Source organism: Macaca mulatta, chromosome 19, assembly GCF_049350105.2.
Source record: "Macaca mulatta isolate MMU2019108-1 chromosome 19, T2T-MMU8v2.0, whole genome shotgun sequence".
In the NCBI taxonomy this organism is placed as follows: domain Eukaryota; kingdom Metazoa; phylum Chordata; class Mammalia; order Primates; family Cercopithecidae; genus Macaca; species Macaca mulatta.
This window is the reverse complement of record NC_133424.1, coordinates 10276686-10347195: the sequence shown is the minus strand read 5'-3', so window position 1 is coordinate 10347195 and position 70510 is coordinate 10276686. Positions and strand designations below refer to the sequence as shown.

At 44.8% G+C, this 70510-nt stretch overlaps 2 protein-coding genes and 1 long non-coding RNA gene across 23 annotated transcripts; 2 read left to right on the top strand and 1 right to left on the bottom strand.

Annotated features, from left to right (window-relative positions):
* Positions 1–19668: 19668 nt before the first annotated feature.
* ZNF121 (zinc finger protein 121) lies at positions 19669–44515 on the top strand. 17 transcript variants are annotated; one of them, XR_013408851.1, is made up of 7 exons: positions 19669–19741; positions 20046–20130; positions 35570–35650; positions 36484–36562; positions 37543–39091; positions 41844–41954; positions 43239–44515. XR_013408851.1 is itself a non-coding variant. In XM_077977240.1 (7 exons), exons 5-7 carry the CDS (start codon positions 36560–36562, stop codon positions 42443–42445), a joined length of 1131 nt encoding a protein of 376 aa, XP_077833366.1. In that variant the 5' UTR covers positions 19669–19741; positions 20046–20130; positions 32690–32776; positions 35570–35650; positions 36484–36559; the 3' UTR covers positions 42446–44515. The 17 variants fall into 17 exon arrangements, 11 of the variants coding, with proteins under 11 accessions (XP_077833366.1, XP_077833360.1, XP_028694606.1 ...); XR_013408852.1 differs by having other exon boundaries at positions 37543–39102; positions 41861–41954; XM_077977240.1 differs by lacking the exon at positions 41844–41954 and adding an exon at positions 32690–32776 and having other exon boundaries at positions 37543–38563; positions 42339–44515.
* A 12304-nt stretch (positions 44516–56819) lies between these two features.
* Positions 56820–69658, top strand: ZNF426 (zinc finger protein 426). Of its 5 annotated transcripts, none has more exons than XM_077977192.1 (8): positions 56820–56884; positions 57112–57198; positions 59420–59568; positions 60496–60587; positions 62032–62158; positions 63371–63451; positions 65188–65270; positions 66949–69658. In XM_077977192.1, the coding sequence occupies exons 3-8, from the start codon at positions 59544–59546 to the stop codon at positions 68194–68196; spliced, it is 1656 nt and encodes a 551-aa protein (XP_077833318.1). In that variant the 5' UTR covers positions 56820–56884; positions 57112–57198; positions 59420–59543; the 3' UTR covers positions 68197–69658. The 5 variants fall into 5 exon arrangements, with proteins under 5 accessions (XP_077833318.1, XP_014978279.2, XP_077833320.1 ...); XM_015122793.3 differs by having other exon boundaries at positions 62012–62158; XM_077977194.1 differs by adding an exon at positions 64898–64975 and having other exon boundaries at positions 56820–57198.
* On the bottom strand, positions 59348–64007 carry LOC144336646 (uncharacterized). Its single transcript, XR_013408866.1, has 3 exons — positions 63108–64007; positions 61331–61474; positions 59348–60653 (listed from the first exon to the last, which is right to left on the bottom strand). It is a non-coding gene; the product is annotated as an uncharacterized LOC144336646 (long non-coding RNA).
* Positions 69659–70510: the final 852 nt, after the last annotated feature.

Genomic DNA, 70510 nt, shown 5'->3' with positions numbered 1-70510 from the left:
ACACCGGGTAATTTTTGGTACTTTTTGTAGAGGCAGAGTTTCAGCCTGTTGCCTAAGCATCATAGCAAGACCCTGTCCCCACTAAAAATTTTTAAAACCTGTCCAGACATGGTGGTGCGCACCTGTAGTCCCAGCTACTTGAGATGCTGAGGCAGAAGGATTGCTTGAGCCCAGGAGTTCAAGTCTACAACGAGCTATGATTGAATCACTGACGCCAGGCTGGGCAACAGAGCAAGACCCTGCCTCAAAAAAAAAAAAAAAAGGTGTTACATGTCAATTTTATGTGCTTTTTATCACAGTAAAAGGAAATAATAAAACAGAAGTTACTGGCCGGGCACAGTGGCTCATGCCTGTAATCCGAGCACTTTGGGAGGCCTAGATGGGTGGATCACTTGAGGCCAGGAATTCGAGATCAGCCTGGCCAATATGGCGAAAACCTTGTCACTACTAAAAATACAAAAGTTAGCTGGGGCTGGTGGCATGCACCTATAATCTCAGCTACTCGGCCGACTGAGGCATGAGAATTACTTGAACCCGGGAGGTGGAGGCTTCGGTGAGCAGAGATTGTGCCACTGCACTCCAGCCTGGCCAATAGAGCAAAACTCTGTCTCAAAACAAAACAACAACAAAAAAAGCCCAGAAGTTACTTGGGTCAGTTCTTGTTTGTTTTTTCCTTTCCATTGTGATCTGTCTTGAGCCCCTACCTATATTAAGGATCCAGTAGCAGAGTGACTAGCAATGCTGCCCTAACAAGAAATGAAGGGGAGCCAGATGTGGGTGTTTACAGGGAGCCTTTCTTTCAAGTGATACATTTTGTTTTATTTGTTTGTTTATTTTTATTTTTATTTATTTATTTATTTATTTGAGATGGAGTCTTGCTCTGTCGCCCAGATCGGAGTGCGGTGGCACGATCTCGGCTCACTGCAACCTCCTTCTCCCGGGTTCAAGCGATTCTCCTGCCTCAGCCTTCCGAGCCACTGGGATTATAAGCACGTGCCAATGCCCAGCTCATTTTTGTATATTTAGTAGAGACAAAGTTTCACCATGTTGATCAGGCTGCTCTCGATCTCCTGACCTCGTGATCCGCCTGCCTCAGCTTCCCAAAGTGCTGGGATTACAGGCATGAGTCACCGCGCCCGGCCTTCTATTTATTTTATTTTATTTTATTTTGGAGACAGAGTCTCGCTCTGTTGCCCAGGTTGGAGTGCAGTGGCGCAATATCGGCTCACTGCAACCTCCGCCTCCAGGGTTTAAACAATTCTCCTGCCTCAGCCTCCCAAGTAGCTGGGATTACAGGCACACCCACTACACCTGGCTAATTTTTTTTTTTTTTTTTTTGTATTTTAGTAGAGACAGGGTTTTACCGTATTGCCCAGGCTGGTCTTGAACTTCTGAGCTCAGGCAGTCCGCCTGCCTTGGCCTCCCAAAGTGCTAGGATTACAGGCCTAAGCCACTGCACTCGGCATTATTTCTATTCTATTCTATTCTATTTTTGAGATGGGAGTCTGGCTCTGTCACCCTGGCTGGAGTGTAATGGCTCGATCTCGGCTGACTGCAACCTCCACCTCCTGGGTTCAAGTGATTCTCCTGCCTCAGCCTCCCGAGTAGCTGGGACCTCAGGCATGCACCACCACACTCGGCTAATTTTGTATTTTTAGTAGAGACAGGGTTTCGTCATGTTGGTCAGGCTGGTCTCAAACTCCTGACCTCAGGTGATCTGCCTGCCTCAGCCTCCCAAAGTGCTGGGATTTCAGGTGTGAGTTACCACCCCTGGCCTAAGGGATACATTTTTTTAAGTTAATTAAGTTATTTATTGATGAATGACAGAGTCTCCCTCTGTCATCCAGGCTGGAGTGCAGTGGCATGATCTCAGCTCACTGCAACCTGCAACTCCAGAGCTCAAGCGATTCTCCTGCCTTAGCCTCTCAAGTAGCTTGGATTACATGCATCCGCTACCATGCTGGGCTAATTTTTGTATTTTTAGTAGAGATGGGGTGTTGCCGTGTTGGCCAGGCTGGTCTGGAACTCCTTAGCTCAAGTGATCTGCCTGCTTTGGCCTCCCAAAGTGCTGGGATTACAGGTGTGAGCTGTTGCGCCCGGTCAGGGATACATTTTAAAACCCTGGTTGACAGCCTAAACCTGGGCTATTCTATAACCAGGAGGTCCTTCACCTGGGAAACTTGTTTATACTGATAGATGACCTAGGCTGCCCCCCCCTTTTTTTTTTTTTTTTAAGATGGAATCTCCCTGTGTCACCCAGGCTGGAGTGCAGTGGTGCAATCTTGGCTTACTGCAACCTCCACCTCCTGGGTTCAAGCAATTCTCCTGCCTCAGCCTCCCCGAATAGCTGGGATTACAGGCACATGCCACCAAGCCCAGCTAATATTTTTGGCATTTTTAGTAGAGACAAGGTTTTACTATGTTGGCCAGGCTGGTCTCGAACTCTTGACCTCAGGTGATCCGCTCACCTCGGCCTCCCAAAATGCTGGGATTCCAGGAGTGAGTCACTGTGCCCAGCAACATAACTGCTCTTGTCTGACCTGTGTTCAGTTTATGCCTGCCTGATCATCACTCTGACACTGGAAACCTGACCTTGTGTTCCCACCAGCTCCCTGGGGAAATCTCAACCAGGGGCAGCCCCTGGTTCTTCAGATGTTAGGTGCAAATTCAAAACACCACTACAATAGGACATAATTTCAAAGATTTATTGCTTACACGTCTTGGGAAGGGAGGGCAAAATGAGTTGGGAGGACAGTCCTCCATCCATGGGTCACACTAGGCAGGGATGAGAGGCAGAAAAGGAGGGAGGGTGTGGCAGCTAGCTGTATACATAAAGGAATAGTGTGTAGGTCACTTTAAATTTAGGAGCAAATCCCTGGATAGTCAGTTTAAAGGAAGCAGGAGGAAAACAGTCTCCTGGGCAGGAAAGATGTTTCTAGATTCTTTCTAGATTCTTATCTCTAGCCACAGGCTTGAGCTGATTGGGTGTGGTGTTCTATTTCTTTTTGAGATGGAGTCTCCCTCAGTCACCCAGTCTGGAGTGCGGTGGCACGATCTTGTATCACCGCAACCTCTGCCTCTTGGGTTTGAGCGATTCTCCCGTCTCAGCCTCCTGAGTAGCTGGGAATAGAGGCACTCACCACCATACCCAGCTCATTTTTGTTTTTTAGTAGAGATGGGGTTTCACCATATTGGCTAGGCTGGTGTCGAACTCCTGACCTCGTGATCCACCCGCCTCAGCCTCCCAAAGTGCTGGGATTTAAAGGCCCGAGCCACCTTGCCCGGCCTTTTTGTTGATTTATAAAAATATTGAATATGTAAAGAAATAAAGGGCCAAGCACACTGGCTCATGCCTGTAATCCCAACAATGTAGGAGGCCGAGGCTGGGCGCTGTGGCTCATGTCTATAATCTGAGCACTTTGGGAGACCTCAGCAGGTGGATCGCAAGGTCAGGAGATCAAGAGCATTCTGGCCAACATGGTGAAACCCCGTCTCTACTGAAAATACAAAAATTCACTGGGTGTGGTGGCTGGCACCTGTAGTCCCAGCTACTCGGGCGGCTGAGGCATGAGAATCACTTGAAGCCAGGAGGCGGAGGTTGCAGTGAGCCAAGATCGATCCACTGCACTCCAGCCTGGCAACGGAGGGAGACTCCGTCTCAAAAAAAAAAAAAAAAAAAAAAACAAAAACAAAAAACCTGAGAGGCCAACGACGGAGAATTGCTTTAGAGTTGTTGAATATGAATTCGAAATTTCTCTTCAAAGAGTCACTATGTCAGTATGCTCAATTCTTTGCCTTCTACTTTTAAACTTATCTTCCTCGCAAAGCAACCTTTTCCACCCTGACTCATTCTCCACCTTGAGTCATTACCTACTCCACCCTGACTCATTCTACTCATTCAGATTACCTACTCCACCCTGACTTGTTCATTCTTATTCATTTCATAACCATTTTTTTCCCGCCAAACCACTCACCCCATCAATCTCTTTAAATTAGTCAATCGGAATTAGTTTAGCCTGTGCGGTCTAACCCTAGCCAATAGGGGAACGACACAGCAGTAGGGAACACTTGCATCAGGAATAAGAACCTCTTTCCTTCCCTTGTGCAGGGGTGCACCCACCATTGTTCCATCTGTGAGAGCACACCCTTCTATAGAAGTACCTTACCTTGCTGAGAATTAAAAAGAAAATTTTATATTCGAGTGCTATTTCTTTTGCAGCACCGAAACTTTATATGTAACAATTTGGGGGCTTGTCTGGGATTACATTCCCCTCTGGGGGTGGTCTCTGTTTCTCTCTCGTGAGGAAGCGCGCACCCCGCCCTTTGTGGCGGCCTCAAGTGGGAAAAATCAGAACCCACCCAGTGCGAGGAATAACTCGAGCTCTCAGCAACGCAGAAAAAAAAACACAAAAAAACTGGCCAGCAACCTAGCTTAAAGGATCCTCACATACTGTGGCAATGACTCTGTGCACAGACCAAGGAAGGAAAAGCCGCAGGAGCCGGTAAAGTATTTCCTTGGTGGTCCGGACCAAGGTAAGAAAGCCGCAGGGGCCGGGGTGGGGTGGGGGCGGTGAAGTACTTCTTGGTTGGGGTGACTAAGAGGTTAAAAAGAGGCAAGATGGCCGGGCGCGGTGGCTCAAGCCTGTAATCCCAGCACTTTGGGAGGCCGAGATGGGCGGATCACGAGGTCAGGAGATCGAGACCATCCTGGCTAACACGGTGAAACCCTGTCTCTACTAAAAAATACAAAAAAATTAGCCAGGGGAGAGGTGGCGGGCGCCTGTAGTCCCAGCTACTCGGGAGGCTGAGGCAGGAGAATGGCATAAACCCGGGAGGCGGAGCTTGCAGTGGGCTGAGAGTCAGCCACTGCACTCCAGCCTGGGCGACAGAGCGAGACTCCGTCTCAAAAAAAAAAAAAAAAAAAAGAGGCGAGACATCCCCATTGGTGGGGGGATTGAAGCTCACACAAACCTCCAGTAGTAGAAAAGGTGAGAAATTTCCAGAGGGGAAATTGAACCTCACCCCAAAAGGCAAGAAATTTCCAGTGAAAATTGAGCCTCACCCCAAAAGGTGAGAAATTTCCAGTAAGGGAAATTGAACCTTGAACCTTACCCCAAAACCATCAAGATGGGAAATACCCCAAGCAAGACAGGGAACAAGGGGGATAAAGATGGTAACAAAGATATTCCCCCGATAGCACCCTAGGTCTTATGCTGAAACACTGGAAGGATAATGAAAGGACTAAACATAGGAAAAAGCAACACATGATAAAATATTGCTGTTGTGTTTGGATTCAGGGACCCATCCTCAATCCCTCAATCTTCTGGCCACAGTTTGAATCGAATGAGGATGTAATGTGTCAGCTTCTAATCCGATATGTTAATAATAAAAGTCCAGTGTCTCAAGAAGAATTCGGCTATGCCCTTTGTTGGAGGCAAGGACCTGCCCTCCTTTTTCCCTTAAATAGGGAAGAACCCAATCTGGCACTTCAAAATGACAAGTCAGAGGAGCCAGCTCTCATGCCTAAAGACTCCAGCACATGGGATCCCCTAGACTATCTTCCCCCATTCAGTGTCCCCAATCTTTCCCCTTAGACAGCCACTGTCACCTCAGACCCCGTTCCAGATTCCCTCTCTGCTCACGTTATTCCTCCTCCTTATAACCCTGACTCGGGAATTACCATCCCATCAGCCTGTTCCCCACCCCAACCTAAATACCCCTCTCTAAAAGGACTCCAGCATGAGGTAGAACAATGTAAAAAAGATATTCAGAATTTCCCACTTCCTTCCATACCTAAGAGGTCAGCCCCGACCCTCTTCCCTTTGAAAGAGATACCACAAGGAGTGGGGGCCGTTGGCTTTGTAAATGCTCCCGTAACCAGTTGAGAAGTCCAGAATTTTAAAAAGGAGCTTAAACCGCTACTAGATAAACCGCTACTAGATGACCCTTTGGTGGCAGACCAAATTGACCAATTCTTAGGAACTCAACTGAGTTGAGTTAATGTCCATCTTGGGCATCCTCTTTTGAGTTGAGTTAACTCAATACACTTGGGTTGAGTTAATGTCCATCTTGGGCATCCTCTTTTCAGGGGAAGAAAGGAGTATGATTTGTAGGGCTGCTATGGTAGTTAGGGAACGTGAGCACCCTCCCGGTAAAAATGTTCCTACTGTGGAGCAGAAATTCCTCACCCGAGACCCCCGGTGGGACAATAACAACGCAGATCACCGGGAAAATATGCAGGACCTAAGGGAGATGATAATAAAAGGAATGCAGGAATCAACACCCCAAACCCGAAATCTTTCTAAAGCTCTTGATACACAACAGGAAAAGGATGAAGGGCCTATGAGATTCCTAGACAGACTGAGGGAGCAAATGAGGCAATATGCAGGCCTCAATTTGGATGATCCCCTTGGGCAAAGAATGTTGAAACTCCAATTTGTCACTACAAGTTGGCCAGACAACTTTTCAAAAAAGTTACAAAAAGAGACAATTAGGAAGACTGTCCTCTAAGTGAGCTTCTTAGGGAAGCTCAGAAAGTATACGTGAAACGGGACGAAGGAAAACAGAAACAAAAGACAAAACTCATGTTTTCCACCTTCCAACAGATGGCTCCAAACCCAGGTACTTCTAGACAGAGTTTCCAGGGAGACAGAAAGTATAAAAGGTCTGAACCCTCGTTTAAAGGACCCCAGCCTCCATCTAGAGAGGACCAAGGTCCTCATCTACCAGGCCCCCTAATGAGTATGGGGGAGGAGGGTTAAAGAATCCCAGAACTAAGAGGGAAGAAGGACAAGATAGGTGCTATAGATGTGGAAGAACAGGCCACTTCAAGAGAGGATGTCCTGAACTAAGAAAGGAGAAAGAAGCCCTTCCACTCATTACTCTCAAGGAAGAATAGGGGGGTCAGGGGCCCTGTCTCTTTTGTCTTGAGTCCCACCAGGAGCCCTTGATACATTTGGAGGTGGGACCTAAACATGAGCTTACCGCCTTTTTAGTCGATTCAAGGGCTGCTCGATCCTCTGTTTCCCCCCGTCTCATGTCGTCTCCTCCTCAGAGGAACTTTTAGTCTCCAGGGTAAAAGGGGAAGGATTTAGAGCAAAAATTTTACAAAGCACAGAAGATACCAGGATCGCTCAGCTTATATTCAGTTCTTGTTAATCCCTGAAGCAGGAACTAATTTACTGGGGAGGGATTTAATGTTCAAGTTGGCCATAGGTCTACAAGTCAGCCGAAGAGGATTCCTCACCTCATTAAATCTACTCACCACTGCAGATGAAAATTATATGAATCCTAATGTCTGGTCCAAAGAAGAAAACTGAGGGAAACTCCAGGTCCTTCCAATCCACATCAAGCTAAAAACCCCAGGAGAAGTAGTAAGAAGGAAGCAATACCCTATTCCCCTAGAAGGTAGGATAAGGTTGAAACCTCTAATCAAAGGCCTTATTAAGGATGGGCTTCTCCAGCCCTGTATTTCCCCTTGTAACACCCCCATACTGCCAGTCAAGAAATCAGATGTCGGCCGGGCGCGGTGGCTCACGCCTGTAATCCCAGCACTTTGGGAGGCTGAGGCGGGTGGATCACGAGGTCAGGAGATCGAGACCATCCTGGCTAACACGGTGAAACCCCATCTCTACCGAAAATACAAAAAATTAGCTGGGCGCGGTGGCAGGCGCCTGTAGTCCCAGGTACTCCGGAGGCTGAGGCAGGAGAATGGCGTGAACCCGGGAGGCGGAGCTTGCAGTGAGCCGAGATCGCACCACTGCACTCCAGCCTGGGCGACAGAGCAAGACTCTGTCTCAAAAAAAAAAAAAAAAAAAAAAAAATCAGATGTCATATCGGCTAGTACAGGACCTTAGAGCTATCAACCAAATAGTCCAGACTACCCAACCCGTTGTCCCCAAACCTTACACCATTCATGATTATATGAAGATTTCATACAATCATCAATTGTTTACTGTAATAGATTTGAAGGATGCTTTTTCGGCGTGTCCCCTGGCTGGAGATAGCTGAGATATGTTTGCTTTTGAATGGGAAGATCCCCACTCAGGGCGGAAACAACAATATCGATGGACAGTCTTGCCCCAAGGGTTCACAGACTCCCCTAATCTTTTTGATCAAATTTTAGAACAAGCATAGAAAAAGTTGTCATCCCAGAACAAATATGCCTTCTTCAGTACATTGACCACATCCTTGTATCTGGTGAAGATATATTGAAGGTAACTGACTTCTCTACACATATTCTTAATCATCTGTAGTTTGAGGGACTACGAGTCTCAAAAAGAAGACTTCAGTGTGCAGAGCCCGAAGTTAAATATTTAGGCCACTTAATAAGTGCAGGCAAGCGAGGAATAGGGCCTGAACGAATTGAGGGAATCATGTGCCTACCCTTGCCTCAAACTAAACAAGGACTCAGGAAATGTTTAGGGTTAGTCGGATACTGCCGCTTATGGATTGACTCGTATGCACTGCACAATAAACTTATATGAGAAACTTGCTCAGGAGAAGCCTAACTGTCTCCTGTGGACATCTGAGGAAGTTGATCAAGTCGAGAAGCTGAAGGAAAGGCTCATAACTGCCCCTGTTTTAGCCTTACCCTCCCTAGAAAAGCCATTCCGCCTTTTTGTTAATGTGGACAGAGGGATAGCTCTAGGAGTGCTGACTCAAGAACATGCAGACCGCCAGCAGCCTGTATGTAGCCTTCCTATCAAAGGTCTCAGACCCAGTCACTTGTGGACGGCCTCGATGCATCCAGTCCATCGTGGCTACAGCAATACTAGTCAAGGAACACAGAAAGTTAACCTTTGGAAGAAAACTGACAGTAAGCACGCCTCACCAAGTTAAAACTATCTTAACCACAGAGCAGGGAGATGGCTTACTGACTCAAGAATCTTAAAGTGGCCGGGCGCGGTGGCTCAAGCCTGTAATCCCAGCACTTTGGGAGGCCGAGATGGGCGGATCACAAGGTCAGGAGATCGAGACCATCCTGGCTAACATGGTGAAACCCCGTCTCTACTAAAAATACAAAAAACTAGCCGGGCGAGGTGGCGGGCGCCTGTAGTCCCAGCTACTCGGGAGGCTGAGGCAGGAGAATGGCGTCAACCCGGGAAGCGGAGCTTGCAGTGAGCTGAGATCCAGCCACTGCACTCCAGCCTGGGCGACAGAGCGAGACTCCGTCTCAAAAAAAAAAAAAAAAAAAAAAAAAAGAATCTTAAAGTATGAGGCCATTCTGTTGGAAAAGGATGATTTATGGTCGGGTGTGGTGGCTCATGCCTGTAATTGCAGCACTTTGGGAGGCCGAGGCGGGTGGATCACAAGGTCAATAGATCGAGACCATCCTGGCCAACATGGTGAAACCCCATCTCTACTAAAAATACAAAAATTAGCTGGGCGTGGTGGCACACACCTATAGTCCCAGGTACTTGGGAGGCTGAAGGAGAAGGATCGCTTGAACCTAGGAGTTGGAGGTTGCAGTGAGACGAGATGGCACCACTGCACTCCAGCCTGGTGACAGAGTGAGACTCCAAAAAAAAAAAAAGGATGATTTAACATTGACCACTGATAATTCACTCAACCCAGCATGTTTCCTAACAGGGAATTGAAATCTAAGGAGGAAACACACAAGTTTAGATTTAATTGATTACCATACAAAGGTTCAACCAGATCTAGGAGAAACCCCCTTCTGGACTGTACAGCACTTATTCATAGGTGGTTCCTCCTGTGTGCTTGAGGGAAAAAGACACAATGGGTATTCAGTGATTGATGGAGAAACTCTCATAGAAATAGAGTCAGAAAAATTGCCCAACAGTTGGTCTGCTCAAACGTGTGAGCTGTTTGCACTCAGCCAAGCCTTAAAGTCCTTACAGGACCAGGAGGGAACCATCTCTACCGATTCTAAGTACACTTTGAAGTGGCTTATACATTTGGAAAAATTTGAACTGAACAAGGTCTCATTAATAGTAAAGGTCAAGACCTTGTTCACAAGGAGTTGATCACCCAAGTATTGAATCATATTAAGTTGCAGGAAGAAATAGCTATTGTCTATGTTCCCGGACACCAGAAAAGCCTCTTTTGAAAGTCGAGGAAATAACCTAGCAGATCAGGTGGCCAAGCAGGCTGCTGTGTCTTCTGAAATGCATTATTTTTCACTTAACTCCCTACCTCCCTCCTCCTACCATAATCCCCATTTTCTCTTCCACCATAAAAGAGAAACTAATAAAAATAGACGCTAAAGAGAATTCAGAAGGAAAGTGGATGCAATTAGACCAGAGAGAAATGTTGTCTAAACCCCTTATGAGGGAAATCTTATCCCAACTACATCAGGGGACCCATTGGGGGCCCCAGGCTACGTGTGATGCAGTTTATGGTTGTATGGGAATTTGTACCCTGGCCAGTTTGCAGATAGTTGCTTAGTATGTAAGAAAACTGATAAACAAACTATAAAAAGATTACCTCTCGGGGGAAGGAGTCCGGGCTTAAGGTCATCCCAAAGTATCCAAGTTGATTACACAGAAATGCCTCCAATAAATAGGTCATCCAAAATATTTACTAGTGATAGTAGACCACCTCACTCACTGGGTCGAAGCTGTCCCCTTTTCAAATGCAACAGCTAGTAATGTAGTTAAGGCCCTAATTGAAAATATAGCACCCAGGTTTGGACTAATAAAAAATATTGACTCAGACAATGGAACTCATTTCACTGCACACATTATTAAAAAGCTATCCCAAATATTAGACATGAAATGGGAACACCATACTCACTGGCACCCACCCTCATCAGGGAGAGTAGAAAGAATGAATCAGACTCTAAAGAACCACTTAACCAAATTAGTCTTAGAGACTCGATTGCCATGGACCAAGTGTCTTCCTATCGCCCTGCTGATAATTCGAAATGCACCACGGAAAGACGTTGGTCTTTCTCCTTATGAGATGCTTTATGGGTTACCTTATTTGCACTCCACTGCTGATTTTCCTACCTTTGAAACAAAAGATCAATTCCTTAAAAATTATATACTTGGTCTATCTTCTATTTTTCTCTTCTCTTAAAACTAAAGTTCTGGCCGGGCGCGGTGGCTCAAGCCTGTAATCCCAGCACTTTGGGAGGCCGAGACGGGCGGATCATGAGGTCAGGAGATCGAGACCATCCTGGCTAACACGGTGAAACCCCGTCTCTACTAAAAATACAAGAAAATTAGCCGGGCGAGGTGGCAGGCGCCTGTAGTCCCAGCTACTCGGGAGGCTGAGGCAGGAGAATGGCGTGAACCCGGGGGAGCGGAGCTTGCAGTGAGCCGAGATCACGCCACTGCACTCCAGCCTGGGGCACAGAGCAAGACTCCGCGTCAAAAAAAAAACAAAAAACAAAAAAACTAAAGTTCTATTAGCACAGGCGCTGCCCTTGGAGTTCCTGGTGCAACATCAGCCTGGGGATCACATCCTCACCAAGAGCTGGAAAGAGGAGAAGCTTGAGCCAGCCTGGGAATGTCGTTATTCGGTGCTCCTCACTACTGGAACCTCAGTCCGGACGGCAGAGAGAGAATGGACTCATCACACTGGAGTCAAGAAAGCGCCGCCGCCTCCAGAGTGGTGGGCCGTAGTCCCAGGGGAAAACCCCACCAAACTAAAGCTAGGAATAATTTAATTCTCCTTCATCTATTCTATTACTCTTTCTTCTTTCCTCGCTCTGCTGCTGACCATCTAGTTATTAACATAACCAAGTCAATTTCACCTCAAACTGTTGCGTTTAATGCTTGCCTTGTTATACCCTGTGGGGATTTGTCAAGTCAAAGACAGCTCTCTAATTCAGAAAAGTACCTCTGTCCATCCTGGCTCTCCTCAGACTGGGCATTAGTGAATTAGGACCATTTAATCCGGGGAGATTTCGATAAACACCCCAGTGGCAACCAGGAGTCTTGCCACCCCACCCCCCTATGTGGAGCTTTTATGCCATAGTTGGTCCAACGTTCTGTGGACCACCAAAGAGCAAGGATGGACTGCCCCAACCAGTTTTTGTAATTTCCTAAAACCGTACATTCATTTTACTAAAGGGACAGTGCCTCACCCCCCCGGCCCCACTGTCAGCTAAACCAGTGCAACCATATACAGGTTATTATTTTGAGCCACCAAAGTTCTCCCCCTTTTCTAAGCCAGTTCCCTTCTCTAAGTTGGTTTTATGGTATAGGGGCTGAAGTTTCAAGGTCAGACCCTATTGGATTCTTTGAAATGCGTTTATTTGATCCCCACCCACCTGCACCCGCCTCTAAGCTGTTTTCCAAAACCTCTCACAATGGAACCATTGTTCCTCCTTCATCTAACAAGGCCAAGATAGTGATGGTAGAAGTTAAAGACTTAAACTTTGGCAATCGAGACAGGATACCAAGATGTAAATGCCTGGTTGGAAGGGATCAAATATTCCATCCGCATGTTAAACAAAAGCAATTGTTATGCTGGTGCGCACGGCAGGCCAGAGGCCCAGACTGTCCCCTTTCCACTAGGGTGGTCCTCCAATAGACCGGGCATGGGCTGCATGGTAGCTCTTTCCAGGATTCTACAGCCTAGGGTAACAAGTCGTGCCAAGCTCTCTCTCTGCTATATCCCGAAGGTCACCACCATGCGGGTCAGCCCCCGAGGGCCATCCAGCTTCCATCTCCCAACGTTAAGTTCACTTCGTGTCTCTTATGACAGGGAGGAAACTTAGTGTTCCTTGGCGACCTGAAGGGGTACAGTGAGCTTAAGAACTTTCAAGAGCTTATCAATCAGTCAGCCCTTGTTCATCCCCGAGTGGATGTGTGGTGGTATTGTGGTGGACCTTTACTGGACAGTCTCCCCAATAACTGGAGTGGCACTTGTGCTTTAGTCCAATTGGTTATCCCTTTCACCCTGGCATTTCATCAACCAGAGGAAGGAAAGATAAGACATCGTAAAGTAAGAGACGCCCCTTATAGGTCTTTGGTCTTTTTTTTTTTTTTTTTTTTTTTTTTTTTGAGACGGAGTCTCGCTCTGTTGCCCAGGCTGGAGTGCAGTGGCGCAATCTCCACTCACTGCAAGCTTCACCTCCCGGGTTTACTGCCATTCTCCTGCCTCAGCCTCCCGAGTAGCTGGGACTACTACAGCCTCCCGAGTAGCTGGTGTCCACCACCACGCCTAGCTAATTTTTTGTATTTTTAGTAGAGACAGGGTTTCAGCATGTTAGCCAGGATGGTCTCGATCTCCTGACCTCATGATCAGCCCACCTTGGCCTCCCAAAGTGCTGGGATTACAGGCCTGAGCCACTGCGCCCGGCCCCTTACAGGTCTTTCGATTCTTGGGGCTATTTAGATGCAACTGGAGTCCCACGGGGAATATCAGATCAATTAAAACCAGAAATCAAATAGCTGCAGGATTTGAGTCAATATTTTGGTAGGTGACAGTTAATAAAAATGTAGATTGGATTAAAAAGAAAATTAGCTGGGCGAGGTGGTGGGCGCCTGTAGTCCCAGCTACTCAGGAGGCTGAGGCAGGAGAAGGGCATGAACCAAGGAGGCAGAGCTTGCAGTGATCCAAGATGGAGCCACTGGACTCCAGCCTGGGTGACAGAGCGAGACTCCGTCTCAAAAAATAAATAAATAAGGCCGGGCGCGATGGCTCAAGCCTGTAATCCCAGCACTTTGGGAGGCTGAGACGGGCAGATCACGAGGTCAAGAGATCGAGACCATCCTGGCTAACACGGTGAAACCCCATCTCTACTAAAAAAATACAAAAAACTAGCCGGGCGAGGTGGCGGGCACCTGTAGTCCCAGCTACTTGGGAGGCTGAGGCAGGAGAATGGCGTAAACCCGGGAGGCAGAGCTTGCAGTGAGCTGAGATCCGGCCACTGCCTTCCAGCCTGGGCGACAGAGCGAGACTTCGTCTCAAAAAAAAATAAAAATAAAAATAAAAATAAAGCAAATAAATAAATAAAAAATAAAAGTGTAGATTGGATAAACTACATCTATTACAACCAACAGTGATTTATTAACTACACTAGAGATGCTGTTAAAGGAATAGCTGAGCAATTGGGGGCTACTAGCCAGATGGTTTGGGAAAATAGGATAGCCTTAGACATGATATTAGCAGAAAGAGGAGGAGTTTGCCTCATGATTAAAACTAAATATTGCGGCCAGGCGCAGTGGCTGAAGCCTATAATTCCAGCACTTTGGGAGGCTGAGGCGGGCAGATCACGAGGTCAGGAGATCAAGACCATCCTGGCTAACACGGTGAAACCCCGTCTCTACTAAAAATACAAATAAAATAAAATAAAATAAAAATTAGCCGGGGGTGGTGGTGGGCGCCTGCAGTCCCAGCTACTCGGGAGGCTGAGGCAGGAGAATGGCGTGAACCGGGAGGCAGAGCTTGCAGTGAGCCGAGATCGCGCCAGTGCACTCCAGCCTGGGCGACAGAGCAAGACTCCGTCTCAAAAACAAACAAACAAACGAAAACTCAAAGTTGCACCTTCATCCCAAACGACACCGCCCCTAATGAAGTATAACAAAGGCATTGCAAGGTCTGACTGCTCTATCCAATGAGTTGGCCAGCATCTCAGGGGTAAATGACCCCTTTACAGAATATGGTTCTGTAAATGGAAAAATGGTTCTGTAAATGGAAAGGAATAATAGCCTAAATTCTTACCTCCCTCATAGCTGTAATGGGGGTACTTATTTTTGTCAAGTGCTGTGTCACACCATGCATCCGTACGTTGGTGCAGAGGTTCATAGAAACAGCACTTACTAAAACTTCCTTTAACTATCCTCCACCTTATCCAGAGAAGCTTCTTCTTTCGGAAAATCAAGCAGAACAACTAAGTCAAGACATGTTAAATAAATTTGAAGAGAAAGTCGTTAAAAAAAAAAAAAAAAAAAGCAAGAGGAGGAAGTTGTTGAATATAAATTCAAAATTTCTCTTCAAAGAATTAATATGTCAGTAAACATCATGAAAATCTCAAGGGGATTCCTTGAGGCTAGGACTTCAAGACCAGCCTGGGCATATGGTGAGATCTGGTCTTTGCAAAAAAAATTTTTTTAATTCAGCCAAGGATGGTGGTGGCATGCACCTGTAATCCCTGCTCCCTGGGAGGCTGAGGTGGGAGGATTACCTGAGCCCAGTAAGTTGAGGGCCGCAGTAAGCCATGATCACATCACTGCATTCCAGCCTAGACAACAGAGTGAGACCCTGTCTCAAAAACAAAAACAAACAAACAAAAACGATTAAACAGAATTACTATGTGATCCAGATATTTCACTTTGGCATATATATCCAAAACTGTTGAGAGTCATTTCAAGTGTGCCTGCTTTGTAGTCTCTGAAATTATGTCCAATATCTGATAGCCATAGATAAGATAATTTCAGGGCTATGAAAACCCCATACCCCTGCTGTCCTTCAGAGCTTTTTTTTTTTTTTTTTTTTTTTTTTGGATACAGGGTCTTGCTCTGTCACCCAGGCTGGAGTGCAGTGACACAATCTCGGCTCACTGCAGCCTCCACCTCCTGGGTTCAAGTGATTCTCCTGCCTCACCCTCCCAAGCAGCTGGGATTATAGGCACCTGCCACCATACCCAAGTAATTTTTGTATTTTTAGTAGAGACGGAGTTTCACCATGTTGGCCAGACTTATCCTTCAGAGCTTTTTAACTGGAAGATATGCTGCCAGTCTGGTGAGTATCGTCATTTAGTCATTATAAGCCCCCTCTTTGATTCCCCTTCTCCTCTGGGAGTCTCTCTTCCTTTCCATCCTTTCTAAGGAGCGACCCACAGGTAGAAGAAGCCTGTGGATACTCTCTTGCTGTTTGCTACCTCCCCCACTGGTAACCTGTCAAAGCACATCCCAAATAAAGCTTGTGTGCTACTGCCGCCTTGTGGTCACATCTTTTTCCTCACTCAGCCAAGAAATCACTTGAACACCCTAAATGCATGTATGGTTTTATTCTTTACATTTAGATCCCTAGTCCATTTGGAGTTTATTCTTGTATATGCTGTGAAGTATGGATTTAATTTCATCTTTTCTCAGATAGCTAAGCAGCTATCTTAGACCTTTCATTACAAATGGCATTTTTTGTCCCATTTATCTGAAATGCCATTTTTTTTTTTTTCAGATGGAATTTCGCTCTTATTGCCCTGGCTGGAGTGCAATGGCACGATCTCCACTCACCGCAGTCTCCGCCTCCTGGGTTCAAGCTATTCTCCTGCCTCAGCCTCCCGAGTACCTGGGATTATAGGCATGTGCCACCATGTCTGGCTAATTTTGTATTTTTAGTAGAGACAGGGCTTCTCCATGTTGGTCAGGCTGGTCTCTAGCTTGTGACCTCAGGTGATCCACCCACCTCTGCCTCCAAAAGTGCTGGAATTACAGGTGTCAGCCAACACACTCGGCCTTTTTTTTTTTTTTTTGAGATGGAGTCTCGCTCTGTTGCCCAGGCTCTAGTGCAATGGCGCAATCTAGGCTCACTGCAACCTCTTCCTCCCAGGTTTGAGCAATTCTCTTGCCTCAGCCTCTGGAGTACCTGGGCTTACAGGCGCCCACCACAATGCTTGGCTAAATTTTTTTTTTTTTTTTTTTGAGATGGATTCTTGCTGTATCGCCAGGCTGGAGTGCAGGGGAGCGATCTCCTGCAACCTCTGCCTCCCGGGTTCAAGCGATTCTCCTACCTCAGCCTCCTGAGTAGCTGGATTACAGGCGCCCGCCACCACACCCCGCTAATTTTTGTATTTTTAGTAGAGACGGGGTTTCACCAAGTTGGCCAGGATGGTCTCGATCTCTTTACCTTGTGATCCGCCTGCCTCGGCCTGGGATTACAGACATGAGCCCCCATGCCCGGCCACGCTTGGCTAAATTTTTTTTGTATTTTAAATAGAGACAGGGTTTCACCATGTTGGGCAGGCTGGGTTTGAACTCCTGACCTCAAGTGATCCTCCTGCCTTGGTCTCCCAAATTGCTAGGTTTACAGGCATGAGCCACTGCACTTGGCAAAATACATTTATGAACCAAATTTCTACGTGTTCTTGGGTCTACTTTTAGATATTAGTTTGTTTCTGCTTCATGTGCTAGTACCACATAGTTTTAATTATAGAGGCTTTATAGTATGTCTTATTTTAATATAATTTAATTATTTGCCTTGTGTGAAAACTGTCAATAGTATGTTTTAACGTCTGCTGCTCATCATTGCTTTTGTTTTTCTTTTCTCGGTTATTATCAGATGTTTGTTCTTCCACATAAACTTTAGTATCAATGTACCTAACTCCAGAAAACTTTTAATGTTTTTATTGGGATTACATTTCTGAATAAACCTGGGGAGAATGTCTGGTGTCAATGCTATTTTATAATGTAGGAAATGTGGTCCTGGCCCATGTGGTAAGGTCAGAAAAATAATAGAAATACTTGTTTTTGGCCAGGCGTGGTGGCTCACACCTGTAATCCCAGCACTTTGGGAGGCCAAGGCAGGCGGATCACTAGGTCAGGAGATCAAGATCATCCTGGCTAACATGGGGAAGCCCCGTCTCTACTAAATATACAAAAAATTAGCTGGGTGTGGTGGTGGGCACCTGTAATCCCAGCTACTCGGGAGACTGAGGCAGAAGAATTGCTTGAACTTGGGAGGCGGAGCTTGCAGTGAGCCCAGGTCGCGCCACTGTACTCCAGCCTGGGTGACAGAGTGAGACTCCATCTCAAATAAATACATAAATAAAGAATGAAGAAATAAAGGCCTATAGAAAGCATGACTGAATAGAAGAGGTAGACTATGCCATGGACTGGCAGGTTTATCAATATGGAAGAATTGTGGAAAGGCTCTAGGAACATGAGGAGATATATACAAAAAAGCTATACACACACACACACACACACACATATTTTTTAATAGAGAATGGTGTAGGGTCCAGTCCCACAGGGTCGGTGGGTTTTTCTCCCCGTGTGCGGAGACTAGAGATTGTAGAAACAAAGACACAAGACAAAGAGATAAAAGAAAAGACAGCTGGGCCCGGGGGACCTCTACCACCAAGAAGCGGAGACCAGTAGTGGCCCCGAATGCCAGGCTGTGCTGATATTTATTGGATACAAGACAAAGGGGCAGGGTAAGGGGTGTGAGCCATCTCCAATGATAGGTAAGGTCACGTGGGTCATATGTCCACTGGACAGGGGGCCTTCCCTGCCTGGCAGCCGAGGCAGAGAGAGAGGGAGTGAGAGAGACAGCTTACACCATTATTTCTGCATATCAGACTTTTAGTACCTTCATCAATTTTGCTACTATTATCTAAAAGGCAGAGCCAGGTGTACAGGATGGAACATGAAAGCGGACTAGGAGAGTGACCACTGAAGCACAGCATCACAGGGAGACAGGCCTCCGGATAACTGTGGGTGGGCCTGACTGATGTTAGACCCTCCACAAGAGGTGGAGGAGTAGAGTCTTCTCTAAATTCCCCAGGGGAAAGGGAGACTTCCTTTCCTGGTCTGCTAAGTAGCGGGTGTTTTCCTTGACACTAACGCTACCGCTAGACCACGGTCTGCTTGGCAACGGGCATCTTCCCAGATGCTGGCGTTACCACTAGACCAAGGAGCCCTCTGGTGGCCCTGCCCGGGCATGACAGAAGGCTCACACTCCTGTCTTTTGGTCACTTCTCACTATGTCCCCTCAGCTCCTATCTCTGTATGGCCTGTTTTTTCCTAGGTTATGATTATAGAGCGAGGATTATAATAATATTGGAATAAAGAGTAATTGCGGCCGGGCGCGGTGGCTCAAGCCTGTAATCCCAGCACTTTGGGAGGCCGAGACGGGCGGATCACGAGGTCAGGAGATCGAGACCATCCTGGCTAACATGGTGAAACCCCGCCTCTACTAAAAAAAATACAAAAAACTAGCCGGGCGCGGTGGCGGGCGCCTGTAGTCCCAGCTACTCGGGAGGCTGAGAAAGGAGAAAGGCGTAAACCCGGGAGGCGGAGCTTGCAGTGAGCTGAGATCCGGCCACTGCACTCCAGCCTGGGCGACAGAGCGAGACTCCGTCTCAAAAAAAAAAAAAAAAAAAAAAAAAAAAAAAAAAAAAAGAGTAATTGCTACAAACTAATGATTAATTATATTCGTATATAATCATATCTATGATCTATATCTAGTATAACTATTCTTATTTTATATATTTTATTATACCGGAACAGCTCATGCCTTGGTCTCTTGCCTTAGCACCTGGGTGGCTTGCCATCCACAGAAAGGATGTTGCTATTTTGCCCACGCTGGTCTTGAACTCTTGGACTCAAGCTATGCACGTGCGTTAGTCTCCCAAAGTGTTGGAATTACAGGTATTAGCCACTGCGGGCAACAGGGAAAAGCTCTGCAGGAGCATCCCCTGGGGTGCGTCCCATCCCCCATCCCCGCCCTTCCAGTGAGTCTGGCCACCTGAACGGATGGCTAGGCCTGGTCCCACCTCTAAATCGCCCCCGAGTATGGGCCCCACCCCTCGCCCACAGTTCCTTCCAGAGGCCCCGTTCTAACCTCACCTTTTGCTCTGGATCTGTTTCTGCATCCCCCTCCCTGAGCCAGCCCCGGGCCTATCCGCACCCACCCGGGAGGAAACTAGAATTTCTATGTTGGGCTGGGTCCTACGTGGCTGAAACTCGAACCCAGGAGCCCCGCCCGGGCCCAGGCTCCGAGCGGAAGTGACGTCAGCGCGCCATCGCCATCTTTTCCGGCGCTGGCTCCGCATGGTCAGTGCCATTTCGCCTTTATCGTGGTGGAGTCCACCGTGGCTGTGGTGAGTTCTGCCTGCTTGGGGATCCCTGAGATAGTAGCGGGGGTGGCAAAGGAACGATTGGGCGCGGTCGCCCAGGAGCCTCTGGAATCCGCCTCGTTTCACTGTCTTCTCCAGGGGCTGTCGGTCCTCCGGGCGCGGCCAGTTGCGAGAGGCCGCAGGCTCAGTCGGTCCGGGTCAGGAGCCAGGTCGGGAAGTGTGTTTGTCCCGCCTCCGCGCGGTGTTTTGTGGAGTGCTTTCAACCGCTGTGCTCCCCTCTTCAAAAGCTTGGAAAGCAACCTTTGTGAATTTTTTTTCTTTCCGAAAGTAAAAGGATTTCTGCGTTCCAGTCAGATTGGCTGCGGCCCCGCATCCCCCCGCCTCAGGAACCTGGCGATTCCGGCGTGTTTCTGGTGAGCACCGGCAGAAAATTGGTTTCAAGAGGGCTCTGACTTCCATTTCTTTGCTAAAAAATGTATCGTCTGAGAATCTGGTATTGTCTTGGTGTCCTTTACTTATTTTTGACTCATTACTTTCGGATGGAAAAAAATATAGTCGTTTAGGGCGTGCCTATTTCTGCATGTAAATATGAACACGTGTAGACTGTAAGCCTTTAGTTTCTTATTTTTATTTTCTTGGACTTAATTTTTTGTTGTTACCAGCTACAATCCTTTCTACAAAAGAAAGGCAGGCCAGGCGTGCTGGTTCACGCCCGTAATCCCAGCACTTTGGGAGGTGGAGGCGGGCAGATCACCTGAGGTCAGGAGTTCGAGACCAGCCTGGCCAACATGATGAAACCCTGTATTTTCAGTAAAAAATACAAAAATTAGCCAGGCGTGGTGGCAGGCCCCTGTAATTCCAGCTCCTCGGGAGGCTGAGGCAGGAGAATTGCTTGAACCTGAGAGGCCGAGGTTGCAGTGAGCCGAGATCTGCCACTGCACTCCAGCCTGGGCGACAAAAGCGAAACTCCATCTCGAAAGAAAGAAAGAAAGGCAGTAATACACAGCTATTTTCTTCATCTGAAGTTCCTAGGCCTGTACTTCTCCCACAGAGCCTTAAAACAGGGCCCACAGGAAGAAAGGATGGAGGCTTTTGTTTTTTCTGAGACGGAGTCTTGCTCTCCCGCCCAGGCTGGAGTGCAGTGGAGCGATCTCAGCTCACTGCAACCTCCACCTCCTGGGTTCAAGCGATTCTGTTGCCTCAGCCTCCCGAGTAGCGGGGACTACCGTGCCCAGCTATTTTTTTTTTTTTTTTTTGTATTTTTAGTAGAGATGGGGTTTCACCATGCTGGCCAGTCTGGTCTCGAACTCCTGACCTTGTGATCCACCCGACAGCCTCCAAAGAGCTGGAATTACAGGAGTGAGCCTCTGCTCCTGGCCACCAGGTTGGAGGCTTTATTATGCTGATACTAGAATTATTTATTAAAATCAGAATATTATTCTAGTATTAGTGTAATAAAGTTTCTAGTATCTATTGAATTTATTAGCATGTTTGGACTAAGTGTAGTTTTTACATGTTTTTTTCTGAAAAATTTGATTCTAAGGAATACTTGAACATCTAACACACCCAGTCTGGATTTTCTTTCTTTTTTTTTTTTTTTTTTTTTTTTTTTTTTTGAGACAGAGCCTCACTCTGCCACTCAGGCTGGAGTGCAGAGGTGCGATCTTAGCTCACTGCAACCTCTGCTTCCGAGGTTCAAGTAATTCTGCCTCCCAAGTGTTAGGCATGTCCATGTGAAGAGACCACCAAACAGGCTTTATGTGAGCAATAAAACTTTTAATCACCTGCGTGCAGGGGCACTGAGTTTGAAAAAGGAGTCAGCAAAGGGAGGTAGGGGTGGGGCGGCCTTTTTTTTTTTTTTTTTTTGAGACGGCTCGCTCTGTCGCCCAGGCTGGAGTGCAGTGGCGCGACACTGAAAGCTCACTGCAAGCTCCACCTCCCGGGTTCACGCCATTCTCCCGCCTCAGCCTCCGAGTAGCTGGGACTACAGGCGCCCGCCACCACGCCCGGCTAGTTTTTTGTATTTTTAGTAGAGATGGGGTTTCACCATGTTAGCCAGGATGGTCTCTATCTCCTGACCTCGTGATCCACCCGCCTGGGCCTCCCAAAGTGCTGGGATTACAGGCTTGAGCCACCTCGCCCGGCCAAGGGTGGGGCAGTCTTATAGGATTTGGGTAGGTAGTGGAAAATTACAGTTAAAGGGGGTTGTTCTCTTTACAGAGATCCCCGCAGGGGCGGGGAATCACAAACTGCTCAGTGGGGAGCTCCTGAGATTCATTCTCCAGGAGAAGAATGTTACAAGATCAATTGATCAGTTAGGGTGGGGCAGGAACAAATCACAATGGCGGAATGTCCTCAGTTAAGGCGGGAACTGGCTGTTTTCGCTTCTTGTGGTTCTTAGTTGCTTCAGGCCATCTGGATGTATACGTGCAGGTCACAGGGGATATGATGGCTTATCTTGGGCTCAGAGGCCTGACACCTAATAGCTGGGACACAGGCACATGCCGCCACACCCAGCTAATTTTTTTTTGTATTTTAGTAGAGACGAGGTTTCACTAAAACCTGGCCAGGCTGGTCTCGAAATCCTGAACCAAGGCAATTCATCTGCCTCGGCCTCCCAAAGTGCTGGGATTGCAGGTGTGAGCCACCGTGCCCAAACACTTTTTTAGCAGTGTGCTTGTTTTCTTTCTCCTCGGTAAATACGTCTTATGGTGAACAATTTGAGTGTAAATTGAGCATAATTGCACACTTGATGCTTGACCTTTAAATACTTGATAAAGCGTCTCCTAAAAAAAAGGCATTGTCATTCTGAAACCACAATACTAGTATTTCACTTAAATAAAAAATGTTATCTAATGTCTACTTTGCTTAATAACTAAAATTCTCTGCATTGATTCAATGTATGCTCTTGAATATTTTTTGGTCTAAGATCCATTCAAAGTGTATCCATTTTTACATTGCAAATTGTTAATGTTTTCAGTGTCTTTTTATCTAAAACAGTTATTGTATATTATATTGACTTTCAGAGAGTCACACTGTGGGGTATGATGAGATTTCTCTTCAAATAATCTCATCAATCTTTTATTCTTTAATTCATAGTACCCCCTACTCTTCTCCTTTTTTCTCTTTTTTGCCTTTGTTAGATGCCCAGGCACACCACAGTACCAAGCGTTATCAGTACCAGCTCACATGCCTTTCCTCATTTGGAAAGAGGACTAACTTCCTAGCTCGTTACAGACATCCCTTCTCCTTCCTCTCCACTTTTCTTTTGCGTGCCCACCCTATCTAAAAAAAAAATCAAATGTTTAGCCAACCGGGATTAGTTTAGATTGTACAACCCAACCCCGGCCAATGGGGAAAGGGTACAGGGGCAGGACTTGCATCTGGAATAAAGGCTGTCGTGCCCCTTTGTTCAGGTGCGCTCTCATGGCGACTGGCCAAGGAGGCACCCCTCTGTGCAGAAGTAAAATTGCTTTGCTAATAATTCTTTGTTCGAGTGTTCAACTTCCTTAGGATTTTGAGTGTTATTCCTAACAACACTCATTCTTTTAGAAAGTCATACAATCAGATATTTCTGATTGGATTCTCATGGTGTGTGTAAATATTCCTTTATTTCATGCGATTTCCTACAAACTTGGAATTGGGTCCAGAGGAGAAGCTGACAACCATTGTTTGATAAGGTCTGACAGTATGTACTTCATGCTTTGGGAACCATAAAGTCTCAAATTACTCAGTTCTGCCTTAGTTACTTCATGTCCCGTGATTAGTTGTTCATTCGTTCATTCTCTATCATGTGCTAATGGCAAACCACAACCTGTTTCTCAAAAGGAAAACAGTTAATCTGCACAAGAGGACATGGATTGACTCTGGAATACCAGAGGGCTGTACTCTACATCTTCTGTTGGTGCATGCCAGAGCATTCCAATAAATAGGATGCTGTTTAACATGTACACTTTGAGTATCATTGGGTCTGCTTAATCAGGCGGACCAAGTGCTTGGGAAGCTTGCACTGCAGCCTGAAATTGCTCTTGTCTACAGTTGGAACTACTAGAATCCTTACAGGCGAGTCTGTGGGGCGTTAAACAAGCATATGCAAATGTATATATTGCCTCCAAAATTCAAGAGGTCTACGGATGATAGTTCTATTGATAGTTCTATTTTTAGTTTTTTGAGAAACCTCCATCCTGAGTTTTTTTGTTTTTTTTTTTGTTTTTGAGACAGAGTCTTGCTGGATCACCCAGGCTGGAGTGCAATGGCATAGTCATGGCTCATTGCTCCTTTTTAGTGGTAGGCGGTATTAGGTGAAATAACCTGGAGTGACATCTTGCAGGGATGTCTTTACATGATCCAGACAAGGGAATATTTTTACCCACAGACATGGGGGCCCCAGAATCTCCAACCTCCTATTTTACAATTGAAAAAAAGTTTTTGATTCATAATAGATGTACATATTTTCTGAGTACATGTGATAATTTGATACATTTATATTATCAAATCAGGGTAAGTAGGATATCTGTCACCTTAAATATTTATCTTTATTGCAGGAACATCAAATTATTCTCTTAACTGTTTTGAAATGTACAGGAGATGATTGTTAAACGTAGTCACCTTACTGATCTATTGAACACCAGGTCTAATTTCTTCTACCTGTGTATTTTACCCATGACTCAACCTCTCTCTCTCTCTCTCTCTCTCTCTTTTTTTTTTTTTTTTTTTTTTGGAGACAGAGTCTCACTGTTGTCCAAGCTGGAATGCAGTGGCATGATCTCAGCTCACTGCAACCTCCGCCTCCTAGGTTTAAGTGATTCTGCTGCCTGGAACTACAGGCGCATGCCACCATGCCCAGCTAATTTTTGTATTTTCAGTAGAGACGGAGTTTCACCATGTTGGCCAGGCTGGTCTCGAACTCCTGACCTCAAGTGATTCACCTGCCTCAGGCTCCTAAAGTGCTGGGATTACAGGCATGATCCACTGTGCCTGACAGGTTTTGTGTGTGCATGTGTGTGCAGACAGGTCTTGCTGTGTTGCCCAGGCTGATCTTGAACTTGTGGGCTCAAGTGATCCTCCCACCGCAGCCTCAAGTTTTGGGATTACAGGCATGAGCCACCACACCTGAATATTGTTCTCTATAGTGGCTGTACTAATTTACATTCCCATCAACTGCATAAAAGGATTATCTTTTCACCACATCCTCATCAGTACTTGTTATTCCCTGTCTTTATAAAAGCCATTCTGTGAGGTGAGATGACTTCTCATTGTGGTTATGTGTGATTTGTATTTCTCTGATGTTTAGCCATGTTGAGCATTTTTTCGTACACTTGTTGGCCATTTGTGTGTCTTTTTTATGAGAAACAACTCTTCTAACCTTTTGCCGATTTTTTGATCGGATTTTTTTTTTTTTTTTTTTTGCTATCAAGTTGAGTTCCTTATATATTTTGATTACTAATCTTTGTCAGGTGAATAGTTTGTGAATATTTTCTCCCATACTGTAGATTGTCTCTTCACTTTGTTGGTTGTTTCTTTTGCTGTGGAGAAGTTTTTAGTTTGATGTAATCTCATATGTTTATTTTTTCTCCTGTTGCTCGTGCTATTGAGGTCTTACCTAAGAAATCTTTACCCAGACCGATGTCCTGGATTGTTTCCCCAGTTTCTTCCTCTAGTAGCATTATGGTTTCAGGTGTTGCATATCTTTAATCTGTTTTGACTTTGTTTATGCTGAGAGATGGCATCTAGTTCATTCTACATATGGTTATTCAGTTTTCCCAGCAGCATTTATTGAAAAGACTGCTATTTTCCCATTGTATGCTTTTGGTGCCTTTGTTGAAAAAGAGCTGTCTATAAATGTGTAGATTTATATTTAGGTTCTCTGTTTTCTTCCATAGATCTTATGTGTTTGTTTGTTTTTGAGACGGAGGAGTGCAGTGGTGAGATCTCGGCTCACCGCAACCTCCGCCTCCCGGGTTCACGCCATTCTCCTGCCTCAGCCTCCCGAGTAGCTGGGATTACAGGCGCCCGCCACCTCGCCTGGCTAATTTTTTTTTTTTTTTTGTATTTTTAGTAGAGACAGGATTTCACTGTGTTAGCTAGGATGGTCTCGATCTCCTGACCTTGTGATCCGCCCATCTCGGCCTCCCAAAGTGCTGGGATTACAGGCTTGAGCCACCGCGCCCGGCCTATGTGTTTGTTTTTATGTCAGTACCATACTGATTGGGTTATGGTAGCTTTGTATTATATTTTGAGGTCAAGCAGTTGGATGCTTCCAACTTTTTTTTTTTCTTCTTTTTTTTTTTTTTGAGACTGAGTCCTCTGTCTCCCAGACTGAAGTGCAGTGGTACGATCTCGGCTCACTGCAACCTCTGCCTCCCAGTTCAAGGAATTCTCCTGTCTCAGCCTACCTAGTAGCTGGAACTACAGGCACGCACCACCACCCTGGCTAATTTTTGTATTTTTAGTAGAGACAGGGTTTCATCATGTTGGCCAGGCTGGTCTTGAACTCCTGACCTCATGATCCACCTGCCTCAGCCTCCCAAAGTGCTGGGATTACAGGCGTGAGCCACCGCACCCGGTCATTCCAGCTTTGTTTTTTTGGTCAGTATTTCTTTGGCTGTTTAAGGTTTTTTGTGATTGCATATAAATTTTAGGATTTTTTTTTTTCTATTTTTGTGATGAATTTCATTGGTATTTTGAGAAGGGTTGCTCTGAATTGTAAATTGGTTTGGGTAGTATTGTCATTTTAACAATATTCTTCTAATCCATGAGCATGGAATATCTTCCAATTTTTTTCTGTGTCCTCTACAGTTTGTTTCATCAGTGTTTAGAGTTTTCCTTGCATAGCTCCTTCACATTTTTGGTTACTTTTATTTCTTTTTCTTTGTTTTTCTTTTTTGAGACGGAGTCTTCTTGCTCTGTCGCTCAGGCTGAAGTACATGACTCTTGGCTCACCACAAGAGTCTTGGCTCACCACAACCTCCGCCTCCCGGGTTCAAGCGATTCTTCTGCCTCAGCTTCCCGAGTAGTGGGGACTACAGGCACACACGCCTCCATGCCCGGATAACTTTTGTATTTTTTTTTTGAAACGGAGTCTCGCTTTGTTGCCCAGGCTGGAGTGCAGTGGTGCAGTCTCTCCTCACTTCAAGCTTCGCCTCCCGGGTTCATGCATTCTCCTGCCTCAGCCTCCTGAGTAGGTGGGACTACAGGCGCCTGCCACCATGCCCGGCTAATTTTTTTGTATTTTTAGTCGAGATGGGGTTTCACCATGTTAGCCAGGATGGTCTTGATCTCCTGACCTCGTGATCTGCCTGCCTTGGCCTCCCAAAGTATTGGGATTACAGGCGTGAGCCACTTGTGTTTTTTTTTTTTTTTTTTTAGTAGAGACGGAGTTTCACCATATTGGCCAAGCTGGTCTCAAACTCCTGAACTGACTTCAGGTAATCCACCCGCCTCAGCCTCCCAAAGTGCTGGAATTACAGGCGTGAGCCACCGCACCCGGCCTAGCCTGTAGTTTTGTTGTTGTGCTTTTGCCTGGTTTTGCTATCAGAATAATGCTCACTTTGTAGACCAAGTTTGGAAATACTCTCTTCTCTTCAATATTTTTTGCCGAGTTTGAGTAGTAGTATTCTTTACGTTTTCGGTAGGATTTAGCAGTGAAGCCATCAGGTCTTGGGCTTTTCTTTCATGGGATTCATTTTGTTATGGCTTCAATCTTGTTATTGGTGTGTTGGGGTTTTCTATTTCTTCATGGTTCGATCTTGGTAGTTGTATGCGCCCAAGAATTTGTCCATTTCAGGCCGGGCGCGGTGGCTCACGCTTGTAATCCCAGCACTTTGGGAGGCCGAGGCAGGTGGATCACCTGAGGTCGGGAGTTCAAGACCAGCCTGACCAACATGGAGAAACCCCGTCTTTACTAAAAATACAAAATTAGCCGGGGTGGTGGCACATGCCTGTAATCCCAGCTACTCGGGAGGCTGAGGCAGGAGAATCACTTGAACCCTGGAGGCAGAGGTTGCGGTGAGCCGAGATCACGCCATTGCACTCCAGCCTGGGCAAAAAGAGTGAAACTCTGTCTCAAAAAAAAAAAAAAAAGAATTTGTCTATTTCTTCCAGGCTTTTCAGTTTGTTGGCATATAGTTTTTCACAATAGTTTCTAATGATTGGTTGTATTTATGTGGTTTCTGTTCTGTTTTCTTTTTCATTTTTTATTTTATTTGGGTCATTTTTTCCCCTCAGTCTAGCCAAAGGTTGGTTGATTTTGTTTATCTTTTCAAGTAATCAACTTTATGTTTTATTGATAGTCTGTATTTTTTTTATTCTCAATTTTGTTTATTTGGCTATGGTCTTTATCCTTTTGATCTAATTGTGAGTCTGGTTTGTTTTTGCTTTTCTAGTATCTTAGGGGGTATCATCCTGTTATTTTAAATCTTTCTACTTTTTGTATGTACGTGTTTATTGCTGTAAAATACTCCCTTAGTACTGTTTTTATCCCATAGATTTTGGTATGTTGTATTTTCACTTTCATTTGTTTTTGGAAATGTTGTAATTTCCAAATTTCTGTGTGCTTTTGTCCCATGGATTTTGATATGTCAACATACCAAAACAATGTTCCGTTGTTTTTTTTTTTTTTTTTGAAGAGGCAGGGTCTCCTTATGTTGCCCAGGCTGGTCTCAGTCCTGGGTGCAAGCAGTCTTCCTGTGTCGGCCTCCCAAAGTGCTGGGATTATAGGCATGAGCCACCATTTTGAGACTGTGAATCAAGGTTCCTCTTGTTAGTGATTTCTAGTTTTATTCCTTTGTGGTCAGAAAAAATGATATGATTTCTACATTTTTGAATTTCTTGAGACTTTTTCTGTGGCCTAAGATATGGTCTATTCTGGAGAATATTCCATATGCTGAGAAAAGGAATAAATCTTCTGTAGCAGTAGGATAAAATGTCCTGTTCTAGTTAGGCCTTTCTGGTTTAGTGTATTGCTTAACTTCTTCTGTGTTTCTTTGTTGATTTTCTAACTGGATGATCTGTCCATCACTGAGAGTGGGGTGTTAAAATCCCCTACTATTACTGTATCGCAGTATCTCCCTTTAGATTTATTAATATTTGCTTTATATACGTGGGTGCTCCAGTGTTGGGTGCATAAATATTGACAGTTTTTATATCCTCTTGCTGAATTGACCCCTTTATCATTATATAGTGACTTTCTTTTTTTTTTTTGTATTTTTGAGACAGAGTCTTGCTCTGTCTCCCAGGCTGGAGTGCAGTGGTGTGATCTCAGCTCACTGCAACCGCCGCCTCCTGAGTTCAAGCGATTCTTCTGCCTCAGCCTCCTGAGTAGCTGGTATTACAGGCATGCGCCACCACGCCCGGCTAATTTTTGTAATTTTAGTAGAGACGGGGTTTCACCATGTTGGCCAGGCTGGTCTTGAACTTCTGACATCGTGATATGCCTACCTCGGTGTCCCCAAAGTGCTGGGATTACAGGCGTGAGCCACAATGACCAGCTACAGTGACCGTCTTTATCTGTTTTTGTTTGTTTGAGATGAAGTCTTGCTCTGTCACCCAGTCTGGAGTGCAGTGGCGCGATATCGGCTCACTGCAACCTCCGCTTCCTGGGTTCAAGCGATTCTCCTGCCTCAGCCTCCTGAGTAGCTGCGACTAAGGCATGTGCCACCATACCAGGCTAATTTTTAAAAAAATTTTTAGTAGAGATGGGGTTTCACCATATTGGCCACACTGGTCTCTAACTTGTGACCTCAGGTGATCCGCCCACCTAGGCCTCCCAAAGTGTTGGGATTTCAGGTGTGAGACAGTACACCAGCCTGAATACTGTATTCTTAGATGTCAATTTTTTTTTTCTTCCAGCACTTTGAAAATTTCATCCCATAGGCAGGCAAGGTGGCCGATGCCTGTAATTCCAGCACTTTGAGGCTGAGGCAGGTGGATTGCTTGAACTCAGGACTTTGAGACCAGCCTGGGCAACTTGGTTGTAGAAAGTAAAGTAGAGGTTTTTCTTTAAAGACTTTTTTTTTTTTTTCCGTCTAATGAGGAATAAATAACTTTTTTTAGAAGCAAAATTTATTCAAAGACCTGTGTTAACATTCTTAAATCTGCTAGCTGTAATAAAGAAATCATGTACTTTATGTTCTTCGCTCCCACAGTTTAGCCTAAATATTTGCCCTGGCATGCTTATACTGGTCCAGGCAAGCATTGGTCATAGCCTGTTCCTCTTCGTTATTCGAAGGGGTTTTTACCCTTCTCAGCATTCCACAAGTTACTTCTTCCTTTGGTCTCCTGTGCCTTTGCCTCTTTTAAAAAGTTCTAAGTTGCTAGCCAGTCAGAACAAATACAAAATGTGAGGTCCCTTTCCAGCCAGTGGAAACTGGACACAGCAGTAGGGTGGATGTGTCAGGTTGTAAATGACCCTGTCTCCTTTGCTCGGTGTACTCTCATGGCAAAACTACTGGGGAGTGTACCCTTTCTGCAGAAAATATAAAAATGGCCTTGCTAAATAAATTAAATTTGTGTTCGCATGCTATTTCTTTCCGCACCGGGAAACAAGCATTTCAAACATGGTGAAACCCCGTCTCTACAAAAAAATAGAAAAATTAGCCAGGCATGGTGGTGCACGTTTGTAGTACCAGTTACTTGGGAGGCTGATGAGTATGGCTTGAGCCTGGGAGATAAAGGCTGCATTGAGCCATGTTTGTGTCATGGTACTCCATTCTGGGCAATGGAGTGAGACCGTCTCACAAAAAAAGAAAGAAAGAAAATGTCATCCTACTCCCTTCTGGCCTGTGTGGTTTCCATTGAGAAATCCTGTTGCCAGACCAATTAGAGTCCTTTATATGTTATTTGCTTCTTTTACTGCTTTTAAGATCCTTTCTTTATCCTTGACCTTCGAGAGGCTGATTATTATATACTTTGTAGTAGTCATATTTGGGTTGAATCTGTTTGGTGTCGTCTTACCTTCCTGTACCTGGATATTTATATTTTTCTCAATTTTTGGAATCTGGTTATTTCTTTAATCAGCTTCCAAAGCTTACCCTTGCACTTGATGCATTCCCTCTTGAACACCAGTGATTCCTAGGTTTGGTCTTTCAAGGTAATATTCTGTATCTTGCAGACAATCTTAGTTCCTTTTCATTCTTCTCCTCTGGCTATATTTTCAAATAGCCTTTCTTCAAGCTCAGTGAATCTTTCCTCTGATCCATTTTGCTGTTGAGAGCCTCTGCTGTGAATTTTTGAGTTGAGTATTTCTCAGTTATAAGATTTCTCTTGTTGTTAATATATTCTAAAGTTTTTTTCTGATACATTTCTGAGTTGCTCTTCTGTGTTATCTTGGAGATCACTGTATTTCCTTAAAAGTGCTATTTTGAATTCTTAGGGAGCTCACGTATTGTCATTTCATTAGGTTCAGTCACTGGTAATTTTTTTGTCCATTTTGGGAGATCATGGTTCCCATTTGCTGTTTCTTGTGGATGTACATCTGTGTCTGCATTGAAGGATTACTTATTACAGTCTTTGTCTGGCTCGTAGTTTTTTATTGGATATGTTTTCTTTACCTGTTTGTTTTTTGTTTGTTTTGTTTTTGTTTTTGCTTTTTGGTTTGTTTTTGTTTTTGGAGACACGGTCTCTGTCACCCAGGCTGGAGTGCAGTGGTGTGATCATGGCTTGCTTACTGCAGCCTCTGCCTCCTAGGCTGAAGCAGTCCTCTCTCGAGTAGGTGAGGTGCACGCCACCACACCTGGCTACTTTTTGTACTTTTTAGTAGAGACGGGTTTTCATCCTGTTGTCCAGGCTGGTCTTGAACTCCTGAGCTTAAGCGATCTGCCTGTCTCAGCCTCCCAAAGTGATTTTCTTTCTTTAAAATTTCCCTAGGTCACTGCCTCCTTTTCAGCACTAGATGGAATCTTAAACCCACGTTTGCCTCTGCTCTAGCAAACTGTCAAGAATACTGGTCCATCCAGAATGAGGGAGTCCTAAAGGGCATATTCCAGCACTGTGGGCAGGCTGGCTGTGTGTTAATGCCCAGGTGACCTGTGTAGCATACCCCTACAGTATGGTGCTCCTGAACAGCCACTCTGATTTGACTTTCTCCTTTGGCCGAGATATAAAACAGAGTTTCCAGGGCTGGGGATGGTAGTCTTGCCTCCCCTCTTTGTCCCTGGATGTCCTCAGGGATGTTTCTCCCTTCAGACACTTGTGTGATGCTTCCTGTGGGTTGAGACAGGGAGGGACTGATCTTTTACCAGGGAACCCGGGATGGTGGAGAAGGCGGTTGTCCACCTTGATCTCATTTTTTTTCCAGTGTAGAAACTGAATTGGTAGAAATTTTCCACATTCTTGGAAATTTGATTCTCTTAACGTCTCCTTGGAGTTTTTTCACTTCTTTGTAGCCCCAGAAACTGCCTAATTTTTATATTTGAGATCAGGGACATTGCTGGTGATAATTTTCCCAATGTGGATTTGGTTTTGGTTATCTGTAAGGGGATTGAAACCAGTTTGCTTCTGTACTACCATTTTGGAACCATAAATGCTGCATGCTTCTAATAAAGCTGTCTAAGGTATTTTCAGGCAGGGCACAATGGTTCATGCCTGTAATCCTATACACTGGGAGGCTGACGTGGGAGAATTGTTTGAGACTAGCCTGGGCAACATAGTGAAACCTCAGGTCTATAGTAAAAAAAAATAATAAAATAAAATAAAAAAATAAAATAATTAAAAAAAAATTAGCCAGGTGTGGTAGTATGTGCCTGTAGTCCCACATACTTGAGAGGCTGAGGCAGGAGGATTGCTTGAGCCCAGGAATATGAGGTTGCAGTGAGCTATGATCGCACCACTCTAATCCAGCCTGGGTGACAGAGTAAGATCCTGTCTCTCATTTTTAAAAATGTGTTTTTACTTCCTATTCATTGGATATGATCAGTATAGTGGTGTCAACATAGTGTACCAGTGTGGTGTTTCATGGAATGTCATTTTCTCTAGGGACTAAGTTATGACAGAGACCTGGAGAACTGACACATGCTAGGGGCAATGCTGTGAAGATACACTGTTGGGCCTGCCAGGTGAAAGGTAACTGAGTCTTGTTTTTTTCAAATTGATATGGAGAAGAGACATTAGCTATGTCAGTGCCTGCATACCAAGTGACAGAAATTATGTTGATTTATCTAGTAAAGACATTACTTTTTGAAAAATGGCTACGTTCATGATTTATGAATGATTTTGGTGTGGTAATTGAGTGAGGGGTTATGATTCTCCACTGGGATAAGTCTAGTTTTTGGCTATTGTAGTTTAGACTTTTTTACATGGATAGAGCAGTATTCAAGTGCAGAGATTGGCACACTGTGGCCCATGGGCCATGTCTGTCCCTCCGCGTGTTTTTTATACATAAAGTTTAATCAGAACATAACCGTGTTCGTTTGTTTACATTTTCTATGGTGTTTTCCATGCTACAACAGTAGAGTTGAGTAGCTGCAACAGAGACCATGTGGCCCCTAATGCCTAACATATATTTTGTGGCTCCTTAGAGTAGGATTTGTTAACTGCTTATCTGTTTCATTTCTGGGGACACCACGATCAGTTAGCCACCACCACAGACCTCTGTAGGTCAGGGCATTCTGATTACTGGTATGTTTCCACTGTCCTTGATAGTTGATTTTCTCACCTTGTCTTTGGTGACTAAATACTGCCCTCTTGATTTCTGCTATTCTGGGTCCCCCTTTCATCTCGATTGAAAGCAGGGAACTTGGCCGGGCGCGGTGGCTCACGCCTGAAATCCCAGCACTTCGGGAGACCTAGGTGGGCAGATCACCTGAGACCAGGAGTTCGAGACCATCCTGGCCAACATGGTTAAACCCTGTCTCTACTGAAAATACAAAAAAAATAAAATAAAATTAGCTGAGTGTGGTGGCAGGCGCCTGTAATCCCAGCTACTTGGGAAGCTTAGGCAGAAGAATCACTTGAACCCAGGAGGCAGAGGTTGCAGTGAGCCTGGACTGCGTCATTGCATTCCAACCTGGGCAACAAAAGCAAAACTCCGTCTCAAAACAAAACAAAACAAAACACAACAGGGAACTTATCTCACTGATGGTATTCTTCGCAGTCATACCTGTCCTATGAAGGAGAATACCAACAGGGCTTTTCAAGGATTACGATACTCCTCCCACTACTCTCAATAACCTTTGTGAAGAGAGTATCTTCTGCTCTGTCAACAAAGGGTGGGGGAGTGGGCTATACAGATGACACATAGTAAATCCAGTGCAACACTCCTGTCTCTCTAGGATTCTCTTCTTCACATTATGCCAGGGAGGCTCCGGCATATGAGCCTCATTAATTATAACAATTTCAGGGCCGGGCGCGGTGGCTCAAGCCTGTAATCCCAGCACTGTAATCCCAGGCCGAGACGGGCGGATCACGAGGTCAGGAGATCGAGACCATCCTGGCTAACACGGTGAAACCCCGTCTCTACTAAAAAATACAAAAAAAACTAGCCGGGCGAGGTGGCGGGCGCCTGTAGTCCCAGCTACTGGGGAGGCTGAGGCAGGAGAATGGCGTGGACCCGGGAGGCGGAGCTTGCAGTGAGCTGAGATCTGGCCACTGCACTCCAGCCTGGGTGACAGAGTGAGACTCCGTCTCAAAAAAAAAAAAAAAAAACAAAAAAAAACCACACACAAAAATTTCAGCCCTGAGAACATAAGAAATAGCTTTATTTCAGGGGTGTCCTAAAGAAGCTCTCTGATTTTTTTTTTTTTTTTGGACAGAATCTTGATCTGTTGCCCAGCCTGGAGTGCAGTGGCACGATCTCAGCTCACTGCAGACTCTGCTTCCTGAGTAAAAGCGATTCTCCTGCCTCAGCCTCCTGAGTGGTTGAGACTACAGGCACGTGCCACCATGCCTGGCTAATTTTTGTATTGCTTGAACCAGGGCGGGCAGTGGCAGAGGTTGCAGTGAGCTAAGATTGTGCCACTACACTCCAGCCTGGGTGACAGAGCAAAAATCTGTCTCAAAAAAAAAAAAAAAAGAGAGAGAGAGATGTAATACTACCCATGATATTAAAAAAGCTACAAAAGACACAATATTCAAACTATTGACAATGTTATTTAAAAAAAAAAAAAGATCTCGGCAAGGCACAGTGACTCACGCCTGTAATCCCAACACTTTGGGAGGCTGAAGTGGGCGGATCACCTGAGGTCAGGAGTTCAAGACCAGCCTGGCCAACGCGGTGAAATCCTGTCTCTATAAAAATACAAAAAAAATTAGCCAGACCTGATGGTGGGTGCCTGTAATCCCAGCTGCTCTGGAGGCTGAGGCAGGAGAATCACTTGAACCTGGGAGGTGGAGGTTGCAGTGAGCTGAGACCGTGCCATTGTACTCCAGCCTGGGTGACAGAGTGATACTCTGTCTCAGAAAAAAAACCAAAAAACAAAATAATGATCTCTCTTTGCACTTGCATTATTTCCTATTTGGATACACGTTTTAATGGTTTTTATTTAATTTCTTTTGAGACAGAGTCTCACTTTGTCGCCTAGGCTGGGAGTACAGTGACGCAATCATGACTCACTGCAGCCTCAACCTCCCTGGGCTCAGGTGATTCTCCCACCTCAGTCTCCCAAAATTCTGGGATTGCGGACATGAGCCACTGCGCCCAGTCTCTAATGGTTTTAAATGTGTATTTAAGTTTGAATAGTGAGTATTTGGTCAGAGATAACCAGTCTCCTCAGGGCACAAAAAGATGAGATATATGAAATTTGAGCTCTTTTAAAGTAGTTTCACTACTCTCTTTAGGAATATAGTTATTTTTTCTTGGTTACGTTTGTCGTTTCCTTCATAAGCCTCTTCCATTGGTGTATCTTTCTCTCTGTACAGGACCTGTTCAAACTCAGTCTGTCTCTTGACTGGAGGAGGAGGAGGAAAAGTTGAGCACATTGCCAACTGGAGTACTCCAAGGTGAGTGTGAAGAACATTCCTAGTCAATGATAAGTTCAGTATGTTTGGAAGCAAAATGAAGATATATTTAAAAGATGTACTTTGTCACAGAACATGGGACCATTGGACTTGGAAGTTTTAGGGTATCTTCAACTTTCCATATTTCTCTTTTTCGTCTAACCCAGACTTTCATGTGATTTTGCAAATGATCTGCTCTTATATCTTTTTGCTTATGACTTTAACGTGTGCTCTTTATCCAGATCATTTCTACTTTCCTTCCCTAATAATACTATTTCTGTTCATTATCTCATTTAATTTCTATAGAATAAATTGTTTAAAAAGTTACTAAATTGCCGGGCGTGGTGGCTCATGCCTGTAATCCCAGCACTTTGGGAGGCTGAGGCGGGTGGATCTTTTGAGGTCAGGAGTTCGAGACCAGCCTGGCCAACATGGAGAAACCCCATCTCTACTAAAATTACAAAATTAGCCGAATGTGGTAGCGCATGCCTATAATCCCAGCTACTTGGGAGGCTGAGGCAGGAGAATCGCTCGAACCCAGGAGGCGGAGGTTGCAGTGAGCCGAGATCTCTCTACTGCACTCCAGCACTCCAGTCCGGGTGACAGAGCGAGACTCTGTCTCCAAAAAAAAAAAAAAGAAATTACTAGGTTTAGACCCCAAGTCCTTATGATTGCCAAATATTAGTCATGGATAAACTGTTCAAATCTATGTTTGTTTAATTTTTTTGAGTGTGCTGAATATGAAAAACACAAATGAGCTTTATAATTCTGACTTATTTAACCTACCGTTTTGTTCTCAGATCCTATTTTTTTTCTTTTTTTCTGTTTTACTTCAGAATGGCAAGTTAAAACCAAAGTGTCAGCACTTCAACAACATTTTTGTTTTGGCTTAAAACATCAAACGGCATACAAATGGTAAGATTAAGATTTCTTATTTACCACACTCAAAAAAGATTGGGAATACAGTTATAAAAAATCAGCACAAATGAGAGATATTTGAGAGAGGTAACGTTTACTCAAGCAGGAGGAATGTCTCTAGAGCAAGGGTCCCCACCGGCACTGTTTCTATTAGAGTTAGGAACTGGGCTGCACAGCGGGAGGTGAGCGGCAGGTGAACAAAACTTCATCTGTACATATAGCCATTCTCCATCGCTCGTATTACTGCCTGTCTTATTACTCTGCCTGTCACATCAGTAGCAGCATTCGATTCTCATAGAAGCGCAAACCTTACTGTGAAGCACCCATGTGAGGGTTCTAGATTGTATGCTCCTTATGAGCCTGATGATCTGTCACTGTCTCCCATCACCTAGATGGGACTGTCTAGTTGCAGGAAAACAAGCTCAGGTCTCCTGCTGATCCTACTCTATGGTGAGTTGTATAATTATTTCATTATATATTACAATGTAATAGTAATAGAAATAAAGTCACAGTAACTGTAATGTTCTTGAATCATGCTGAAACCATCCCTGTCCCACCCCCATTCCACCCGTTTGTGGAGAAATTGTCATCTACGAAATTGGTCCCTGGTACCAAAAAGGTTGGGGACCTCTGCTGTAGAGGGATACTCTAAATATAATGAATTTGGGGATACCCTAATTCTATCTTAAAACTTAGTGCTTCAGCATTCTCACAAGTACAGATTATCACATATGTAGCTAGATAGATAATAAAAACAATTTCATGAAAATATATAGGAATTATTTCAGGGTTCTTAGAGCAAATGGCACAGGGTTCTTGCAGGTTTTCTTCATTCAACTTGTAAAAAATCCATGGGGCAGCAAGTGTATTCATGTAATGAAAATGGCAAAAATTATAATGTGTCTGATTTCAGATGGGTAAAATCTATTGATAAGTCTGAAAAATCCTTTAATCATCATTCATTCCTTTATTAACAGGCAGAAATCCACAATGGAGAGGAACTCTGTGACTTTATGGAAAATGGAGAACTCTTCAGTGAACACTCATGCCTTAATGCACACATGGGAACTGAAAATACAGGGGACACTTATGACTGTGATGAGTATGGAGAAAACTTTCCCATGTTACACAACAGTGCCCCTACTGGAGAGACGCTTTCTGTGTTGAATCAGTGCAGAAAAGCCTTCAGCCTGCCACCAAATGTTCACCAGAGGACGTGGATAGGAGACAAATCCTTTGAATACAGTGACTGTGAGGAAGCCTTTGTTGATCAGTCACATCTTCAGGCAAATAGGATAACTCACAATGGAGAAACACTCTATGAACAGAAGCAATGTGGGAGAGCTTTTACTTACTCCACAAGCCATGCTGTGTCTGTTAAAGTGCGTACTGTAGAAAAACCCTACGAATGTAAGGAATGTGGAAAATTCTTTAGATATTCTTCATATCTTAATAGTCACATGCGAACCCATACTGGGGAGAAACCCTATGAATGTAAGGAATGTGGGAAATGCTTCACTGTTTCTTCACACCTAGTTGAACATGTAAGAATTCATACTGGAGAGAAACCTTATCAGTGTAAGGAATGTGGAAGAGCCTTCGCTGGGCGCTCAGGCCTTACTAAACATGTACGAATACACACTGGAGAGAAGCCCTATGAATGTAACGAATGTGGGAAAGCCTACAATAGGTTTTATCTACTAACTGAACATTTTAAAACTCACACAGAGGAGAAGCCCTTTGAATGTAAGGTATGTGGAAAATCCTTCAGAAGCTCTTCATGCCTTAAGAATCACTTTAGAATTCACACTGGAATAAAACCCTATAAATGTAAGGAGTGTGGGAAAGCATTCACTGTTTCCTCAAGCTTACATAATCATGTAAAAATCCATACTGGAGAGAAGCCCTATGAATGTAAGGACTGTGGGAAAGCCTTTGCTACATCTTCACAACTCATCGAACATATAAGAACTCACACTGGAGAGAAACCGTATATATGTAAGGAATGTGGGAAAACCTTCCGTGCTTCTTCACACCTACAGAAACATGTTAGAATTCACACTGGAGAGAAACCCTATATATGTAACGAATGTGGGAAAGCCTACAATAGATTTTATTTACTTACTAAACATTTAAAAACACACTGAAGAAAAACTCTGAATGTAAGGAATGTGGAAATCTTAGGAATTTCTCATACCATAATTACCACATTTGAATTCATACTGAGGAGAAATCTTATTGGTACAAAGAATGTGGGGAGGCCTTCAGTTATCCCCATTCATTTTGAAGACATGAAAGAACTCATACTCTCTGTGTCCCCCATAAATTTTAGGAATGTTAGGGCGCCATTGGATATTTTTTTTTTTTTTGAGACAGAGTTTTGCTCTTGTGATCACCCAGGCTGGAATGCAGTGGCATGATCCCAGCTCACTGCAACCTCTGCCTCCTGGGTTCAGGCAATTCTCCTGCCTCAGCTTTTGAGTAACTTGGATTATAGGCGCCCTCCACCACGCCCAGCTAATTTTTGTATTTTATTAGTAGAGACGGAGTTGGCCATGGCTGGTCTTGAACTCCTGACTTCAGGTGATCCGCCGTAACCTCCCAGAGTGCTGGGATTACAGGCATGAACCACTGCACCCGGCCTTTTTTTTTTTTTTTTTTTTTTTTAGTTGTTGTTAATACACATTCTTCTCAAGAGATTGGATTGTGATCACAATCCAACATTTGAGAACTCACCCTGGGGCCATACAATATAGGAAACACAGAAAGCCCTCGTTATTTCCTTAGGCCTTTCTAAGTATGTAAGATGTTGCAATGGAGAGAAACACTTGATACAAGATACAGGCATGCCCTGTAGATATTGCGAGTTTGATTCCAGACTACCACTATAGAGCGAGTATCACAATAACGAATCATACAAATGTTTTGGTTTCCCAGTGCATATAAGTTAGGTTTACATCATATGGTAGTCTCTTGTGTGCAGTTGTGTTATGTCTTAAGTACTTTACTTTAAAATACTTTATTGCCAAAAAGTGCTAATGATCATGTGAGATTTTGGCCAGTTGTAATCTTCTTGCTTGTGGTAGGTCTTGCCTCAGTGTTGATGGCTGTTGGTCAGGGTGGCTGTGGCACTTTCTTAAAATAAGACAGCAGTGAAGATTGCTGCACTGATTGACTCTTCATTACATGAAAAACTTCTCTGTATCCTGCGATGCTGTTTGATAACATTTTACACATAGTGAAACTTCTTTTAGAATTGGACTCAATCTCTCAAACTTCGCCACCGCTTGATCAACTAAGTTGATGTAATATTCTAAGTCTGTTGTCGTTTCAACAGTGTTCACAGCATCTTCACTAGGAGTAGATTTCATTTCAGGAAACCACTTTCTTTGCTCATCTATACAAAGCAACCTCTCATCTGTTCAAGTTTTTTCATGAGATTGAAACAATTCTGTCACATCTTGAGGCTCCATTTCTAATTCTAGTTCTCTTTTTTCCATCACATCCACAGTTACTTTTTCCACTGAAGACTTGAACCCCTCAGAGTCACCTATGAAGGTTGGAATCAACCTCTTCCAAACTCTGGTTAATGTTGGGTTTTATTTTTTTTTTATTAAAAAAATTTTTTTAGAGACAAGGTCTTGCTGTGTTGTTTGTGCTGGAGTACAAGTGGGTATTCACTAGCACGATGAGAGCACACGGTAGCCTTGAACTCCTGGCCTCAAGCAATCCTCCTGCCTATGCCTCCTGAGTAGCCAAGACTCCAGGCACACACCACCACCACACCTGCCTTAATGTTGGTATTTTGGCCTCCTTCCATGAATCATAAATGTTGTTAATGGCATCTAGAATGGTGAACCCTTTTTGCAAGGTCTGCAATTTAATTTATCCAGATCCGTCAAAAGAAGCATTATTAGTGGCTGCTCTAGCCTTACGAAATGTATTTCTTAAATAAGACTTGAAAGTCAGAATTATTCCTTAATCCATGGACTGCAGTTAGCAGGCATGAAAACGTTAATCTTCTCTATACCTCCATAAGAGCTCTTGGTTACTAGGTGCATTATCAGTGGTAATATTTTGAAAGGAATCTCTGAACAGTATGTTTTACAGTGGGCTTAAAATATTCAGTAAACCATGCTGTAAATAGATGTAAATAGACACCACAAGGAGAGTAGATGTAGCATAATTCTTAACTGGCTCTTGGATTTTTAGAATGGTAATTGAACATTGGCATTCATTTAAAGTCACCAGCTGCATTGGCCTCTGACAAGAAAGCCAGCGCAGACTGGGAAAAGTGGCTTACACCTGCAATTCCAGTGCTTTGGGAGGCTCAGGTTGGAGGATCACTTGCGGTCAAGAGTTCAAGCCCAACCAGCACAACAGAGCGTGACCCTGTCTCTACAAAGTAAAGAGTCAGCCCGTCCTTTGAAGCTTTGAAGTCAGATATGGCTTACCTAGAGCTATGAAAGTCCTAGACGGCATCTCCTGAAGTAAGGCTGTTTTGTCTCTGTTAAAATTCTAGTAGAGCTACCTCTGCCAGTGATCTAGATATTCTGGAAATGCTTGCTGCAGCTTCCACATTAGCAATTGCTACTTCACTTTGTACTTTTGTTCTAGAAATGACTTGTTAAACCTCACAAACTGATCTTTGCCAGTTTCCAGCATTTCTTCTGCAGCTAATTCACCTCTCAGCCTTCATAGAATTACAGTTAGGGCCTTGCTCTGGATTAGGTTTTGGCTTAAGGGAATGTTGTGGCTGGTCTGATCTATCCAGACCACTAAAACTTATTCCATGTTAGTTAGTGGTGAGGCTGTTTTCCTTTCTTATTTGTGTTTTCACTGGAGTAGCACTTTTAGTTTCCTTCAAGAACTTTGCATTCACAACTTGGCTAACTGGCACAGGAGGCCTAGATTTTGGCCTATTCCAGTGGTGTGTTTTTTTTTTTTTTTTTTTTTTTAAAGAGACATAGTCTCGCTTTTGTCCAGGCTGGAGTGTAGTGCAGTTACAGCCCATTGCAGCCTCAAACTCATGGGTTCAAGTGATCTTCCTGTCTTCTGAGTAGCTAAGACCGCAGGTGTGTACCACCATGGCCAGCTAATTTTTTGTTTTTATTTTATTTTTTTATTATTATTATTTTTTGAGACGGAGTCTCGCTCTGTTGCCCAGGCTGGAGTGCAGTGGCCGGATCTCAGCTCACTGCAAGCTCTGCCTCCCGGGTTTACGCCTCAGCCTCCGGAGTAGCTGGGACTACAGGTGCCTGCCACCTCGCCCGGCTAGTTTTTTGTATTTTTTAGTGGAGACGGTGTTTCACCGGGTTAGCCAGGATGGTCTTAATCTCCTGACCTCGTGATCCGCCCGTCTCGGCCTCCCAAAGTGCTGGGATTACAGGCTTGAGCCACCGCGCCCGGCTTGTTTTTATTTTTTTAAAGAGGCAGGACTTTACTGTTTACCAGGCTGATCTTGAACTCAAAACCTCAAGTGATGCTCCCCTATCTGCCTCCCAACGTGCTAGGATTACGGGTGTGAGCCTCTGCACCTGGCCCTTATCTTGGCTTTTGACATGACTTTCTCACTAAGGTTAATTTCCAGCTTTTGATCTAAAGTGAGAAATGTGCAACTTCTTTCACTTGAACAGTTAAAGGCCATTGTTGGGTAATTAATTGGCCTAATTTCAATATTATTGTGCCTCAGGGAATTAGGAGGCCTGGGAAGGGAGGGGGGAGTGGCCAGTTGGAGGAGTGAGAGCATAGCATTTATTTTGCTGTCTTCTAGGTTGTGGTTTGTGGTACCACAAAACAATTACAATAGGAACATCAAAGATCACAGAGCAGCCGGGCATGGTGGCTCACACCTGTAATCCCAGCGCTTTGGGAGGCTGAGGCAGGTAAGTCACGAGGTCAGGAGTTCAAGATCAGCCTGGCCAACATGGTGAAACCCTGTCTCTACTAAAAATACAAAAAATTAGCCAGGCGTGGTGGCGGGCACCTGTAGTCCTGGCTACTCGGGAGGCTGAGGCAGGAGAATTGCTTGAATCCGGGGGGTGGAGGTTAGAGTGAGCTGAGATCGCACCACCACACTCCAGCCCAGGCGACAGAGTGAGACTCCGTCTCAAAAAAAATAAATAAAAAAAAATAAAATCACAGAGCACCACGATAAGTATAATAATAAGGAAAATGTTTGAAATATTGTCAGAATTACCAGGATGTGAGAGACAAAGTGAGCACATGCTGTTGGAAAAAATGGTGTTACAGATTTATTCAACATGACATTGCCACAGGACTTCTACTTGTGAAAAATATCTGTAAAGTGTGATGAAGCAAAGTGAAGTAGCATGAGGTATGTCTAGTTATTGCTGTAGTGGTTTCCAAATGGTGGTTTTCTTTTTTTTCTTTTTTTCTTCTTTTTGTTGGTCTGCAATGGGGTCTTGCTCTGTTGCTTAGGGTGTGGAGTGCAGGGGCACGATCATGGCTCCCTATAGCCTTGACCTCCTGGGCTCAAGTGATCCTCCCACCTCAGTCTCCTGAGTACCTGGGACCACAGGCACATGCTAACACACCCAGTTAATTTTTTTACTTGTAGAGCCAAGGTCTTACTATGTTGCCCAGACTGGTCTCAAACTCTTGGGCTCAAGCAGTCCTCCTGCCTCAGCCTCCCAAAGTGCCGGGATTACAGGTGTGAGCCACTGCACCCAGCCCAAAAAGTGATTTTCTAATTCCATAGTTTCTTCTACATTTCTTAACTGGAATTTTGTAAGGAAGAGTTATCCTTATTCATTTATTTACCCATTTACTTGTAGGAGCATGTATCATAAATTCTTACTCTATGGGGTATAGTTAGCTACTGTAAATTTGATGCAGATATTTTTCCAGATTCAATAAGTAGGATCCCCATCAAGCTATCTTCTGAATCTAAAAATGTATTCTCCTAATTTCGTGGGTATATAATTATTTTCTGGGCAACAGTCTGTTCATGGTACATTTGTCTCCACCCTAGAATCAGAAAAATCTAGTTTCTTTTAATGGAGAATACTATTTAGAAGCTGCAGTCTCTGTGTGGGGTGGTGTTCCTAGGTAATAGTGCCCTGGCTTTTAGGTCCTGTCTGGAGGATGTGGGAAACATACATAATTATCTATATGTATCCACACACATTGATACCTATATTTCTATATTAAAAATGTGACCACATGCCAACACTTTTAATTCCACTGCAACACTACTGGGTTATTTCTTGCCTTCCAAATTCCCTTCTCTGTAGCTATCTTTCATCACTTGCAAAAAATAGCGCTTGCTCAATCCTAGATTAAAATATAAGCTACTCTCAGAATTGATAACTCACAATCTGTTAACCAGAATTCAGTTTTTATTCACAGCTCTTATCTTTAGCTCAGGGCATAATGTAAAAGTACTAGGTTTAAAACTTACTTGGTCAGCAGCAGTCCACTTCTAGGTACATGTCCAAAGGAACTGAAGAAAGCATCTCAATGTGTGAATGCCTGCCTGTGTTCATTGCAGCATTATTCAGAAGAGCCAAGAGGTGGAAGCAAAGTAAATGTCCATTGACAGATGAATTGGTTAACAAAATACATACAATGCAATATCATTTAGCCTTAACAAAATTCTGCCATATGCTACAACATGGATATGACTTGAGGACATTATGCTAAGTGAAACCAGTTGCAAAAGGACAAATACCACCCAATTCCACTTACATGGGGTATCTAATGTCAAACTCAGAAGCAACAAAGTACTGCGGTATTTGCCACAAGCTGGTGGAGGAGAAAATAAGTTGTTCGATGGGTATTGAGTGTCAGCCATGCAAGATGGAAAAGCTTTTTGAGATTTGTTGTATAAAAATATGCATATAGTTAATAATGTTCGGTACACACAAAGTATGTGAAAGGGTAAATTTTATGTGTTTTTATCATAATAAAAATTGTAATAAAAGAAAAGTTACTTGGGTCAATTTTGTGTTTTTTCCCCCTTTTCATTGTTGAATTTTTTTTTTTTTTTTTTTTTTTGAGGCGGAGTCTCGCTCTGTCGCCCAGGCTGGAGTGCAGTGGCGCGATCTCGGCTCACTGCAAGCTCCGCCTCCCGGGTTCCCGCCATTCTCCTGCCTCAGCCTCCCGAGTAGCTGGGACTACAGGCGCCGCCACCACACCCGGCTAATTTTTTTGTGTTTTTAGTGGAGACGGGGTTTCATTGTGTTAGCCAGGATGGTCTCAATCTCCTGACCTTGTGATCCGCCCGTCTCGGCCTCCCAAAGTGCTGGGATTACAGGCTTGAGCCACCGCGCCCGGCCTCATTGTTGAATTTTTATCCATTTGATAGTTCATTTCAGTAATTCCTGTTCATTTTCCATTTTGTGTCACACTGTTATCCTTGTTGATTTGTTAAAAATTAGATATATAAAACAGGCCAGGCATGGTGGCTTATGCTTGTAATCCCAGTACTTTGGGAGGCTGAGGTGGGTGGGTCACCTGAGACTGGGAGTTGGAGACCAACCTGGCCAACATGGTGAAATCCTGTCTACCGTAAATTATTATCCTGTATACCGTAAAAAATTAGCCAGGCAGCTGGGTGCTGTGGCTCATGCCTGTTATCCCAGCACTTTGGGAGGCTGAGGCAGGCAGATCACAAGGCCAGGAGTTCAAGACAAGCCTGAGGCCGGGCGCGGTGGCTCAAGCCTGTAATCCCAGCACTTTGGGAGGCCGAGACGGGCGGATCACGAGGTCAGGAGATCGAGACCATCCTGGCGAACACCGTGAAACCCCGTCTCTACTAAAAAATACAAAAAACTAGCCAGGCGAGGTGGCGGGTGCCTGTAGTCCCAGCTACTCGGGAGGCTGAGGCAGGAGAATGGCCTAAACCTGGGAGGCGGAGCTTGCAGTGAGCTGAGATCGGCCACTGCACTCCAGCCCGGGCTACAGAGCGAGACTCCGTCTCAAAAAAAAAAAAAAAAAAAAAAAAAAAAAGACAAGCCTGGCCAGTATAGCGAAATCTCGTCTCTACTAAAAATAGAAAAATTAGCTGGGCATGGTGGCAGCTAATGAGGAGGCTGAGGCAGGAGAATCACTTGAAACCGGGAGGCGGAGGTTGCAGTGAGTTGAGATGGTGCCACTGCACTTGAGCCTGGGTGACAGACTCTGTCTCAAAAAAAAGGCCGCGCGTAGTGGCTAATGCCTGTAATCCCAACACTTTAGGAGGCCTAGGCGGGCAGATCTCGAGGTCAGGAGGTCAAGACCAGCCTGGCCAACATAGTGAAACCCTGTGTCCACTAAAAATACAAAAATTAGCCAGGCATGGTGGTGGGTGTCTGTAGCCCCTGTTACTGGGGAGGCTGATGCAGGAGAATTGCTGAACCCCAGAGGTGGAGGTTGCAATGAGTCAAGATTGCGCCACTGCACTCCGGCCTAAGTGACAGCGCAAGACTGTCTCAAAGAAAAAAAGAAAAAGTCATGGCACCCATCTGTAATTCCAGCTACTTGGGAGGCTGAGGCAGAAGAATCGCTTGAACCCAGGAGGTGGAGGTTGCAGTAAGCCTGTGAGAGAGAGAGACTGTCTCAAGAAAATTAAGTAAATAAATATGTGAAACAATAGTATGTTTTGGCTGGGCGCGGTGGCTCATGCCTGTAATCCTAGCACTTTGGGAGGCTGAGGTGGGCGGATTGCCTGAGCTCAGGAGTTTGAGACCAGCCTGAGCAACACGGTGAAACCCCCGTCTCTACTAAATACAAAAATTAACCAAGTGTGGCAGCATACACCTGTACTCCCAGCTACTCATCAGGCTGAGACGAGAATCATTTGAACCCGGGAGGCGGAGGTTGCATTAAGCTGAGATCATGCCACTGCACTCTAGCCTGGGCGACAGAGCAAGACTTCGTCTCAAAAAAAAAAAATAGTATGTTTTATTTCATACTGACTTAACTTTTTTTTTTTTTTTTGGAGTCAGGATTTTGCTGTTTACCTAGACTGGAGTGCAGTGGCCTGATTGTACCTCACTGCAGCCTTATGCTCCTGAGCTCAAGCCCTCCTCCCACTTTAGTGTCTCAAGAGACTGGGAGTACAGGCATGCACCACCAGGTGCAGGCAGTTTTAAAATTGTTTACCTTTTTATTTTTTTTTAGACAGGGTCTTGCTCTGTCACCTAGATTGGAGTGCAGTGGCGCAGTCAGCTTCCTGCAGCCTCACACCTCTGAGATCAAGCAATTCTCCCTCAGCCTCCTGAGTAGGTAGGACTACCAGCGTGCACAACCAGGCCCGGCTAATTTTATTAAATTTTTGTAGATGGGATGTGGCTATGTTGCCCAGGCTGGCCTCAAACTCCTGGTCTTAAGGGATCCTCCCACCCTGGCCTCCTAAAGTGCTGGTATAACAGGCATTAGCCACCATGCCCACCTAATTGCATATTTTAAACATTAGAACTAAACAAAAGTTTTTCTTGGCTTATCCTTTCCACTCTGTTCTCATCTCACTGTTGTTTTCAACCTGTTCCTATACATCCCCTATAGGTAATGAACCTTGTTTTCTGAATAATCCTGTGTTTTCTTTTAGCAAAAATGAACACGTGTATATACATTTGTTATTGCCCATTCAAAAAAAGGTTTCAGCTGGGCGCGGTGGCTCATGCCTGTAATCCCAGCACTTTGGGAGGCCGAGGCTGGCAGATCACGAGGTCAGGAGATCGAGACCATCCTGGGTAACACGGTGAAACCCTGTGTCTACTAAAACTACAAAAAATTAGCCAGGCGTGGTGGTGGGCGCCTGTAGTCCCAGCTACTCGGGAGGCTGAGGCAGGAGAATGGTGCGAACCTAGGAGGCAGAGCTTGCAGTGAGCCGAGATCGCTCCACTGCACTCCAGCCTGGATGACACAGCGAGACTCCGTCTCCAAAAAAAAATTAAAAAATAAAAAAAAAGAAAGTTTCATACTCTACTCTTGCAGTTTCTATTTTTGCCTACAGTGTATCTTGGTAACCACTCCATATAAATTCATAGATATATCTTCCGTTTTCACCTTCATTTTATAGCTGCATAATACCCCTTTTGTGGATGTACTATGTAATATTCAGCTGCTTTACTACATGTCATCAATTAGAGAATTCAAATTTGCAATTACTAACGGGTACAGTTGGTGTTCTTGAGCATGTGTATTTTTGTATATTTAGACATTTATGTTCAGGACAAATTCCCAGAATTAGGATTGCTGGATTAAATAGGTAGCGTGTTAGATATTGCCAAATTCTCTGTGCTAGGCAGCCTCCAAATTGGCCCCCAGTCTCTGCTTCCTGGTATTTGAGGACTACCCTTGTGTAATCCTCTCATATTGTACCCTGATTGATGTGTGTGACCACCAGAATATGGCAGAAGTTCTGGTAAGCCAGTTCTGAAATTAGGTTATGAGAGCCCCCATATACCTGGAGCCCAAGTATTAAAAACAATTTTAGGCCGGGCGCGGTGGCTCAAGCCTGTAATCCCAGCACTTTGGGAGGCCGAGACGGGTGGATCACGAGGTCAGAAGATCGAGACCATCCTGGCTAACACGGTGAAACCCCGTCTCTACTAAAAAATACAAAAAACTAGCCAGGCGAGGCGGCGGGTGCCTGTAGTCCCAGCTACTCAGGAGGCTGAGGCAGAATGGCGTAAACCCGGGAGGCGGAGCTTGCAGTGAGCTGAGATCCGGCCACTGCACTCCAGCCTGGGCGACAGAGCGAGACTCCGTCTCCAAAAAAAAACCCAACCAAACAAACAAACAAAAAAACAATTTTAAAAAAGAGCAACTCATGCTTCCTGATGTCAAAAGTTACTCTAAAACTACAGAAATCAGGCTGGGCATAGTGGTTCATGCCTGTAATGCCAGCACTTTGGGAGGCCAAGGAGGGCAGATGAACATGTGTTCATAAAAAAATGAACACAATTTTTTTCTTAGTTCACATGACAAGTAAATCTTTGATAAATTAATTGGTTTTAAAGTTGTTGATAAAATTAGATCTCTTCAAAATTGTCAGCATATATATTTTTGTCTGGGTTACCTGTCTGACAGTGTTATGTCTGTCTCTATTAGATATTTTAAGTTCATGAAGCTAAATCCAGTCTGAAACAATGATCTTTGTGCAGTTCTTTTGTAAGTGAGATTTACTTAATATTTTTGATTTAATAACAACAGCTATATCTTCTGGGTTATTGACAGAATAACCATGTATTTCGTGTAAGGTTTGAACTTTGGTAAACAATATTAACAGGATATAAAATTGATTAGTAGGCCGGGTGTGGTGGCTCAAGCCTGTAATCCCAGCACTTTGGGAGGCTGAGATGGGCGGATCACGAGGTCAGGAGATCGAGACCATCCTGGCTAACACGGTGAAACCCCATCTCTACTAAAAAATACAAAAAAAAGAAAAACTAGCTGAGCGTGGTGGTGGGCGCCTGTAGTCCCAGCTACTCAGGAGGCTGAGGCAGGAGAATGGTGTAAAATCCGGGAGGCGGAGCTTGCAGTGAGCTGAGATCCGGCCACTGCACTCCAGCCTGGGCGACAGAGCGAGACTCTGTCCCAAAAAAAAAAAATTGGTTAGTAAAAAATAATTTAAAACAACGACTAGCTGTGTCAAATCTTAATTTTAATAAGTAATCTAGGTATAATTATTAAAAATTAAAGTAGGTAACTGGAAATGGATTAAATGTTTATAAATAAACTTCTTGTAATTTAAAATCTTAAATTAAATAATATTCATTAATTACCTGGGTCATATCTAGATAAGATATAAAGCAAACAAATTACTGAATAAATATAAGTTCATTCTTGGCTTCTTAAAATTTCTTTCTCTACAAAAAAAAAATTTCTTTTTTTTTTTGAGACGGACTTTCACTCGTCACCCAACTGGAGTGCAATGGCATAGTCTCGGCTCACTGCAACCTCGACCTCCCAGGTTTAAGCAATTCTGCCTCAGCCTCCCAAGTAGCTGGGATTACAGGTGCCCACAACCACGACAGGCTAATTTTTTTTTTTTTTTTTTTTTTTTTTTGAGAAGGAGTCTCGCTCTGTCGCCGGGGCTGGAGCGCAGTGGCCGGATCTCAGCTCACTGCAAGCTCCGCCTCCCGGGTTTACGCCATTCTCCTGCCTCAGCCTCCTGTGTAGCTGGGACTACAGGCGCCCGCCACCTCGCCCGGCTAGTTTTTTGTATTTTTTTAGTAGAGACGGGGTTTCACCGTGTTCGCCAGGATGGTCTCGATCTTCTGACCTCGTGATCCGCCCGTCTCGGCCTCCCAAAGTGCTGGGATTACAGGCTTGAGCCACCGCGCCCGGCCAACAGGCTAATTTTTGTATTAGTAGAGATGGAGTTTCACTATGTTGGCCAGGCCGGTCTTGAATTGCTGACCTCAAGTGATCCACCTGTCTTCGCCTCCCAATGTGCTGGGATTACAGGCATGAGCCACTGCACCCAGCTGGCTTCTTAAAATGTCTAAAAAGACTAGATATATTTTGGTCTATTACTCAAAATACAAATTTAGGAAAAAGCAATTTTTGTGCAAGAATCTTATGTGGTAAATTTTTGTCCTAACGTAAAATGATTGGTTGTACCAATATAAAAAGAGAAAACTGTAAGACTAAGACTGAAAGTTTAAGAAAATGGTTAAATGTCTAAACAATTTGAATAGGATTTATGAAAGATAGGCCTTACAGACAGTTTAATGTATGATTGTGTTGGCTAGGATTGAAAAGAAATTGTACATAGGTTTTTTTTCCTAAAAATTAAACAGTGGGCCGGGCGTGGTGGCTCACGCCTGTAATCCCAGCACTTTGGGAGGCCGAGACGGGTGGATCACGAGGTCAGGAGATCGAGACCATCCTGGCTAACACAGTGAAACCCCATCTCTACTAAAAAATACAAAAAACTAGCCGGGCGAGGTGGCGGGCGCCTGTAGTCCCAGCTACTCCGGAGGCTGAGGCAGGAGAATGGCGTGAACCGGGGAGGCGGAGCTTGCAGTGAGCCAAGATCCGGCCACTGCACTCCAGCCTGGGCGACAGAGCGAGACTCCGTCTCAAAAAAAAAAAAAAAAAAAAAAAAAATTAAACAGTGGTGTTGGGTGCACTGATACAGGACCAGAGTCTGGTTCTATATATTGAAAACAAAGGTTTTTTTTTTGACATATTTATCTGTGCTTAAAAAAAATAAATTTGCAAGACGTTTTGTTTGTTCTAAAATCTGTTAGTAGCCATCTTCTAAGCTCTAGTTTCTATTTCTGCCACATTTTTTCCTGAGATTGATTTAATTTCTGTAGTTTTCAGGTTTTAAATACTATCCTCATCATTTTAAACAGTAATTTTATTTATCGAGGTGGAATTTCATACGGTTAAAAAAATTTGTAGAGATGATGATATGGTTTGGATATGTGTCCCTACCCAAATCTCATGTTCAACTGTAATTCCCAATGTTAGAGGTAGGGGCTGGTGGGAGGTGACTTGATCATGGGGGGTGGATTTCTCACGGGTCATTTAGCACTACCTGCCTCGGTACTGTCCTCGTGATAGATAGTGAGTTCTTGTCACTCGATTTGGTCATTTAGAGGTGTGTAGCACTTCCCCCTCTCTCCTGCTCCTGCTTTGGCCACGTGACATGCCTGCTCCTCAGCCTTCTGCTATGATTGTAAGTTTCCTGAGGCCTCCCCAGAAGCCGAGCTCATGCCAGCAACCTGCTTCCTGTCCAGCCTGCAGAACTGTGAGCCGATTAAACCTTTTTTCTTTATAAATTACCCACTGTTAGTTCTTTCTTTATAACAATGCGAGAACAGACTAATACAGATGGCATCTTGCTATGTTGCCCAGTCTGGTCTCAGACTCCTGGCCTTAAGTTATTCTCCTGCCTCAGCCTTCAGAAGTGCTGAGATTACAGGAATGAGCCACCATAAACAGAACCAGCCAATTGGTTGAGGTAGAGTTTTGGTTTTCAGATTTCTCATTCATATCTCAGAGGATCAACTTTTCTTGCATCTCAATGTATGACATTTGCAGGTCATACATCATTGCCTTCTTTTTTTTCACATTGAGAAGTCCTGGGATGGTGACTGTCTCCAACTTTTTTGTCTGCTCCTGTAAGTTTTTCTTTGGTTCTAAATTGGTTATTATGGCCTGACACTGAAATATTTATCATGAAGGCCTAGAAGAGCAATGTATTTCTTCTGTGTAACTTGATTCTGTATTCTTGGCTTTTCTTGATGTATCTAAATTGTTACACGCATAACCTTGGACATATTGCTAACTAAATTCAAGCACGCTTTTCATCAGGTTCAACTTCCAGGTTATTTTTATTTTTATTTTATTTTTTGAGATGGATTCTCACTCTCTTACCCAGGCTGGACTTCAGTGGCACAATCTCAGCTCACTGCAACCTCTGCCTCCTGGGTTCAAGTGATTCTCCTGCCTCAGCCTCCTGAGTAGCTGGGTTTACAGGTGCATGCCACCCACTGCGGCTAATTTTTGTATTTTTAGTAGAGAAGGGGTTTCACGATGTTGGCCAGGCTTGTCTCAAAGTCCTGACCTCAAGTGATCCACCCACCTCGGCCACCCAAGTGCTGGGATTACAGGCGTGAGCCACCGTGCCTGGCCAACTTCCAGGTTATCTAAATGAGCTTCACATAAGGAGAAATAATCACACTGTAGAAGGTTTTTCTTTGCCTTTTTGGTAGCTGGTCTAAGAAAGGTTTTACAAGAAATTATCGAGATAATCTCCTGTGTTGCCTTTATTAAGTTTTTTATCACTTAAAAAAAACACACACGGCCGGGCGCGGTGGCTCACGCCTGTAATCCCAGTGCTTTGGGAGGCCGAGGCGGGCGGATCACAAGGTCAGGAGATCGAGACCACGGTGAAACCCCGTGTCTACTAAAAATACAAAAAATTAGCCGGGCGCGGTTGTGGGCGCCTGTAGTCCCAGCTACTCGGGAGGCTGAGGCAGGAGAATGGCGTGAACCCGGGAGGCGGAGCTTGCAGTGAGCCGAGATCGCGCCACTGCACTCCAGCCTGGGTGACAGAGCGAGACTCCGTCTCAAAAAAAAAAAAAAAAAAAAAAAAAACACACACACACACACAAAAATCTGGTTGGGCATGGTGTTTCATGCCTGAATCCCAGCAGTTTGAGAGGCCAAGGTGGGAGGATCGCTTGAGTTCAGGAGTTCGATACCAGCCTGGGCAACATGATGAAAGCCCATCTCTACAAAACACACACACACACACACACACAAAATTAGCTGGGTGTGGTAACATGTGCCTGTAGTCTCAACTACTCAGGTGGCTGAGGTGGGAAGATCACTTAGGCCTGGGAGATCAAGGCTGCAGTGAGCTTTTGTGCTGCTGCACTCCAGCCTTGGCAACTGAGTGAGATGCTGTCCCCCATCTACCCCAAAATAAATAAAAAGAAACAACAAAAAACTCTGGGCTTTAAAAGAATTCATTTTTTCCCAGTAACTCTCTATATTCCCGTTAATGACTTTTGATTATTGCTGTATTTACATAGATTACTAACAAGTGACCTGTTATCTTATTTTAATCAAATGTTTTGAGCCTTTTAACATCTTTGACAAACTTCCCCAAATGCAAATTCTTTTTATTTTATTTTATTTATTATTTTTTTGAGACAGAGTCTCTCTCTGTCACCCAGGCTGGAGTGCAATGGCACGATCTTGGCTCACTGCAATCTTTGCTTCCTGGGTTCAAGTGATTCTCCTGCCTCAGCCTCCTGAGTAGCTAGGATTACAGGTGTGCACTATGACGCCTGGCTAAGTTTTGTATTATTGGTAGAGGTGGGGTTTCACCATGTTGGCCAGTTTGGTCTCGAACTCCCAACCTCAGTTGATCCTCCTGCCTTGGCCTCCCAAAGTGCTGGGATTACAGGTGTGAGCCACCACGCCTGGCCTTCTTTTTTCTTTTTTATTTTTTTGAGATGGAGTCATATGCTGTTGCCGAGGCTGGAGTGCAATGCCATGATCTCAGCTCACTGCAACCTCTGCCTTCCAGATTCAAGCAATTCTCCTACCTCAGCCTCCCAAGTAGCTGGGATTACAGACACCCACCATCATGCCTAACTAATTTTTGTATTTTTTGTAGAGATGGGGTTTCATCATGTTGGTCAGGCTGGTCTTGAACTCCTGACCTCAGGTGATCCATCTGCCTTGGCCTCCCAAAGTGCTGGGATTACAGGCATGAGCCACCATGTCTGGTCTGTTTTTATGACTTTTATTCAAAAGATTGTTCTTTGCTCAAATGTTTTGTTTTTTTGGAATTAAGAAACTGTTCTATTTTAACTTACCTCTAATATACATCTGTTTGATAAAGTATACTTTTGTGAGCCAACCTCAGGCTGGAGTGTAGTCATGCTGCTGTAGGACAGGCAAGCTTCAAATTGGGACTTAGGCCATGAGGGTTTTTGGCTTTGGCCAGGAAATAATTCAGGGTAAGCTGATGATAGAAAAAAGAGGCTTTATCAAAGAAGCAGTGTTACAGCCCTGGTGGTGTTACAGCTTTGTGACTGCTCTTATGGGGAACCTCATAGGCAGTGTGTTGAGAGTAGCAGCTCAAGAGTAGCAGCTCAGGGCAGTTTTGCAGTCATATTTATACCTACTTTTAATTACATGTAGATTAAGGGTCAGTTTAATGCAGAAATTTCTAGGAAAAGGGTGGTAACTTTGGTCATCGGGTCGTTGCCATGGAAAGGGGTGGTAACTCCGGGTGTTGCCATGACAATGGTAAACTGACATGGCTCACTGGTGGGTGTTTCTTATGGAAAGCTGCTTCTGCCCCATCCCTGTTTTAGCTAGTCCTCAATTTTTTCCAGGTCTGATCCCCACCTCTGGAGTTAAATTCTGCCTCCTACCTCAGTGTGATCACTGCTCACTGCAGCTTCAGCCTGCTGGGCTCAGGCAATCCTCCTACCTCAGCCTCCTGAGCAGCTGGAACTACAGATGTGCGTCACTGTGCCTGGCTAATGTTTAATGCCTGCCCCAGCTGCCTGGCTTCTCCCTGCTGTCCACACCTCCTCCTATCTTGGAGCAAAGTCAGGCCAAGTCGGCTCGCCATGAACAGCAGGACAGACATGAGAGAGTCCCGGGGCAAAGGGGTAGGTCCCTGGTAAGGTTTCTCCTTCTGGCCAGGGAAGGCCTGAAGGCTGGTTGCCGGGCCACCAGTTTCACGAACTGGAGTGGTAACTGGTGCCTTTTCCAGGCCTGCCCATGGCCACCCATGGGCAAATTGGCATGTACTTCCTGCCCTCTGAGGCTCACAAAGTCTCCCTGGTTCAGCTAGAGCTGAGCAGACAGTGCCACTAGCAGAAGAGAGGAGGCTAGTGTCTCTGCTGAGACCCTCAGAGACCCGCAGAGACCACCGAAAAACTTGCCTGAGGAGAAGAGCTACCCTCTCCAGCGCCTCCTCTCTGCTGAGAACTGAACACTCGACGGACTACCTGCCTGCCCACAGAGGGGAGCTACTCACTATGGGTCTCCTCTGAGCTGTTCTTCTTTTTTTTCTTGAGACAGAGTTTCGCTCTTGTTGCCCATCCTGGAGTGCAATGACACAATCTCAGCTCACTACAACCTCCGCCTCCTGGGTTCAAGTGATTCTCCTGCCTCAGCCTCCCAAATAGCTGGTCTGAGGATCTGAGGATCCGAGGTTGTAGGTGGAGCTCCTCACCGAGTGAGGGTGAGGACAGGGGGCCGGTCTCCTGAGGGAGTCTCCCGTCCTGGGTTTTGGAACCAAATGTTACACGCATCGTGTGTAGAGATCGCCACAGGCTTTGTGTGAGCAACAAGGCTGTTTATTCACTTGGGTGTAAGTGGGCTGAGTCTGAGAAAGGAGTCAGCAAAGGGAGATAGGGGTGGGGCAGTTTTACAGGATTTAGGTAGGTAAGGGAAAGTTACAGTCAAAGGTGGTTATTTTTTGCAGGCAGGGGCGGGGGTCACAAGGGGCTGGGTGGGGAACTCCTGAGACTCATTGCCCAGGAGAAGAATGTCACAAGGTCAAGAGATCAGTTGGGGTGGGGAAGGAACAAATCACAATGGTGGAACATCATCAGTTAAGGCAGGAACTGACTGTTTCACTTCTTTTAGGGTTCTTCAGTTGCTCCTGGCCATCTGGATGTATACGTGCAGGTCACAGGGGTTATGATGGCTTAGCTTGTGCCCAGAAGCCTGACAAGGAGCTCAAGACCAACCTGGCCAGCATGGCAAAACCCTGTCTCTACTAAAAATACAAAAATTAGCAGGGTGTGGTGGTGAGACGTGCCTGTAATCCCAGCTACTTGGGAGGCTGAGGCAGGAGAATCGCTTGAACCTGAGAGGCAGAGGTTGCAGTGAGCTGAAATGGCACCACTGAACTCCAGCCTTGGTGACAAAGTGAGACTTTGTCTCAAAAAAAAAAAAAAAAAAAAAAAAAAAGAAGGAAAGCAAAGACGTTTTAAAGCAAGGCAAAAAACCCAGAAATTATTTTTAAAATCAATTCTTTTGGCTGCATAGAAAATGTGTTTTACAGGCCGGGCGCGGTGGCTCAAGCCTGTAATCCGAGCACTTTGGGAGGCCGAGATGGGCGGATCACGAGGTCAGGAGATCGAGACCATCCTGGCTAACACAGTGAAACCCCGTCTCTACTAAAAATACAAAAACTTAGCCCGGCGAGGTGGCGGGCGCCTGTAGTCCCAGCTACTCGGGAGGCTGAGGCAGGAGAATGGCGTGAACCCGGGAGGCGGAGCTTGCAGTGAGCTGAGATCCGGCCACTGCACTCCAGCCTGGGTGACAGAGCGAGACTCCGTCTCAAAAAAAAAAAAAAAGAAAAAAAAAAAAAGAAAATGTGTTTTACATCAAATGTTGAAATAGTAACACAGCAAAATACGTACTTATGTATTTTCTAGATGCATAACACATCGGCTCCTTCCCCTACGGCCCGCCCCGCTGTGGCCTCGCCGGCAGGCCTGGCTGTAACTTCAACCTTTTCCTCTGGGCCTGGCCCCACCTTCCTCGCCGCCCCCGAGAGTGGGCCCCGCCGCTTGCCCGTAGCCCGGCCCACAGGCCTGGCTCTAACCTCGACCTTGTCCTCTGGGCCCACTTCTGCCTGCAGCCCCCGCGCTGAGCCCACCCTAACGTCCTCCGCAGCCAAGCAGGAGAAAACTAGAATTTTTCTGCCTCGAGGAGGTCTTACGTGGCAGAAACTCTAGTACCAAAACCCCGCCCTGCCCGTGGCGGAGAGCTGAAATGACGTCAGCGGGGCGCCCTTCTTTCTGTGACGTCAGCTGTGAGCGCCTGAGAGTCTTTTTGCCTTTCAGAGTTAGGGCCTCTCTGTCGTTGGTGAGTTCCGCGGAGATGAAGTGGTTTAGGGGTAAAGGACCGGTTTGGCCCGGACCTTAGAGAGGCCTGGCCCACTCCTCTCGCGTCCGTAGGGGCCGCTGGCGTCCGCTCGGACCGTCGCTCCCCGGGAGGAGTCGGGCGTCTAGTTGCGGTGTCCGCAGGGTGTTTTCATCTGTGCTCCCCTCTCCAAAGGCCTCCAAAGCAGCGTTTGTGAATTTTTTTTCCAGCGGGAAAATAATTTCCGCGTTTTGCATCCACGTTGGCTCCGTCCCCAGGGTCCTTCCGGTTCAGGGACCTGGCGATTTCTGAGTTCGGTAAGCACTGGGTGAAAGTTGGTTCTAGGGGGCCTTTTCTGTCTTTTCTTATGCAAACGAATATTTCATCTGTAAGTTTGGTTTCGTCTCTGTGCGTTGTATTTTATTTTTGACTATTACTTTCATGGCGAAAGATAAAGATACTAGGTTTATAGGGTGTGCATATTTGTGTCTGTGAATACTAACGTTTGTAGACCGCCAAGTCTTTGTGCTAAAGAATACTAAAAATAATAACTTATTCTCTTCGAATGGAGTTCCTAGGCCCGTGCATCCCAAGAGAGCTTCACAATGAGACCTCCAGAAGGAAAGGATGAAGGCTTTATTATTTTAGTGTCACAATCATCAAATTTACAGTTAACTGGGTGGTTGGATTAAGGAGTTCAAAACCAGGCTGGCCAAGATGGTGAAATCCCGTCTCTACTAAAAATCCAAAAAAAAAAAAAAAAAATTAGCTGGGTGTGGTGGTGGGGTCTTGTAATCCCAGCTACTTGGGAGGCTTAAGGCAGGAGAATCACTTGAACCCAGGAGGCGGAGGTTGCAGTGAGCCGAGATCATGCCACTGCACTCCAGCCTGGGTGACAGAGTGAGACTCTGTTTCAAAAAAACACAAAAAAACAAAGGATGTGTGTATTTTAAGCTACATTGATTATATATCAATGAAAAAAAAAAAGTTGGCTGGGCACAGTGGCTCACACCTGTGATCCCAGCACTTTGAGAGGCTGAGGCAGGAAGATCTCTTGAGCCCAGGAGTTTAAGATCAGCCTGGGCAACACAGCAAGACTCCATCTCTCCAAAAAAAAAAAAAAAAAAAGGAAAGAAAGTAAAATATTCTATACAGATGCCACCAAACTGAATATTTGTGGGCTTAGTCAGCCCTAGGACCCCCAGTTTGAGACCCCTGGGAGTAGGTGTGATCTATACCGGGAGTCCAGAACTGTGGTTTTTGTGACTTTAGGGTTTTAGTCTTATTGTAGAATGAGGCCTGTAGAGTTTTTGTGAATTTGGTTCATGGATAATTAACTGTGGAACGTTCACTGTTTATCATTATTTGACTCTCATTCTGTAGGTCATTGTTTGAGCCACTGTTTCATGTTTAATGATTGTCATTAATTTTTTTTTTTTTTTTTTTTTGAGATGGAGTCTTGCTCTGTCACCCACCTAGGCTGGAGTGCAGTGGCGCGATCTCGGCTTACTGCAACTTCCACTTCCCAGGTTTGAGCGATTCTCCTGCCTCAGCCTCCTAAGTAGCTGGGATTACAGGTGCACGCCACCATGCCTGGCTAATTTTTGTATTTTTAGTAGAGACGGGGTTTCTACTGTGTTGGTCAGGCTGGTCTTGAACTCCTGACCTCATGATCCGCTGGCCTCGGCCTCCCAAAGTGCTGGGGTTACAGGTGTGAGCCACCCTGCCTGGCCACGTAAAACCAAACTTCGGTGGAAAAAAATTAACCAGATAAATACTGTGAAAAGGTCTTCTCTTTGAAGACCCATATAACAGACCAGTGTTAGGCACAGAGCGGTTTGGCGTTGCCTCTCTGACAGTATGACCTGGGAGTGCAGGTTTGTTTGATTTGAGTGTTTCCAATCAAGGCCCTATTGAGGCTACCCAATACTTAAAAGTGTATTGTGAGGTTTTTTTTGTTTTTTTTTTTTGAGACGGAGTCTCGCTCTGTCGCCCAGGCTGGAGTGCAGTGGCCGGATCTCAGCTCACTGCAAGCTCCGCCTCCCGGGTTCACGCCATTCTCCTGCCTCAGCCTCCTGAGTAGCTGGGACTACAGGCGCCCGCCACCTCGCCCGGCTAGTTTTTTGGATTTTTTTTTTAGTAGAGACTGGGTTTCACCGTGTTAACCAGGATGGTCTCGATCTCCTGACCTCGTGATCCGCCCATCTCGGCCTCCCAAAGTGCTGGGATTACAGGCTTGAGCCACCTCGCCCGGCCTTTTTTTTTTTAATGTGTGTGTGCAAAACTTGTACTTGCATTCAGGTTCTGGTTTACCGCTTCAATGTTTTTTTTTTTACTTATTTTTATTTTTATTTCTTTAGAGATAGGGTCTTGCTATGTTGTCGAGGCTGGTCTCAAACTTCTGGGCTGAAGCAATCCTCCCACCCTAGCCTCCCAAAATGCTGGGATTACAGGCATGAGCTACTGCCCCAGCCAATGTATATGTTTTGATGACTGATGATGAAGTATTGCTTGTTGATTATTGATTAATACCAACAGGAATCCCAGTAACCCTGTTTAAAGAGGAATGGAGATTGCCACTGTCCATTTAGATTAATGAGGTGTCCTGAAGTGATGTTGGCATCAATGAAAGGAGGGTTCTGGCACATTCTCATCTCACAGGATGGCAGCTGTTGATTTGTCCCATGGTAAGCCCTGTTGCTCTTTTTTGGATATCCTGCCCTAGGTTCTCTCTGCACAATATAGGGTCTAGTGGTTTGGGCTGCTGGTCATGTTGCTAATTCGTTTGGGAGGTGCTGAGCGGGGCCGGAACATGCTCTTTTGTGAGTTAGCCCTTGCCTGGCTATGAGTTTTGGAAAGAGTACTGCATAATCTCCTGCATGAATTTTAATCAGCATGCTAGAGTCACATGCTCTGGGTGTATGTTTTCTTATGGGTGAAATGACACCGTTGTACTTTTCCTGACGGGCAGCACGGCTCATCGTCACCTTTAGGACTGCTCCGGCATTGTATGGCAGTAGGTTGTATGTTTGTGTTTTCTTTCTTTCTTTCTTTTTTCTGATACAAAGTCTCACTCTTTTGCCCAGGCTGGAGTGCAGTGGTATGTTCATAGTTCACCACAGCCTCAAACTCCTGGGCTCGAGCAATCCTTCCACCTCCGCCTCCCAAGTATCTGGGACTACAGGCACATGCCACCGTGCCTGACTGATTAAAAAATTATTTTTGTAGAGATGAGGGGGTCTATGTTCACTATGTTGCCCAGGGTGGTCTTGAACTCCTAGGCTTAGCAATCTTCCTGCCTCAGCCTCCCCAGGGAGGTGAGACTGCAGGTGTGCATTACCACGCCGGGCTCGTTGTAAAATGTTTTTGTAGATACAGAGTCTCACTGTGTTGCCCAGGCTGATTTCAAACTCCTCGCCTCAAGCAGTCCTCCCACCTCAACCTCCCAGAGCACTAGGATTACAGATGTGAGCCACTGCAACTGGCCTCATGTGTGTTTTCCTGATTTTGCAGGAATATATGGGAATTTCATACTAGGAGGTAATGACCTCTAGGTAGGTGGATGTGGGGATTATGGTCAGCTCGGGGTTCTCATGCCTTTCGTTTTCTTACAGGACATTATCTTTCTGGGGACCCAGTTTGCCTTCATGAAGAAAAGACACCAGCAGGAAGGATAGCGTCTGACTGCCTAACAGGTTGTTATCAGGTAAAAAGCAGCTGTGTCCTTATACGCAGTGACATACTTGCATCCACCAGGTAGACACATTTCCCTCTAGACAGACTTGTCTCCGGGCTTCTTTGTTTTTTTTTTTTTTTTGAGACGGAGTCTTGCTCTTTTGCCCAGGCTGGAGTGCAGTGGCGCGATCTCGGCTCACTGCAAGCTCCGCCTCCCGGGTTCATGCCATTCTCTGGCCTCAGCCTCCCAAGTAGCTGGGACTACAGGCGCCCACCATGGCACCCGGCTAATTTTTTGTATTTTTAGTAGAGACGGGGTTTCACCATGGTCTCGATCTCTTGACCTCGTGATCCGCCTGCCTCAGCCTCCCAAAGTGCTGGGATTACAGGAGTGAGCCACCATGCCCGGCGTCTCCACGCTTCTTAAAGCAAATAAAGAGTCATTCAAGGACTGAATCCCCATTTGGATTTACCCAAAGAATGGGGCCTCCCATATAGGAAGGTGTTAACTTGGAAATCATCCCAGGCCGGGCATGGTGGCTTACACCCATAATCCCAGTACTTTAGGAGTCTGAGGCGGGCAGATTGCTTGAGTACAGGAGTTCAAGACCAGCCTGAGCAACATAGTGAGACCCTGTCTCTACAAAAAATTTAAAAATTAGCTGGGCAAAGTGGTGCATGACTGGACTCCCAGCTACTTGGGTGGCTGAAGTGGGAGGATCACTTGAGCCCTGGAAGTTGAGGCTGCAGTGAGCTGTGATTGCAGCACTGCACTCTAGCCTGGACAACAGAGCGAGACTCTGTCTCAAAAAAATAAAAAAAAATAAAGTGTCCTTTCCTCAAGTTGTTTATCAGCATTGATCAGATGTCTGGAATATGCTGAGCAATGTGCTCAAATAGATGGAAATAAGATGAGATCTCGGCCAGGCACGGTGGCTCATGCCTGTAATCCCAGCACTTTGGGAGGCCAAAGGGGGCAGATCATGAGGTCAGGAGTTCGAGACCAGCCTAGCCAGTATGGTGGAACCCCATGTCTACTAAAAATACAAAAAATTAGCCGGAAATGGTGGCATGTGCCTGTAATTTCGGCTACTTGGGAGGCTGAGGCAGGAGAATTACTTGAACCCAGGAGGCGGAGGTTGCAGTGAGCTGAGATCGCACCACTGTACTCCAGCCTGGGTGACAGAGTGAGACTCCATTTCAGGAAAAAAAAAAAAAAAAAAAGAGAGATCTTCCTAGTCTGGCTGTGCTGAGATAAATTCATATTCAAGGCGTGCCATTAATGAGCTATGAGTGGAGGAGATGACAGTGAGTATGTTTAGGGAGTGAGGAGTTTCTAGGACCCTAAACCCTGGGGCTGGTCATGGCAGCCCTTGGAATCCTGCGTAGGCATTGGGTCCCCCTTCCTCATTCTCCAATTAAATGCTGATGGACTTGTTACTTGGCTCCAACCAGCGTTGTGTGTGATGCTTTAGGATTCAGTGACCTTCGACGATGTGGCTGTGGACTTTACCCAGGAGGAGTGGACTTTACTGGACCCAACTCAGAGAAGCCTCTACAGTGACGTGATGCTGGAGAACTACAAGAACCTGGCCACAGTGGGTAAGACTGGCCTCATCCCTTGCAGCCTCCTATGGAACTGATATGTACTTACTGTTTTGCAGCATTGGCAATGTCAACTCCGAATACAAAGAGAAATAATAGAGACATAGTCCCTGTCCTAAATAGATTTTAATCTACTGTGACCATTCTCAAAATGTGGTCCAAGATTAATAGCAACACCATCTGCCTGTTAGAAATGTACATTTTCCTTCTGCACCCAGAAACCTGAAGTTGGAGTCCAATCATCTGTATTTGAAAAGTTCTCTTAATCCCAGGACTTTGGGAGGCCGAGATGGGCGGATCACGAGGTCAGGAGATCGAGACCATCCTGGCTAACACGGTGAAACCCCGTCTCTACTAAAAAATACAAAAAAACTAGCCAGGCGAGGTGGCGGGCGCCTGTAGTCCCAGCTACTCAGGAGGCTGAGGCAGGAGAATGGCGTAAACCCGGGAGGCGGAGCTTGCAGTGAGCCGAGATCCAGCCACTGCACTCCAGCCTGGGCAACAGAGCGAGACTCCATCTCAAAAAAAAAAAAAAAGAAAAGTTCTCTGGATGACTCTGATGCATAATAATGTTTTCGAAAACGCTGGGGTAGTTGTTTCCCCAGAAGAACGAAGATCTCTGTTATACTTCCTTATTTCGTATTTGTTGTTGTTGTCGTTCTTGTTGTTTTGAGACAGTTACTCTGTCATGCAGGCTGGAGTGCATTGACATGATCTCGGCTCACTGCAACCTCTGCCTCCTGGGTTTAAGCAATTTTTGTGCCTCAGCCTCCCGAACAGCTGGGAATAGCTGGGATTACCGGCATGCGCCACCACACCTGGCTAATTTTTTTTTTATTTTTGTATTTTTAGAAGAGATGGGGTTTCATCATGTTGGCCAGGCTGGTCTCGAACTCCTGACCTCAAGTGATCCTCCTGCCTCAGTCTCCCAAAGTGCTGGAATTACAGGCATGAGCCACCTCACCTGGCCATTATTTTGTGTTTGATCAAAAGTCTTAGTGCTTTTTAAATGTGTACATAAGCCTGGATTTCGGTTTTAGGGGACAGAAGTAACCAGACTGTTTGGGGCACAGTCAGAGTTGTTATTTGCATTTTTAGCCCTTTTGAAATAGCTTCACCACTGTCATTAGGTCTGTAGTTCCTGAATCATAGAAAGGTTTGTAATCTCTTGTATGAGCCTCTTCCATTAATGTATTTCTCTGTGCTCAGGAGGTCAGATCATCAAACCCAGTCTGATCTCTTGGTTGGAACAAGAAGAGTCAAGGACAGTTCGGGGAGGAGTTCTCCAAGGTGAGTGTTCATGAAGAACAACTCTGGTTGATGAGAAGTTCAGTCCGTTTGGAAGCATAATTAGGAAACTTTTTAACATGTACTTTCTCCATGCAGGTTTAGATAAAGTTAGGAAATATTTAACTTCCCACACGCTTTTACTTACAGAACAGTCCCCCCTTGTCTGTGATTTCACTTTTCACAGTTTCAGTTATCTGCATTCAACCATGCTCCAAAAATATTAAATGGAAAACTTGGCTAGGCATGGTGCCCCACACCTATAATCCCCACACATTGGGAGGCCTAGGTGGGTGAAATCATTGAGCACAGGAGTTCAAGACCAGCCTGGGCAACATACCGAGACCCTTGTTTCCACAAAAAATACAAAAATTAGCCAGAGGTGGTGGGATGCACCTGCTGTCCCAGCAACTCAGGAGACTGAGCTGTGAGGATTGATTGAGACTGGGAGGTCATGGCTGTGGTGAGATGTGATTGCACCACTGTACTCCAGCCTGGGTGACAGAGTGAGACCCCCGCCACTGACCCCCACTCTGCAAAAAAAAAAAAAAAAAAAAATTCTAGAAATAAAACAATTCGGCCGGGCGCAGTGGCTCAAGCCTGTAATCCCAGCACTTTGGGAGGCCGAGACGGGCGGATCACTAGGTCAGGAGATCGAGACCATCCTGGCAAACACGGTGAAACCCCGTCTCTACTAAAAAATACAAAAAACTAGCCGGGCGAGGCGGCGGGCGCCTGTAGTCCCAGCTACTCGGGAGGCTGAGGCAGGAGAATGGCGTAAACCCGGGGGGCGGAGCTTGCAGTGAGCTGAGATCCGGCCACTGCACTCCAGCCCGGGCGACAGAGCCAGACTCCGTCTCAAAAAAAAAAAAAAAAAAAAAGAAATAAAACAATTCATAAGTTTTAAATTTCTCATCGTTCTCAGTAGCATGATGAAATCTTATGTCATCCTGCCTGGGATGTGAATCATCCATTTGTCCAATATATCTGTGCTGTGTACACCACCTGTCAGTCACGTAGTGGTCATCTCAGTTACCAGATCGAAGAATCACAGTATGTACAGGGTTCAGAACTAGCCATGATTCAGGCATCCACCTGGAGTCTTAGAACATTTCTTTGTTTAGATATACGCTCTTTTTTCAGAAATTTCCTACTTTTATTTCCTGACACTCTCTATTCACTATCAGTTTTAATTTTCATAGCATCAATTTGAAATAAACGATTGAAAAGTTTTACCACATGTCCTTGTCTTGGCCAGTTTTACCCCCTTTGGATCGTTTACATCAAAACCAAATTTTTAATGTAGCCCAGATCCCCAAATGTCTTTCTGCTTTTTCTTGCCATGTTTAATTTGAAACAAATAGAAACAAGTCATATTGTTTTCAACTCTTTCCATTTCATTCTGCAAATCCTTTCATTTGTTCTTTTTGTGGTTCACTCGTTGCCAAGGCTGGAATGCAGTGGTGTGATCTCAGCTCCTTGCAACCTCTGCCTCCCAGATTCAAGAGATTCTTCAGCCTCAGCCCCGTGAGTAGCTGGGATTACAGGTGCTCACCACCACGCCCAGCTAACTTCTGTATTTTTAGTAGAGATAGGGTTTCGCCATGTTGGCCAGGCTGGTCTCAAACTCCTGACCTCAAGTGATCCACCTGCGTTAGCCTCCCAAAGTGCTGGGATTACAGGCGTGAGCCACAGCGCCTAGCCTGAGTCCTTTTCTTTGTCTGTCTGTTTTATTTCAGGATGGGAAATGCAACTTGAAACCCAATGGTCTACACTTCAGCAGGACTCTTTGACGGGTCAGACATCCATTGGGATGCAATTGGTAAGATTTGCAAGGGATATTTTTTATCTTCCACCCTCAGAGAAAATCAGGAATTCTATTATGGGAAGTCAGCAAAAATAAGAGATATTTGAGAGAAGTTGCATACACACAAGAGGAAGCAAAGAATCTGGGGATGCTCCAAATGTATTGTGAAACTTGTTTCTTCAGAGCTTTTACACATTCCCACATATGTAACTAGGCATTGAGTTTTGTTTTGGTGTTTTTTTGAAACGAAGTATTGCTCTGTCACCCAGCCTGGAGTGCAGTGGTGCAATCATGTCTTGACCTCCTGGGCTCAAGCGATCCTCCTACCTCAGCCTCCCTTAGTAGCTGGGACTACAGGCATGTACCACCACACCCAGCTAATTCTTTAAAATTTTTGTGGAGACAGGGTCTCGCTGTGTTGCCCAGGCTAGTCTCGAACTCCTGTGCTCAAGTGATCCTCCGCCTCAGTTTACAGAAGCGCTGGAATTACAGGCATGAGCCACCACATCTGGCTTAGGCTATGAATTGTTTTTGTTTTTTTTTGTCGAGACGAGGTCTTGCTGTGTCACCCAAGCTGGAGTGCAGTGGCACAAACATGGCTCACTGAAGCCTTGACCTCTTGGCTCAAGTGATCCTCCCACCTCAGCCTCCTACGTGGTTGGGACTACAGGAATGCACTACCATGCCCAGCTAATTTTTTTTTTTTTTTTTTGAGATGGAGTCTTGCTCTGTCACCCAGGCTGGAGTGCAGTGGCACGATCTCGGCTCACTGCAAACTCGCTTCCTGAGTTCATGCCATTCTCCTGCCTCAGCCTCCCGAGTAGCTGGGACTACAGGCGCCCACCACCACGCCTGGCTAATTTTTTTGTATTTTTAGTGGAGATGGGGTTTTGCCATGTTAGCCAGGATGGTCTCGATCTCCTGACCTTGTGATCCACCCGCCTTGGCCTCCCAAAGTGCTAGGATTACAGGTGTGAGCCACCGCGCCCAACCCAGCTAATTTTTTGATATTTTTTGTAGAGATGGAGTTTCGCCATGTTGCCCAGGCTGATCTCTAACTCCTGGATTCAAATGATCCACCCACCTTTGCCTCCCAAAATGCTGAGATTACAAATGTGAGCTACTGCACCCATCTAGACACTGAATTTCAAAAACAATTTCTTGGAATTCTACAGAAATATGTTTTCATTATTATTATTATTATCTTGAGATGGCGTCTCACTTTGTTGCCCAGGCTGGAGTGCAGTGGCACGATCTCGGCTCACTGCAACCTCTGCCTCCCAGGTTCAAGCGATTCTTGTGCTCAGCCTCCCAAGTAGCTGGGATTACAGGCATGTGCCACCAAGCCCGAAAATAAATTTTTGTATTTTTAGTAGAGACAGGGTTTCACCATGTTGGCCAAACTGGTCTTGAACTCCTGACCTCAGGTGATCTGCCCCGACTTGGGCTCCCAGCGTGCTGGGATTTACAGGCGTGAGCCACCACACCTAGCCAAGATTAAAGTAGATGGCACAACATTCTAGAATAAGAGTTAAGTTGTACCACTTAAAATAAATCTACAGGGCAGGACCTGAATGAGAGTAATAAAAATGGCATCAATTATAATCAACATTATAATGTTTGTAGGTTCAGATGGGTACGTCTGTTAATATGTTTGAGAAAAATCCTTAAATCATCATCATCCCTTCAACAGGAAGGAAAACACAATGGAGGGGAACTCTGTGACTGTGAGCAATGTGGAGAAGTCTTCAGTGAACACTCTTGCCTTAAGATGCACATGAGAACTCAAAGTACAGGGAGCACTCGTGACTGTAATCAGTATGGAAAAGATTTCCTTACTCTGCATGAGAAAACCTCTACTGGTGAGAAGTTTAATCAGAGTGAAAAAATCTTCAGCCTGACACCAAATATTGTATACCAGAGAACTAGCACACAAGAAAAGTCATTTGGATGTAGTCACTGTGGAAAATCCTTCATTAACGATTCATACCTTCAGGCACATATGAGAACTCACAATGGAGAAAAACTCTATGAATGGAGGGATTATGGGCCAGGTTTTATTGACTCCACAAGCCTTTCTGTGCTTATAGAAACCCTCAATGCAAAAAAGCCCTACAAATGTAAGGAATGTGGAAAAGGCTATAGATACCCAGCCTACCTCAGTATTCACATGCGAACCCACACTGGGGAGAAACCATATGAATGTAAGGAATGTGGGAAAGCCTTCAATTATTCCAATTCATTTCAGATACATGGAAGAACTCACACTGGAGAGAAACCCTATGTATGTAAGGAATGTGGGAAAGCCTTCACTCAGTACTCGGGCCTTAGTATGCATGTACGATCTCACAGTGGAGACAAGCCCTACGAATGTAAGGAATGTGGGAAATCCTTCCTTACATCCTCACGCCTTATTCAACATATAAGAACTCACACTGGAGAGAAACCTTTTGTATGTGTTGAATGTGGGAAAGCCTTTGCAGTTTCCTCAAATCTTAGTGGACATTTGAGAACTCACACTGAAGAGAAGGCCTGTGAGTGTAAGATATGCGGGAAGGTATTTGGATATCCCTCATGTCTTAATAATCACATGCGAACGCACAGTGCCCAGAAACCATACACCTGTAAGGAATGTGGGAAGGCTTTTAACTATTCCACCCACCTTAAAATTCACATGAGAATCCACACTGGAGAAAAACCCTACGAGTGTAAACAGTGTGGAAAGGCCTTCAGCCATTCCAGTTCATTTCAAATACATGGAAGGACTCACACTGGAGAGAAGCCCTATGAATGTAAGGAGTGTGGGAAAGCCTTCACGTGTTCCAGTTCTTTTAGAATTCATGAAAAAACTCACACAGAAGAGAAACCCTATAAATGTCAGCAGTGCGGGAAAGCTTATAGTCATCCCCGTTCACTTCGAAGACATGAACAAATTCACTAGTGAGAAACTCTGTCCATGTAATACATGTGGGAAAGCTCTCATTTGTTTCAGTTCACTTCAAAGACATGAATGAACTCACTCTGGAGAGAAGAAAGTATACGAAAATTATTTAATTCCTGTAATGCCAGCACTTTGGGAGGCTGAGGTAGGCGGATCACTTGAGGTCAGGAGTTTGAGGCCAACCTGGCGAAACCCTGGCTCTACTAAAAATACAAAAAATTTAGCCAGGCATGGTGGTGGGTGCCTGTAATCCCAGCTACTTGGGAGGCTGAGGCAAGAGAATCGCTTGAACCCAGGAAGCAGAGGTTGCAGTGAGGAGAGATCGTGCCACTGCACTCCAGTCTGGGCGATGAGACTCCGTCTCAAAAAAAAAAAAAAAAAAATTATTTGATTAAATTGAGTCTGTTAGGGTACATCCCTAATCCAGTATGACTGGTGTCCCTATATGAAGAGAAAGACACAACTGGGATGACAAATAGAGAAGATGAAGTCATCAGATGATAGCCATCTGCAAGCCAGAGGGCCAGGACAGATCCTTCTATCAAGACCACCAACCCTGCTGGCACCTTCATCTTGGGCTTCCAGAACTTTGAGCAAATAAACTTCTCTTGTGCGAGCCACCCAGTCTGTGGTGGTTTGTTGTGGCGGCTCTAGCAAGTGAATACAGTAAGCAATAAGCAAAAACGTTTTATAGATTGTCCAAAAGCCTTAATATTCACATGCATAAGCCATGCTGGAGAGAAACTATATGAATGTAAGACATGGGAAAGCCTTCATTGAGTCTTCAGTCCTTTCTACATACCGGAGGAATTACGTAGGAGAGAAATTGTATGAATGTAAGGTGCATGAAAAGCCTGTGAATGTTCACTGTATTTGTATTTTAATATTCACATGCAAGTTGTCTGGATATAGACCTTATGAAAATAGAGGGGAAAAAAGGAAAGAAAGTTTCTTTTACTGTGAAAGTAAGGAATGTGACCCAATACACCATATTGGAACTTGGAGTGGACCGAAACCCCATTAGGATTGTGGAAAAGCTTACGTTAATGTTTTCTACCTTCTAGAAGGTGTAAGAAGTCAAACTGGAGAGAAGCCTTCTACCTGTAATGCATGTAGGAAGCCTTACATTAATTCCACAGAAATTTTTTTTTACACATCTAAAATTACCTCAAAACCCTGGGAAGGTAAGGAATGTGGTATATCCTTTAAATATTTCACATGCCATAATATTTACCTGAATTCTCATAATACTGTACTGTTTCTTGAGTAGTGTTAGTACCTTATACTATCAAAATAATCCTAAATCCTCCCTCAGACCTTCCTTCATTACTGTATTTCACTTATATGCATATACACACACACAAAATTAGCATATGTAATCTAATACATTGTAGCTGTTTTTCAGAAGTTACCTGTTAGATCAATTAAGAATTAGAAAAATAAACATTTTTATTTTACTTCACTTCTATGCTCAAAGTTGGATGTAATTCTTATACTTGATCCTCAAAACTTAAAGCATTTTCCCCCTCAGGCTTCTATGAACATTTTTGTTATCTTTGATATTCTGTTATTTTTAAATGATATGCCTAGGTATAGGTTTTTGGTGCTTGTCCTGCTTGGTGTTTGCTTAGCCTCCTGGATTTGTGTTTTGGCGTCAGTTAATTTTGAGAAATTCTGTCATTATTGTTTCCAATGTTTCTTTCCCTTTTTGTTGTTTCCATCTGATATTTCCTTTATATGTAGGATACAACTTTTCTAGGTATTCCACAGTTCTTATATCTTGTTTTTTTATTCTTCTCTTTGCTTTTCAGTTGTGGATGTTTCTACTGATATATTCTCAAGCTCTTTAGTTGTTTTCTGGCCAATAATAAGCCTACCAAAGACATTCTTCATTTCTGTTGCTGTCTTCAATCTCTTGCAATTCTTTGTGGTTCTTAGAATTTCCGTTCTTTGTATTTACACTGTCTGTCTGTTCTTGGATGCTGTCTGCTTTATCCAGTAGAACCCAGGGCATATCAATCATAATTGTTTTAAATTCCCAGTCTGATAATTTCAGCAATCCTGCTCTGTCTGGTTCTGGTTCTTACTCTTTCTCTTTAAACTAACTTTTGCCTTTTAGTATGCTTGTAATTTTTCCTTAGCTGGACATGGCATACTGGATAAGAGGAACTGCTGTAAGCAGGCCTCTAGTAATGGTGGTAAGCTGTGGGGAGAGGGGCAGTGTTCTATTGTCCAGGGATTAGATGTCACTCTTTTAGTGAGTCTGTGCCTCTGCACTGTGAACTTCATAATTTTTCCCACCCTTTAGTTGGGT

Excerpts from the sequence above, each read along its gene's own strand:
- ZNF426 (XM_077977192.1), top strand. The coding sequence starts at position 59,544 with ATGGCAGCTGTTGATTTGTCCCATG. Across the intron at positions 60,588-62,031 it reads GCCTAACAGGTTGTTATCAG|GATTCAGTGACCTTCGACGA; the intron begins GTAAAAAGCAGC and ends GTGATGCTTTAG. Across the intron at positions 65,271-66,948 it reads CATCCATTGGGATGCAATTG|GAAGGAAAACACAATGGAGG; the intron begins GTAAGATTTGCA and ends TCCCTTCAACAG.